At 52.1% G+C, this 69,661-nt stretch overlaps 2 protein-coding genes and 3 long non-coding RNA genes across 7 annotated transcripts; 1 reads left to right on the top strand and 4 right to left on the bottom strand.

Moving 5' to 3' along the window:
• Nucleotides 1-9,195: 9,195 nt before the first annotated feature.
• LOC137846113 (uncharacterized) lies at nt 9,196-35,082 on the bottom strand. 3 transcript variants are annotated; one of them, XM_068663803.1, is made up of 10 exons: nt 34,891-35,082; nt 34,364-34,402; nt 33,971-34,264; nt 33,464-33,508; nt 11,624-11,662; nt 11,329-11,436; nt 11,040-11,064; nt 10,722-10,777; nt 9,923-9,954; nt 9,196-9,804 (listed from the first exon to the last, which is right to left on the bottom strand). In XM_068663803.1, exons 1-10 carry the CDS (start codon nt 34,955-34,957, stop codon nt 9,739-9,741), a joined length of 771 nt encoding a protein of 256 aa, XP_068519904.1. In that variant the 5' UTR covers nt 34,958-35,082; the 3' UTR covers nt 9,196-9,738. The 3 variants fall into 3 exon arrangements, with proteins under 3 accessions (XP_068519904.1, XP_068519903.1, XP_068519902.1); XM_068663801.1 differs by lacking the exons at nt 9,196-9,804; nt 9,923-9,954 and having other exon boundaries at nt 9,987-10,777; XM_068663802.1 differs by lacking the exons at nt 9,196-9,804; nt 9,923-9,954; nt 33,464-33,508; ... (1 more) ...; nt 34,364-34,402; nt 34,891-35,082 and adding exons at nt 13,488-13,532; nt 13,990-14,421; nt 14,923-15,124 and having other exon boundaries at nt 9,970-10,777.
• LOC137846104 (uncharacterized) lies at nt 20,228-25,162 on the top strand. Its single transcript, XR_011090382.1, has 2 exons — nt 20,228-20,753; nt 21,262-25,162. It is a non-coding gene; the product is annotated as an uncharacterized lncRNA (long non-coding RNA).
• LOC137846146 (uncharacterized) lies at nt 28,970-32,264 on the bottom strand. Its single transcript, XR_011090412.1, has 3 exons — nt 31,648-32,264; nt 30,841-30,872; nt 28,970-30,723 (listed from the first exon to the last, which is right to left on the bottom strand). It is a non-coding gene; the product is annotated as an uncharacterized lncRNA (long non-coding RNA).
• Nucleotides 35,083-56,118: 21,036 nt separating the features above from the next.
• On the bottom strand, nt 56,119-56,882 carry LOC137846140 (uncharacterized). Its single transcript, XR_011090405.1, has 3 exons — nt 56,744-56,882; nt 56,411-56,466; nt 56,119-56,250 (listed from the first exon to the last, which is right to left on the bottom strand). It is a non-coding gene; the product is annotated as an uncharacterized lncRNA (long non-coding RNA).
• Nucleotides 56,883-56,939: 57 nt separating this feature from the next.
• On the bottom strand, nt 56,940-66,630 carry LOC137846080 (uncharacterized). Its single transcript, XM_068663700.1, has 7 exons — nt 66,359-66,630; nt 65,834-65,878; nt 65,358-65,651; nt 58,651-64,741; nt 58,150-58,194; nt 57,667-57,960; nt 56,940-57,142 (listed from the first exon to the last, which is right to left on the bottom strand). The coding sequence occupies exons 4-7, from the start codon at nt 58,715-58,717 to the stop codon at nt 56,940-56,942; spliced, it is 609 nt and encodes a 202-aa protein (XP_068519801.1). The 5' UTR covers nt 58,718-64,741; nt 65,358-65,651; nt 65,834-65,878; nt 66,359-66,630.
• Between the last annotated feature and the right edge of the window lie 3,031 nt (nt 66,631-69,661).

Here is a 69,661-nt window from a genome sequence, read left to right as displayed (position 1 = left end):
ACGGCTGACACGAGCAAGTCCAGGAGGTTCATGAAGCACCTAGATGATAACTTCTTGGTGCAGGTGCTAACGGAACCAACTAGGAAAGGTGCCCTCCTAGACCTGTTGCTAGAAAACAGAGAGGGTCTGGTGGGAGATGTGGTGATTGGTGGCCGCCTCGGTCATAGAGACCATGAAGTGGTTGAGTTCAAAATTTACGGTGACAGAAGGAAAAGTGCCACCAAAACCTCATCCCTAGATATGGGGAAAGCGGACTTCAGGCTGCTCAGGGAACTAGTCAGCAAGGTCCCCTGGGAAACTGCTCTTGAAGGCCTCGATGTTCACCAGTGCTGGTCATTCTTTAAGCGATGCCTCCTAGAAGCACAAGATCAGGCAATTCCTAAATATCGCAAGTCAGGCAGGCGGGGCAGGAGGCCGGCGTGGCTGACCAGGAACATTCTGATGGAGATAAGGCGGAAACAGAGAGTGTTTCGCTACTGGAAGGAGGGACAGGTGTCATGGAAAGAATACAGGGATGCTGTTCGTGTTTGTAGGGAGAAAATTCGTGTGGCCAAAGCACACCTAGAGTTGAAGCTGGCCGTGTCTGTGAGAGAAAATAAAAAGGGTTTTTTTAGATATGTGAATGGAAAAAGGAGAACTAAAGAATACATAAGGCCGCTCCTTGATAGGGAAGGTCTCCTCACAGACAATGACATAGGCAAAGCAGAGACGCTTAACGCCTTCTTTGCCTCTGTCTTCAATGCCGATGATGGGCTTCGGGACCCAGGGTGCCCTGAGCTGGAGGACCGGGACGGTGGGGATGACAAACTCCCAACCGACCCTGAACGTGTGCGGGATTTGCTACTCCACCTGGATCCCTACAAGTCCATGGGTCCGGATGGGATTCATCCCCGGGTGCTGAAAGAGCTGGCGGACGTCATCGCGGAACCTCTCTCAATTATTTTTCAACGATCCTGGGAATCTGGAGAGGTCCCGGTAGACTGGAAGCTGGCAAATGTTGTGCCGATTTTCAAGAAGGGTCAGAAAGAAGACCCTAGCAATTACAGGCCTGTCAGTCTCACGTCAGTGCCTGGTAAAATCATGGAGAAGATGGTTCTCGAACTTATTGAGGCACACCTGGGGGACAAAGCAGTCATTGGTCCCAGCCAGCATGGGTTTGTGAAGGGTAGGTCCTGCCTAACTAACCTGATTTCCTTTTATGATAAGATCACTTGTATGGTGGACCAAGGGAAACCAGCTGATGTGATTTTTTTGGACTTCAGCAAGGCTTTTGACACGGTTTCCCATAGGATCCTACTGGACAAAATGTCCACCATACAGCTAAATAAAAACATCATACGATGGGTGAGCAATTGGCTAATGGGCAGGGCCCAAAGGGTTATGGTGAATGGGGCTGCGTCAGGCTGGTGGGCGGTCACCAGTGGGGTCCCTCAAGGCTCCATTTTAGGGCCGCTACTTTTCAATATTTTTATAAACGATCTGGATGTAGGAATAGAAGGCATTTTGAGCAAGTTTGCTGATGACACCAAACTTGGAGGAGTTGTGGACTCTGTTGAGGGTGGAAAGGCCTTGCAGAGGGATCTGGATAGGTTGGAGAGCTGGGCTATCACCAACCGCATGAAGTTCAATGAGAACAAATGCCGGGTCCTGCACCTGGGACGGGGAAACCCTGGCTGCACGTACAGACTGGGCGATGAGAGCAGCCTAGAAGAGAGGGATCTGGGGGTCGTGGTAGACAGCAAGTTGAATATGAGCCGGCAGTGTGCCCTGGCAGCCAGGAGGGCCAACCGTGTCCTGGGGTGCATCAAGCACGGCATCGCTAGTAGGTCAAGGGAGGTGATTGTCCCGCTCTACTCTGTGCTGATGCGGCCTCACCTCGAGTACTGTGTGCAGTTCTGGGCACCACAGTATAAAAAGGACATGAAACTGTTGGAGAGTGTCCAGAGGAGGGCTACGAAGATGGTGAAAGGCCTGGAGGGGAAGACGTACGAGGAACGGCTGAGGGCACTGGGCCTGTTCAGCCTGGAGAAGAGGAGGCTGAGGGGAGACCTCATCGCAGTCTACAACTTCCTCGTAAGGGGGTGTCGAGAGGCAGGAGACCTTTTCTCCATTAACACCAGTGACAGGACCCACGGGAACGGGGTTAAGCTGAGGCAGGGGAAATTTAGGCTTGACATCAGGAGGGGGTTCTTCACAGAGAGAGTGGTTGCACACTGGAACAGGCTCCCCAGGGAAGTGGTCACTGCACCGAGCCTGTCTGAATTTAAGAAGAGATTGGACTGTACACTTAGTCACATGGTCTGAACTTTTGGGTAGACCTGTGCGGTGTCAAGAGTTGGACTTGATGATCCTTAAGGGTCCCTTCCAACTCAGGATATTCTATGATTCTATGATTCTATGATTCTATATCACTGCAGGGATGTCCTCGCATGTGTGTGTCAATAGTGTGTGCACTGCAGATGTGGTTTTGCTTTAATGACAAATACGCATCTCTGACTTTGTTTTTCTGATGGCATCTCCGTCTCATGCAGCCACACATGGAATGGGACAGAGCAGACAGGCAGACACCGATACACAAAGGGGTGGTGGTGTCAATCTGAAGGGATGCAAAGAGCCTTACAGACAGACATTGCAGAGAAGAACTACACCAGCTCCTTCCTGTTTGGGATGGCTTTATTCACAGCTCGCAGATCAGCACGGCTTTCCCCAGTGCTCTCTGTCTCTCTCAGAGAACCAGCTGCATCGCCTCTCCCTTGCTCAGCTTTTGACATCCAGTGGGTGTTGAGAGCAGTTGGATTGAGAGAGCTGCAAAACACAAGGGAGAACAAGGAGTGCCCTTGCTCTCATGGTGCCCACCATGGGGAAATGCTGGGAGCATGGAAGGAGGGGGATTCTGCCAGAGCACAGCCACGCAAAGCTTCCAGGCTCCTGCATTCGGATGCACTTTTGGCTTGCATTTGCTCTCCAACAGCCTGCTCTCTCGTAACCATCACGTGCATGCTCAGCCTGCAAGGCTGGGCTTGGGCTGAACTCACCTTCACTCTGCCCATCTCATCCATGTTGGCATCTGGAGGGAGAACCTGAATTAGTGTCCAGCCACACACAGCAGGTAGGGCTTTCCCACCCCTCACCACAGTAGCTCCCATGGACTGTGCTTGCCATGGCAAAGGCATCAGCACTTCACACAGTGCCTAGAGGAGAAGGGTGAAGAAGGGACTGGCACTTACAGAAATGGCTGGGGTCAGCAGAAGAGTCTTGAGCACTACCAGCACCACACAGAGGCATAGAGAGAGCAGAGAGAAAAGGTGCTAAACATCCTCAGCAACACTTCCACAAAACCCCTATTTCTACAATGTGTCTGTGCTGAGAAGAATGGGAGGGCCCCGCCATGCCCACAACTCCCTCAGCACTGAAGGAGGTTTCTGGAGGGTGTGGAAGATAGCTTCCTGACACAGCTGGTTAGTGAGCCTACCTGGGGAGGTGTCCTGCTGGACCTTCTGTTCTCAAACAGAGAAGGGCTGGTGGGAGTTGAGGTGATCGGGAGCTGTCTTGGGCAGAGTGACCACGAAATGGTAAAGTTCCCTGTTCTTGGCGAAGTCAGGAAGGGATCAGTAAAACTGCAGTCTTGGATTTCTGGAGGGCTGAGTTTGAGCTGCTCAGGACACTGGTTGGCAGAGTCCCTTGGGAAGTGGTTCTGAAAGGCAGAGGAGTCCAGGAAGGCTGGGCACTCTTCAAGAGGGAAATCTTACTGGCTCAGGAGTGGTCTGTCCCCACATGCCCAAAGACAAGGCGGTGCACAAGTAGCCCGGCCTGGCTGAACAGAGAGTTATGGCTTGAACTTAGGAGAAAAAAGAGGGTTTATAACCTGGGAATTATAATTTTTAATAATTATATTTATATATATATATATATATATATCCACGCAATGTATCATTATATTATATCATATTACATTATATTACATTACATTGCATTATATCATTATATTAACATATAATATATATTATAATTATATATCATAATAGTATATAATTAGTTAAATAATTAATCATATAATTATTTATAAATTATTACTTGTAAATTAGTCTTGGAAGGAAAAGAGCTCATGCCTCTCAGGAGGACTATAAGGATGTTGTGAGGCTGTGCATGGACAAAATTAGAAAGGCCAAAGCTCATCTGGAGCTCAATCTGGCTACTGCCATTAAAGATAACAAAATAAATCTTTTTATAAGTACATCAACACAAAAAGGAGGACTAAGGAGAATCTTCATCCTTTACTGGATGCAGGGGGAAACTTAGTTACAAGAGATGAGGAAAAGGAAGAGGTGCTTAATGCCTTCTTTACCTCAGTCTTTACTGGCAAGAGCAGGTGTTCTCTGGATACCCAGTACCCTGAGCTCGTGGAAGGGGATGGGGAGCACAATGTGGCCCTCATAATCCACGAGGAAATGGTTGGCGACCTGCTAAAGCCCTTGGATGTACGCAAGTCAATGAGGCCAGATGGGATCCACCCGAGGGTACTGAGAGAACCGGCGGAGGACCTGGCCAAGCCCCTATCCATCATTTATCAGCAGTCCTGGCTATCAGAGTAGCTCCCAGTCGACTGGCAGCTAGCAAACGTGACGCCCATCTACAAGAAAGGCTGGAGGGTAGGCCCAGGGAACTATAGGCCTGTCAGTTTGACCTCAGTGCCAGGGAAGCTCATGGAGCAGATTATCTTGAGTGCCATCACATGGCACTTACAGTGCAACCAGGTGATCGGGCCCAGTCAGCATTGGTTTATGAAAGGCAGGTCCTGCTTGACGAACCTGATCTCCTTCTATGACAAAGTGACGCGCTGGGTGGATGAGAGCAAGGCTGTGTATGTGGGCTACCTTGACTTCAGCAAGGCTTTTGACACCATTTCCCACAGCATTCTCCTCAAGAAACTGGCTGCTCATGGCATGGACTGGCATATGCTTTTGTTGGGTTAGCCGGTTAGTTGGGTTAGTTAGTTTGATAGCCGGGCCCAAAGAGTTGTGGTGGATGGAGTCAAATCCAGTTGGAGGCTGGTCACTAGCGGTGTCCCACAGGGCTCAGTACTGGGGCCAGTTCTCTTTAATATCTTTATCGATGATCTGGATGAGGGGATCGAGTGCACCCTCAGCAAGTTTGCAGATGACACCAAGTTATCTGCTTGAGTGTAGGAAGGCTCTGCAGGAGGATCTGGATAGGCTGCACCGATGGGCTGAGGCCAAGTGTATGAAATTCAACAAGGCCAAGTGCCGGGTCCTGCGCCTGGGGCGCAATAACCCCAAGCAGCACTACAGGCTGGGAGATGAGTGGTTGGAAAGCTGCCTGGCGGAGAAGGACCTGGGAGTATTGGTTGATAGTCGTCCGAATATGAGACAGCAGTGTGCTCAGGTGGCCAAGAAGGACAAAAGCATCCTGGCTTGCATAAGAAGCACTTTGGCCAGGAGGGTGTAGTGGGTTTACGTGGCAAGGTTTGGTAGCAGGGGGCCATAGGGGTGGTTTCTGTGAGAAAGATCTAGAAGCCGCCCCATGTTTGGGAAGGGCCCCGTTGTTTTCCAGATCTGAGCCAATAAGCGATGTTGTTTTGCGCCTCTGTGAGAGCATATTTAAGACAGGGAAAAAAACGCTGCGCCACACAGCAGCCGGGAGAGTCAAGGGAGCGAGAAACAGCCTTGCAGGTGCCAAGGTCAGTGTAGAAGGAGGGGGAGAGGTGCTCCAGGCGCCGGAGCAGAAGTCCCCTGCGGCCTGTGGTGAGGACCATGGTGAAGCAGGATGTCCCCCTGCAGCCCATGGAGTACCACGGTGGAGCAGGGTTCCACGCTGCAGCCCGTGGAGGAGACCACGGTGGAGCAGGTGGCCCTGCACCGACGGAGGCTGCCGCCTGTGGAAGACCCCTGCCGGAGCAGATTCCGGGCCGGACCTGTAGCCCGTGGAGAGGAGACCACGCAGGAGCAGGTGATCTGGCAGGAGCTGCTGCCCGTAGGGGAGCCAGGTTGGAGCAGTTTTCTCCTGAGGGATGGACCCCGTGGTACGGACCCATATCTGGAGCAGTTCTGGAAGAGCTGCTGCCTGTGGGAAGCCCACGCCGGATCAGTTCGTCAAGGACTGCATCCCGTGGGTGGGACCCCACAGCACAGGGGACGAGAGTGACCGAGAAGGAGCGGCAGAGAAGAAGTGCTGTAGACTGACCATAACCCCCATTCCCCCGTTCCCCTGCGCCGCTCGGGGGGAGGAGGTGGAAGAGGGTGGATGGGGGGGAAGGTGCTTTTGGTTTCTTTCCTTTGTTTCTCACTTCTCTAGCTTGTTAGTAATGAGCAATAAATCTTACTATCTGTCTTCTTATGCTGAGTCTGGTTTGCCCGTTACACTAATTATTGCATGATTTTCTCGTCCTTATCTCAATCCTTGAGCCCCTTTCACATATTTTCTCCCCATTCCTCTTTGAGGAGGGGGAGTGAGAGAGCGGCTGTGGTGGAGCTCGGCTGCCCACTCGAGCGGAACCACGACAGTCCTTTTTGGCGCCCAACGTGGGGCTCGAGGAATTTGAGATAAGGATGATAGTTGGTAGAAGTAACGGGCAAAATATGTGCAGGATGATTGTTAAGAATGTACAAGTTGTGAAGAATTTAAGAAAACAGTAACTGTGAGATGTTAGTGTGGTGAAGGGACGAGGGGTGGTGTGTGTGTAAAATGTCCACCTTGTCGGTGCTGTGATGATGTTATGTTTATTTTGGTGTGGTGAATTTTGTTTTCTTTTTGATTTAAGTGAAGTTTGTGAAGGTTGTCGTGATAATTGTAAAGTAAGAGTATATTGTGAGTAATCTTAAATATGCTTTTCACAGAGGCGAGGGGTGGAATGTAGTGGGTTTACGTGGCAAGGTTTGGTAGCAGGGGGCCATAGGGGTGGTTTCTGTGAGAAAGATCTAGAAGCCGCCCCATGTTTGGGAAGGGCCCCGTTGTTTTCCAGATCTGAGCCAATAAGCGATGTTGTTTTGCGCCTCTGTGAGAGCATATTTAAGACAGGGAAAAAAACGCTGCGCCACACAGCAGCCGGGAGAGTCAAGGGAGCGAGAAACAGCCTTGCAGGTGCCAAGGTCAGTGTAGAAGGAGGGGGAGAGGTGCTCCAGGCGCCGGAGCAGAAGTCCCCTGCGGCCTGTGGTGAGGACCATGGTGAAGCAGGATGTCCCCCTGCAGCCCATGGAGTACCACGGTGGAGCAGGGTTCCACGCTGCAGCCCGTGGAGGAGACCACGGTGGAGCAGGTGGCCCTGCACCGACGGAGGCTGCCGCCTGTGGAAGACCCCTGCCGGAGCAGATTCCGGGCCGGACCTGTAGCCCGTGGAGAGGAGACCACGCAGGAGCAGGTGATCTGGCAGGAGCTGCTGCCCGTAGGGGAGCCAGGTTGGAGCAGTTTTCTCCTGAGGGATGGACCCCGTGGTACGGACCCATATCTGGAGCAGTTCTGGAAGAGCTGCTGCCTGTGGGAAGCCCACGCCGGATCAGTTCGTCAAGGACTGCATCCCGTGGGTGGGACCCCACAGCACAGGGGACGAGAGTGACCGAGAAGGAGCGGCAGAGAAGAAGTGCTGTAGACTGACCATAACCCCCATTCCCCCGTTCCCCTGCGCCGCTCGGGGGGAGGAGGTGGAAGAGGGTGGATGGGGGGGAAGGTGCTTTTGGTTTCTTTCCTTTGTTTCTCACTTCTCTAGCTTGTTAGTAATGAGCAATAAATCTTACTATCTGTCTTCTTATGCTGAGTCTGGTTTGCCCGTTACACTAATTATTGCATGATTTTCTCGTCCTTATCTCAATCCTTGAGCCCCTTTCACATATTTTCTCCCCATTCCTCTTTGAGGAGGGGGAGTGAGAGAGCGGCTGTGGTGGAGCTCGGCTGCCCACTCGAGCGGAACCACGACAGAGGGCTAGGGAAGTGATTGTCCTCCTGAACTCGGCTCTGGTGAGGCTGCACCTCAAGTACTGTGTTCAGTTTTGGGCCCCTCACTACAAGAAGGAAATGGAGGTGCTCTTGCAAGTCCAGAGGAGGGCAATGAAGCTGTTGAGGGATCTGGAGAACAAGTCTTATGAGGAGTGGCTGAGGGAGTTGAGTTTGTTCAGCCTGGAGAAAAGGAGGCTCAGGGGCGACCTTATCACTCTCCCTAGATACCTTAAACGAGGCTGTAGCGGTGGGGATTGGTCTGTTCTCCCACGTGCCTGGGGACAGGATGAGGAGGAATGGGCTTAAGTTGTGCCAGGGGAGGTTTAGGTTGGATGTTAGGAAAAACTTCTTTACCAAAAGGGTTGTTAGGCATTGCAATGGGCTGCCCAGGAAACTGGATGAGTCCCCATCCCTGGAGATTTTTAAAAGATGTTTAGATGCTGAGCTTAGAAATATGGTTTAGTGGAAGACTTGTTAGTGTTAGGTCAGAGGTTGGACTAGGTGGTCTTGAAGATCTCTTCCAACCTAGACAATTCTGTGATTCTGTGATTTCATTACGTTTCTCCCCACCCAATTCTCCATCCTGTCTAGGTCTCGTGGGATGGCAGCACAGCCTTCTGGTGTGTCAGCCACTCCTCCCAGTTTAGTGTCATCAGCAAACTTGCTGACAGTGCACTCCATTCCCTCATCCAAGTCACCGATGAATATATTAACTAGTTGGCTGCTCCCAGTACTTGAGGGACTCCACTAGATACAGGCCTCCAACTCGCCTCCACCCCATTGACCACAACCCTCTGGCTTCTTCCCTTCAGACAGATCACAGTCCACCTCACTACCAGATCACCCTTCACACACTTCAGGTTAGCTGCGAGGATGCTGTGTACGGGAGATGGTGTCAAAGGCTTTACTGAAATCAAGATAGACCACATCCACTGCTTTAATATCATCTATCCTCCCACCTATATCCTCATAAAAGGCTCTCAGTTTGGTCAAGCATGACTTCCCCTTAGTGAAGTCATGTTGACTGCCCCTAATGACACTTTTATCCTTGATATACCTGGAGACAATGCCAAAGCTAAGTTTTTCCATCAGCGTTGCAGGGATGGAGGTGAGGCTGACTGGTCTATAGTTACCTGGGTCATCCTTCTTTCCCTTTCTGAAGACTGGAGTAAAATTTGCTTTCCTCCAGTCCTCAGGTAACATTCCTGATGCCCATTACTTTAAAAAGATAATGGATAATGGCCTAGCAATGACTTCCACCAACTCCCTCAGCTCCTGGCATGAGCATGTTGAGCATCCCATCATGATCAGTAGATTTATGGACATCCAGAGATGTTTATTTTTCTTCTAAACAAAACCATATCTGCAATGCACACACCAGTTGGCAGACACATGCAAGTACATCCCTGCAGTGATACCGGTCCCTATAGGTCCAAATGTCCATCTGTGTGGGTGCATGGAAGAGCAGCTCTGTGACTTTATCATGCAGTTTAGGTATACATAATTTCCAGTGAGCACAGGGAGATGGTTTCACATGAGGAAAAACCATTGATACACTCACAATATTACTTGGTACACCTGATATATTTTAGAGGTATTAATTTATTGCAAACAGAGATATGAGTCCTTCATCTTCTTGGCTAGATACACACAGCATTTCCTGTGACAGAAAACCCCAGAGAACCCCAAAGTGCACCCCCCATCCCCATGATATGGCTGCAAGTGCCCCCTGAAAAAGAATAAAAGCAGCCGTGTGCAAGGCTCCTGTGCCCTTGCCCCGTGGCAGCTCTATCAGGTCTGGGTGCAGATCACCGTGGCATACGTCGTGGTGTCGCTCATGTGCTGCACGGGAGGAGGCTTTAGGGAGAAATGAAACCCTGTTACTTCAGCTGCTGACTGTGAGCCCTGCACAATGAGCGGGCACCAGGCTGCAGGAGTGCAGAAAGGAGCTGTGCACAGCTGTGCCACGACTCACCCTGTCCCGTCGAACATGGGCGATCATGGAGTCTGTGGGGCAAAAAAATACACACCATGAGCCCTTGCTGATTGGAGGGGGGTGAACCCCCACGAGATTTGGGCATCAGCTGCCTGGGGTTAACACTCAATGCCTGACCCTCCCATCACCCTGATCTGGGATGTGCATTAAGCAGCAGTGGAGCACAGAAGCTGAAGTTTTGGTGTCTTTCCACTATTCAGTGGCATCTCCTCTCTGCACAGCCAGCACACCGTGCAAACTGCTCTGTGCAAGCGTGGGTAAACAAGGTCGTGCTGCAACTTGTGCTAAGTGCACATCAGGTGGGGATATATCTGTAGCCTGTCACACAACCACAACATCCTCCCTTGGCTGCTGCCTGTGGTTTCAGAATGAGCTATAAAATGTTTTCCCCAGCAGTGCAAGGAAACAGAGCAACAGCTTTCTTTGCTGTGACGTGCTTTGTGTAGTTCTTGAAGCAGAAATGACACTGAAGAGAAACTGAAGAAAGGACAAAAACAGAGGCTGAGGAAGGGGAAATGCAGCCTGAGGCTAGAGCCGGTGTGGAAGGACCCCCCAAGCAAATGGGCTTTGTCCCTGGGAGCACTGGAATGCTGCCATGTCCCTTGTGCAGCCAGCAGCCACGCTCTGCATGCAAGGAAGAAGTAGGACATGAAGTGCTGGAGAGAAATGTGCCCTTGATGAACAGGCAGGGAATTTGTATATCCCAGTGGGAAATGAAGTGGTAGGATTCCACCTGAGACGGGTGTAGGATTCCGCCAAGGGAGGAGGTAGTACTCACATGTGACTTCGCCATGGTCTGTGGTTTCCATCTGTGGGCTGTCAACGTGTTGCTGCCTGGAGAGGAATGGAATGGTTGTTGGGTGTGCGTTTATGGTGAGGTTGCCACATGAGAAACACACTCGCGTCGTGCTTTCCTACATCATGTGGTGAACTGGAGTGCAGCAAATAGCAAGCCCCATCCTCCCTGCCTCCAGCACAGGGAATGCAGCCACACACACACAGAGAACACTGCCCCTGGCCAAGGAACACTCCAGTGCCCCGCCATTCCCCCAACTCCTTCCTGCAAACCCCACAGCCAGCAGCCCTTGGTGCTCACCTTGGACATCTCCCTCTGCAGACACCTGCAAGAAGAACAGGGGCTGAGGTGCACAGGCCAAGGTGCTGACCAGCCCTGGCTCCCATCTCGGGGCTGGGGGACGAAGGCTGAAGCTCCCCAGCTCCCTCAGCAGCCTCCCCAGATGGGCTGCCCACAGCCATCACCTCCAGGCACCGTCTGCCCCAGCTGTGCACCCCCAGATTCCCCCCAACACCTTTCCCACTGCACCAGACCCGCAGCAGGACCCCCATGGCCTCAGCCTTTCCCCCGCCTTCCCCAACTCCCTCACCTTTCCTGATGGCAAACCAGCTGCCTGCAGCCAGGAGGACAAGGCCAATGGCCACCACTGCCAGCACCATGGTTTGGGGGAGGGCGTGTGGGATCAACGCATGTGGAGCTGGGAGAGAGAGGGTATGAGGGCAGCGGGGTGTGATGGGGAGAGGCAGGGAGCAGGACGTGCCCGTGCAGCTGGCACAGCTCCTGCCTGGTGAAGATCCTGCTTGTCCCCATGCCCTTCGGAAGGCAGCACAGCACGCCCACACCCCATGCTCGGGTTTCTGGGGCTGTAGGAGGGAATCACTCACCTGGGGGTGATGGACTTGCTGGGGAGCTCACCACATTGCCTGGCAGGACAAAAGGACAGGCTTAGTGTCTACAGTGCACCCAGATCCTTCCCAGAATAAGCCTCAGCCCCATGGCCACATCCCCCCACCGACAGGCAGCACCAACCCCAGGGGAGGCATAAAAGTGCCCGTGGCTCTTGTGCCAACATGGGCCCCCATGGATCTGCTGTCTAAATTCCCTTGTGAGTGGTTAAGTATAGCTTGGCCAAGGTGTGCCTGGCGATTAAATATGGCACCACCACTCTCATCTGTCTGTGATTGTGGGGGCTAGAGGATCACACAATCACAGAATGGCCAAGGTTGGAAGGGACCTCTGAAATTCATGGAGTCCAGCCTTCTGCTGAGCAGGATCAGCTGGGACAGACTGCACAGAGTGGCATCCAGGTGGATTTGGAATATCTCCAGAGGAGACTCCACAGTATCTCTGGGCAGCCTGTTCTAGTGCTCTGTCACCTTCCCAGTAAAGAAATGCCCCTCATATTCAGATGGAACATTCTGTGCTCCCATTTGGGCCTGTTGTCTCTCACCCCTTCCCTGGGCACAACTGAAAATACACACACAGATCACACAGAATCTCTAGGTTGGAAGAGACCTCAAGATCATCGAGTCCAACCTCTAACCTAACACTAACAGTACCCACTAAACCATATCCCTAAGTTCTACATCTAAACGTCTTTTGAAGACTTCCAGGGATGGTGACTCCACCACCTCCCTGGGCAGCCCGTTCCAGTGCCTAACAACCCTTTCAGTAAAGAAATTCTTCCTAACATCTAACCTAAAACTCCCCTGGCGTAACTTTAGCCCATTCCCCCTCGTCCTGTCCCCAGGCACATGGGAGAACAGGCCAACCCCCACCTCGCTACAGCCTCCTTTAATGTACTTATACAGAGCAATAAGGTCACCCCTGAGCCTCCTCTTCTCTAGGCTGAACAAGCCCAGCTCCCTCAGCCGCTCCTCATAGGACTTGTTCTCCAGGCCCCTCACCAGCTTCGTCGCCCTTCTTTGGACCCGCTCAAGCACCTCGATGTCCTTCTTGTAGCGAGGGGCCCAAAACTGAACACAGTACTCGAGGTGCGGCCTCACCAGAGCCGAGTACAGGGGGACAATCAGTTCCCTAGCCCTGCTGGTCACACTGTTTCTGATACAAGCCAGGATGCCGTTGGCCTTCTTGGCCACCTGAGCACACTGCTGGCTCATATTCAGCCGACTGTCCACCATCACTCCCAGGTCCTTCTCTGCCTGGCAGCTCTCCAACCATTCCTCTCCCAGCCTGTAGCTCTGCTTGGGGTTATTGCGCCCCAGGTGCAGGACCCGGCACTTGGCCTTGTTGAACTTCATACAGTTGACCTCAGCCCATCGGTGCAGCCTATCCAGATCCTCCTGCAGAGCCTTCCTACCCTCGAGCAGATCGACACATGCGCATAGCTTGGTGTCATCTGCAAACTCACTGAGGGTGCACTCAATGCCGTCATCCAGATCATTGATGAAAATGTTAAAAAGGACCGGCCCCAGCACCGAGCCCTGGGGGACGCCACTAGTGACTGGTCTAAACAGGCTGTTTAGCCTGGAAAACAGGCTAAACAGGCTCAGTTCTCTTGGCTCCGGACCTCTGATCATCTTTGCAGCCCTCCTCAGGGCTCTCTCCAGTAGTTCTATGCCCCTCTTATACTGGAGAACGCAGAATTGCACCAAAATGCTTCCTGTTACATCCAGAGAAATGATTTCTTCCCAGGAGCTCTCAACCAGAGAACAAATTCCCTCTCCCTTGCCATCACCACCCCACACACACCTCTCTTCAGTCACCCATCCCCACGCTCAACCTCACCTGGGGAGCTGTAGATGTCCTTGGTGGTCACGCCAGCACCTGCACCTTGGGGCACAGAGGGTTTTGTTTAGAGGGAGTGAGAGCTGGGGCACCCACACGCTTTTGCCCATGACCCTGCTGCTGGGTCCTTGCCATGTCCTCCCTGCTGTGTCCTTGCCCAGCTCATGACAGTCATCCCACTTGCCCTGCCATAGGCTCATCAATGCACAGGGCAGACCTTGGAGCATCCCTGGCTCATCCTGCATTCATCCACATCCCAAGCCCTTGCTCTCTGTTCATGAGCCCTGCACAGCCCCATGTCTGCAGTAGAGGTGGTGCTGCAGGGACAGGGGGACCCCTTGAGAGCAGTTTTCTCTCATGTCTGCCTCTGAGGAGAGGGAACACTCCCATGGGGGAAGAACCCCAGAGCCTGCTGCAGCACACAGCTCCAGCCTCTGCACAGCCATGGGGTAGCAAGTGCCTCCGTCCCTTCTCACCCCTCCAGCCCGGGAAAGTGTCTCACCAGGGACATTCAGGATGCGGCCAAAAATGAGGGCAGATCTCCTCCTTTGTTTCATCTCATTTCTCTTCTTGTAGCCGCATGTGTATCTTCCTGCGCTTCTTGACATGATGTTCAGGACCGCGAAGTAGAAAAGCTGCCTTTTCTGGGCTTTCTGGCTTTACAGCTCCTTCCCATCCTTGCAGAAGATGATTTGTCTTACAGGTGACACCACAGGGAGAATACACAGAAGCACAACTGTGGTACCTGGCTGAGCAGAAGTAGAGTTCATTTGGAGAGCAGGAGCCAGGAGATCCCCTGCAGGAGACACAGCAGTGAAGGGCTGCCATAGGGCAGAGCTCACAGTGGTTGGGCTTCCAAGTGCCCTTGGTCTGGGAGGGAAGGACTCACGAGTACCTGGGGAGCTGCAGATGTCCTGGGAGTTCATGCTGCCACCTGTACCAAGGGGCAGAGAGGGATTTTCTGAGAGGGGCAGTGTCCGGGCTCATCCTGATGCCCCTGCCCAAATCCTCACTGCTTATCAGGCATCATCACACTTGCATGTTCTCATACTGTACCTCACAGAATCACACAGAATCACAGAATCACAGAATTCCTCTTCAATATGCCCTCAAACAATGCCACTTCCAATCCCATTATGGATGGATTTCCTATTCCAGGTTAGGCCCATATCTCTGTAAAGACCTCAGCAGTCCTAGAGCAACACTCCAGACAATTTATGGTGCTGGAGAAGTGTGCCCCTTGCTCAGCTACGTATTATACTTGGAGGAAGCCATCCCCATCCTGCTTTCCCCAGAGAAACTCTGCCCCACATTGCTGCACACCTTCCCCGCGCATGTTGTCCCCATCCTCCCCTGTGCCTACCACGGGCTTGTCCTGCCCCCAGCAGCAGCCCTCCAGCCCTCAGCCCCCACACCCAGCAATATCCCAACTCACAGAGCACAAGCAGCAGGATGGCAGAGCCAGAAGGAGACAGCCTTGCCCATGGCGCCTGCCACAGCATCTTTTGGGGTGCTGTTTTTGGGGAGCAGCGTCTGCTTCGAGTTTCTGCTTTTCTCTGAGCTGGGGACGGTGGGGCAGAGGCTTGCGGTTCAGCTGGGAGCTGTGCTGTAGGCTTGCTGTCGCCACCTGAGCCTGGCCCACAGACAGAGGCTCTCATCAGTGGGGGCCTTGCCTAAGAACCTGCTACATCCGCTGCTTTTGTTGAGCCCACACACTTTTTTCTGTCCTCGCACACACTGCAGCACACGCTAGTTTTACTTGTATCTCAGCGGCAACATTGTCCCTGTAAAGAGCTCCTGCTCCTTGTTCCCACTAGGATTTGCCCTCGTCTGACCACATCACTCTGCTTCTCTTCAATATCTAGACAAATGATGGCATCAGGGGAATCCTGCACCAAGGCCAAAGTGACGCCAGAGCTCTGGCGCAGCTGCCAAGGCTGTGGGCAGATTTCTCCTTCATCCTGTTGGTGAATCAGCTGATGAAGAACTCTCAGGGAGTCTCAGCTTGGGCCATAGTGCTGCCAGCACAGCACTGTGGGAGCCATCTGCACCCACACTTTGACCCTCATGCGACCACACAACAACCAGGAAAGGCAGAGGCTTCGTCCTAAAGGCACCTGAGCTCCCCCATGCTGCTCTCTCAATTCCCTTCCTCAAAGGAAGGTGCTGAGCCAAGGGAAGCAGAGCAGTGGCAGCACATCCCTTGGGCATGCTGCCCCAGCTGCCTTGAACCCAACAGCAGCGGGAGTCTGACAAATGTGTGGGGGTCATGCTCTGAGCATGGGGGAGCGGGCTTGGGACAGCATAGAGCCCAGGGGGACATCAGAGCTCCATGGGGACAGGGACGTCTCCAGGCTGCCTGGCCTCACAAGCACTGTGGCTGCATCTCTCCAGGAGGACGGCGATGATGGGGGCAGACAGCAGCAGGAGCAGGCTGAGGGCAGAGCGCAGGATCCAGACCTCCAGGGGCATGGCTGACCCTGGGAGAGAGGAGGAACACAGTGTGGTCAAGGCAAGCTTTGGAGGACGGCTGTGCTGGGAAGGGCTGATGAGCAATGTCTCACCTCTGGAAGGGAGCTGGGCCTTGTGTGAGAGGCTGCTGCCTGTGGGAGACATGTACATGCTGTGAGTTTCTGGAGCTCTGTGCTGGGACAATCCCAGATGCTGAGCAGACCCTGAGCTCGTGTCTTGCTTTCTTGAGTACATGGTGAGCATTAACAACTGAGCTCATGTAAATTCCCAGACACAGGGTAGTAAAAGTGTGAGGGAGAGCTTGGAGCAGTAGTGGCACAGGCCAGGGCCTACTGATATCCCCAGCCCTTGATTTTGTTTACATGGGCACTGCAGAGCCCCATATCACAGCAGAGGTGCTACTGCAGGTACAGGGGAACTCTTGAGGCAGTTCTCTGTCCAGGGTCTGCTGTGGAGTAGGGGGAACACTCCTGAGGGGGAATCACACCTGAGCCATGCCCTGTATGATGAAGCACACAGCTCCAGCTTCTGCACTGTCCACATCCCACTGCCCCCACAGCCCTGATGAAGGGTGGTGTCTCACCTGGCACAGACAGGGTCCAAGGAGCACTGAAAGGAGAGCACCCAAACTGACTGAGGACTGGCCATGAGGACACGGAGCATTCCCTTCATTCCCAGGGAAGTCTGTGGTCTAACAGAGCCTGGAGGAGACATATCACCTCATCAGCTGACAATATTGCAGACAGCTGTGGAGGAAGCTGCGTCCTGTAGTCTGAGGGGAATGAAGAAAGTTTTTGAGGCCTTGGGACGGTTGGTGAAAGAGTCTGGAGCACAAGTCCCTTTCTCTTCCCTCCATCCCTTCTGGGGTGGTGACATTGTATGCAATAGAAGGATCTGGTCCATAAATGCTTGGCTCCGTGACTGGTGCTACAGGCCCAACTTTGGGTTATTTGGTAATGGCTGGTGTTATAAGACACCAGGCCTGAGAGGAATACTTGGGAAAGGTTTATCTCACAGGGTCCAGAGTGTTCTGGGACAGCAATTAGGAGGGCTCATTTGGAGAGCTTCAAGTTACATCCGCAGGTGGATGGGGTTGTAGCAGGGCTTGTAGCAGTGGGGCAGTGCCCCCGCAGACATGAAGACCAGGAGGCCTCCCACTCCTCATGGGGTGAAATCAGCGTGCTCAGCTCCTTCCCTGAAGTGCCTGGACACAAATGCATTCAGCATGTTGAATAAGGAGGAGAAGTTGGAAAACTCTGTTCGGTCAGAAGACTGAGATCTGGTGGCAGTTACAGAGACATGGTGGGACAGCTCACATGGCTGGAATGTGGTCATGGATGGCTATGTCCTGCTCAGGAAGACAGGCCAGCAAGGTGAGTTGGTGGAACTGCTCTTTTCATGAGAGAGCAACCCCATTGTATTGAGTACTGTCCAGGGGTAGATGAGGAGCGAGTTGAGAGTCTGTGGGTGAGAATTAAGGGGCAGGCTGGCATGGGGTTTGCTGTTGTGCGTGTCTGTTACAAGCCACTAGACCAGGATGAGGAAGCTGACGAGGCCTTCTACAGGCAGCTGAGAACAGCCTCTTGATCACAGGCCCTGGTTATCATGGAGGATTTCAACTACCCTGACATTTGCTGACAGGCCTACTCAGCCAGTCACCCACAGTCCAGGAAGTTCCTCCAGTACTGGTTCCTCCAGTGCATTGATGATAACTTCCTGATGGAAATGGTGAACGTGCCAACTGGGAGAGGAGTGCTGCTAGATCTTGTCGTCACCAACAACAGGGGTTGGTTGATTCTGAATCACAGAATCACAAATTTAAACACCAAGTTAAGTGCGTGTGTCGATCTGCTCAAGGGTAGGAAGGCTCTGCAGGAGGATCTGGATAGGCTGCACCGATGGGCTGAGGTCAACTGCATGAAATTCAATAAGGCCAAGTGATGGGTCCTGCACCTGGGGAGAAATAACCCCAAGCAGAGCTACAGGCTGGGAGATGAGTGGTTGGAGAGCTGCCTGGTAGAGAAGGACCTGGGAGTGATGGTGGACAGTCGGCTGAATATGAGCCAGCAGTGTGCTCAGGTGGCCAAGAAGGCCAACGGCATCCTGGCTTGTATAAGAAGCAGAGTGGCCAGCAGGGCTAGGGAGGTGATCGTCTCCCTGTACTCGGCTCTGGTGAGGCCGCACCTCGAGTACTGTGTTCAGTTTTGGGCCCCTCGCTACAAGAAGGACATGGAGGTGCTTGAGCGGGTCCAGAGAAGGGCGACGAAGCTGGTGAGGGGCCTGGAGAACAAGTCCTATGAGGAGCAGCTGAGGGAGCTGGGCTTGTTCAGCCTGGAGAAAAGGAGGCTCAGGGGCGACCTTATCACTCTCCCTAGATACCTTAAACGAGGCTGTAGCGGTGGGGATTGGTCTGTTCTCCCACGTGCCTGGGGACAGGACGAGGGGCAATGGGCTAAAGTTGTGCTAGGGGAGTTTTAGGTTAGATGTTAGGAAGAATCACAGAATCACAGAATCACAGAATCACAGAATTTTCTAGGTTGGAAGAGACCTCAAGATCATCGAGTCCAACCTCTGACCTAACACTAACAGTCCCCAGAACTTCTTTAAAGAACTTCTTTACTGAAAGGGTTGTTAGCACAGGCTGCCCAGGGAGGTGGTGGAGTCACCATCCCTGGAAGTCTTTAAAAGATGTTTAGATGTAGAGCTTAGGGATATGCTTTAGTGGGGACTCTTAGTGTTAGGTCAGAGGTTGGACTCGATGAACTTGAGGTCTCTTCCAACCTAGAAATTCTGTGATTCTGTGATTCTGTGAAGTGGGAGGAGATAAAGTGGACGTCCAAAAGGCTGTGGTGGGAGCCCTTGGGCCCATGCGTACAGGCCCAGCTGTGCCTCTGGTGCTTCACTGCAGGCGGGGAACAAGGCCTGGCTGGGAGCCTCTGGCAGGAAAGACCAGGAGAAAGTTAAGGTCATCCTCTTTACTTCTGGAGCGGGGCTGTTGAGGATTAGAAGCCCATGATCCTCCAAATGAAAACAGAAGAGTGATGGGCAGTCATGCCCAAGAGAGTTGAAGACCAGTGGGTGCAGATGGCTCCCACAGTGCTGTGCTGGCAGCACTATGGCCCCAGCTGAGACTCCCTGAGAGTTCTTCATAAGATGATTCACCAACATTCATCAATGGGATGAAGGAGAGATCTTCCCACACCCTTGGCAACTGCCCCAGAGCTCTCAAGTCACTTTGACCTTGGTGCAGGATGCCCCTGGCACAACTATTGGTATGGAGATTGAAGAAAAGCGGAGTGACCTGGTCAGAAGAAGGCAAAGAACATGGGGACAAAAGGCAGGAGGGCTTTGCAAGGAAGATGCTGCCCCTGAGACACAGGAAAAAATAGACAAACAGAGCATGCTGCTGTGTGCGAGAGGACAAAAATAACAGCGGGTCCTCAACAAAAGCAGCGGATGTAGCAGGGGCTGAGGCATGGCTGTCACTGATGAGAGACGCTCAGTGTGGGCCAGGCTCAGGCGGCCACAGCAAGCCCACAGCACAGGTCCCAGATGCACTGCAAGCCTCTGTCCCACCGTCCCCAGCTCACAGCAAAGCAGACACTTGAAGCAGACGCTGCTCCCCAAAAGCAGCACCCCAAAAGATGCTGGGGAAGGCGCCATGGGCAAGGCTGTCTCCTTCTGGCCCTGCCGTTCTGCTGCTGACGCTCTGTGAGTTGGGGCATTGCTGGGTGTGGGGGCTGAGGGCTGGAGGGCTGCTGCTGGGGGCAGGACAGGCCCGTGGTGGGCATGGGGGAGGATAGGGACAGTGTGCGAGATACAGTCGTGCTTAACTGCAGGGCAGAGTTGTTTTGGGGAAGGCAGGAGGTCACTGCCCCTCTGTGCAGGGCAGGCATGCAGAACTGCAGGACAAAGTTGCGTCTGGGGAAGGATGAGTTGGGATTGCTTCCTCCAGCTACGATGCAGATCTGAGAAAGGGGCACACTTCTCCAGTACTAAAAGTTTGTCTGGAGCTTTTGTGTGAGACTTTCAGGATGCTAGATTCCTTAGAGATCCTGGGCACTCATACGGGAATATAAAGCACATCCAGACCAGGCTTGGGATGGTGCCAAGTGTGCAGATGAAGCAAATCGCAATTGGAAATGTGCGGGTGGGAAGTCCCCTGTTCGGGCAGGACTGAGCAACTGGGATGTGAGCAGGGAGGTGGGGGTGAGCTGGGTCTCTGCCCCTCTAAGCAAAGCCCTCTCTGCCCCATGCTGCAGGTGCTGGCGTGACCACCCAGGACATCTGCAGCTCTCCAGGATTGCAGGAGCATGGAGGTGGGTCCCAAAAATGAACGTGTTGTGGGGAAGGAGATGGGAAGAGAGAAGGGGATTATTCCCTCACTATTCCCCCTGGAAACCCCAGGACAGCAGACACCTCCAGCCTTGGCATGCAGTTGGTTTTGCCACCTGGCAGTCACTAACGCTTGCCTGGGGAATCCCTCTGCCTTCTCTCCAGGTAACGACCAGACTCCAGTCCTGTACCTCAACTCTTCCAGTGCCAAGGAGGGGGAAATAATTTTCTTTCAGTGTGCCATTGATTGGCAGTTTCCTGCTACACGAGTTGTCTTCTGCAAGAATGGGCAGGAGGAGTTCAGCCTGAAAGCCCAGCAGGGCAAGGTCATCTATGCTCTGGTCCTGAACATCACCTCGAGAAGTGCTGGGACGTACAAGTGTGGGTACCAGCAGAGGAATGAGAGCAACTGGGTGAGGAACTCTGCTCTCAGTGCTCCCCAGACCTTGTCTGTGGCAGGTGAGACATGGCCCCAGGGTGTTGAGGGTAAAAGTTTTCGGAAAACTGCTGGGGCTGGAGCTGTGTGCTGCAGCAGGCAGGGCATGGCTCTGGGTTGGTTCCCCCTCGGGAGTGTTCCCTCTCCTCAGAGGCAGCCCCTACAGAGAGAAAGCTGCTCTCAAGGGCTGTCCCCATAACTGCAGCAGCAGCTCGGCTGAGGCATGGAGCTGTGCAGTGCCCATGCAGAGAGAGCAAGAGCTGGGGATGTTGATGGACCCTGGGATTTTCCAAGATCTGCCCTGTACATTGATGAGCCTATGGCAGGGGAAGTGCTGTGATTGTCATGAGACAGGCTATAGCCTGTACATCAGCAACAGTGTGGGATGGTTCCAGAAGGGAGACCACAGTGGTGCTGGTTTGAGACACAGAAAGGTGCCTGCTCAGCAAGAACAAACAGGAAGAAAAAGGACTCGGGTGTGGCGGTGTGCCAGGTCTTGGCCCCACTAAGAAAAACCCCTTTTGCCCCAAGGTGCAGGTGCTGGTGAGACCATCACTGATATCCAGAGCTCCCCAGGTGAGGACAAGCATGAGGGTGTGCCAGCTGCATGGGCACATCCTGCTCCCTGCCTCTCCCCATCACACCCCGCTGCCCTCACACCCTCTGTCCCCTGGCTCCCCATGCCCGGCTCCCGCACACCCTCCCCACAGCCATGGTGCTTGCAGTGGTGCCTCTCATCCTCATCCTCCTGTCTGCAGGCAGCTGGTTTGCCATCAGGAAAGCTGAGGGAGAGGGGGAAGGCGGGGGGAAGGCTGAGGACGTGGGTGTCCTGCTGCGGGCCTGGTGCAGTGGTAGAGGATTTTGGGGGAACCTGGGGGTGCGCAGCTGGGGCAGACGGTGCCTGGGGGTGACGGCTGTGGGCAGCCAAGCTGGGGAGGCTGCTGAGGGAGCTGGGGAGCTTCAGCCTTCATCCCCCAGCCCCGAGATGGGAGCCAGGACTGGGCAGCCTGTTTGTGCCAGGTGATATATGGCCCAAGGGTGGTTTGAACAGAAGGGATGGGGATACTGCAGAGGCTGGAGCTGTGTACTGCAGCAGGTAGGGCATGGCTGTCGTGTAGATCCACCATGGGAGTGTTCCCTGTCCTCTAAGGCAGCCGCTAGAGAAAGAGCTACTCCCAGACGTGCCCCTTTCCCTCCTGCAGCACCTCTGCAGCAGAGATAGGGCTGCATCGGGCACTGAAATTGAGAACAAGGGCTGGGGTTGTCTGTGGACCCTGGGGTGTTCCACTACCGCTCTAGGTTGTCCCTCTAACCTTTACAAATCTGTGTCTGGGAACATACATGGAAAGGCTTGCTCATGTTCCCTGTGTGCTCAAGGAAGCAAGACATGAGCTCAGCATCTCCTCAGCATCTGGGATTGTCCTAAAACGGACTTCAAGGGACTCACGGCATGTTCATGTCTCCCACAGGAAGCAGCCCCTCACACAAGGCCCAGCTCCCTTCCAGAGGTGAGACATCGCTCATCAGCCCTTCCCAGCACAGCCGTCCTCCAAGGCTTGCCTTGGCCACACTGTGTTCCTCCTCTCTCCCAGGGTCAGCCATGCCCCTGGAGGTCTGGATCCTGCGCTCTGCCCTCAGCCTGCTCCTGCTGCTGTCTGCCCCCATCATCACCCTCCTCCTGGAGAGATGCAGCCACGGTGCCAACGAGGCCAGGCAGCCTGGAGACGTCCCTGTCCCCATGGAGATCTGATGTCCCCCTGAGCTCCATGCTGTCCCCAGCCTGCTCCCCCATGTTCAGAGCACGACCCCCACCATGGCTAGGCTCCCGCTGCCATTGGGTTGAAGGCAGCTGTGGCAGCATGCCCAAGGGATGTGCTGCCACTGCTCTGCTTCCCTTGGCTCAGCGCCTGCTCTCTGCTCCCATCAAGGATTACCACTGGATCGCAGACCCTCCCAGCTGGGTTCAAACCCAGCACCCACATGGCTGCCCTGCCTGCTCTCAGAATCACATCTACATCACAGGATCCATCTCTGCATACCAGAAAAACACGAGGGGATGGAGTCACAGCTGCACCCCCAGGCAGCCATGCTCTGCAGCTCCTGCATCACTCCAGCACCTCCCTGTGCCCAAGGTGGTGCTGGCCGCAATGGGCACATCCCCAAGTGATTACAGTGCCCCCTCTCAAGGCACCTTGGTGGGTATTGGTCCTGTGGGAGGCAAGTTATAAAGGATTGGTTCAGAATGAACCAGCTGATGTTGCTGCTCTGTATTTCAGAGGGAATCGAGAGAGCAGAGCTGGGAGAGCTGCTCTATGACTGCCATATGGGGCCATGTGTCCTGCGAGGGAGCTGCTGTTCCCTTTGCCCTGCCACCCAAGAGTTCCCCTACCTACTGGCATTGCCCTGGCAGATGTGTCATGGAAAACTGCCTGAGATCCCAGGATGGCTGACGCCATGTAGAGGTCCAGGGGGTGGCCTTGCCTGGCACTCTGCACCCCATGCCCACCCATCCCTGTGCTGGATCTTCTGTCTCTCAATGCACCATCTCCAGGAGACAGCCCTGAGCAGGGACATTGTGCACGGGGGCATCCAGCTGTGGGCCAGGTGGGGACGGGGTCTCAGCATGGCTGGCCCCAACACCCACAGCCCATCCCCAGCCTTGCACTATGGGCTTTTAGCCATCCCACACCAATACCAAGAAGGAGCCAAGGTGTCCCTTCTCTGCAGCTCCCAGTGCTGACATCTGGGGCCTTGGTGTGCAGTGGGGGACTTTGGGATAAGATGGGTTCAGGCAGGAGAGGAGCTGCTCAGCTGGGAGGCACGAGGATGCAGGACTGCATGGATAGAATAGGGGATAGGAAAATGGGTTCAAAGCTCAGCAAGAGCTGCTTGGAGGCAGAGCAGGAGGGGACGTGGGTTTCAGACTCCTTCCTGCAACCACAGTCCCTCACCTCCCATGCCTTCATCAAAGCACTTGTCCCACAGCTTTCTTCAAGCCCATGCATGCATGTTTCACAGCACAAGCCTCCAGGATACTCTTCCTCAAAGGGAATATACAGAGTTAGGTGGACGGAGCTACTCCCTCATTCCCATACAGCCTCCAAACCTCCCTGGTGAGCGAATCGCACTGTGGTGCCAGCTGCGAAATTTCTGAGGGTAACCCCTGACCAGCATCCTGAGAGTAATGAAGATATTGAATGGAATTCGATGTAATTAGGAAGAATTTAGGAAGAACTTCTTTACGAAAAGTGTTGTTAAAAATTGGAATGGGCTGCCCATGGAGGTGGTGGAGTCACCATCCCTGGAGGCCTTTAAAAGACATTTGGATGTAGAGCTTAGTGATATGGTTCAGTGGAGGACTTGTTAGTGTTAGGTCAGAGGTTGGACTCAATGATTTTGAGGTCTCTTCAAACCTAGAAATTCTGTGATTCTGTGATTCTGTAATTTGGATCCCTGGAGTACACTACCAGTTAGCAGCCTTCAGCTAATGTGGTGCAATTGCCTAAAGTAACTAGGAAAATAAAACTAACATTCATGTTTTAAAGAAAATGTATAGCACTGAAGAGGCTTTCAGGGTTAGGCGTAGCTGCATTACCTAAGCGTTCCCTACGCTTCCAACCTTAGATGCTATCACACTGGGGGAACCTGGTGTGCTAGCTCTAAGGAACAGCACAGAGCATAGAGTGGAGTGGAGACACTGCAGCTAGGCTCTGTGCCAGGTGGAGACTCGATTGTTCTTGTGCACACTGAGAAAGACAAGCCACACTTTTTGCGACCCTCAGCCAAGGACCCGTCATGTTTTGACAAATGCTGTACCCTAGTGTACTTTTCCTCATTGTAATATCATTATAATACCAAAACACGCCTCCATCCCAAAAGCTACCTGCCTCCAATGTGCGACCACCCCTCACTGAGCATGCACTCTGAATTTCTCGGTGCCTTTTACTTTAACCGAAATGGGAGAACATTTCACCAATCATAACTAAGATATGCTTGACTAGAGTCACTCAAGCTCCACCTAAAAGATAGAAAATAATATAAATTGGCCTAAGAGAGAGGGGATGTTGGGGAAGATACCACTGTCAGGGGAGATACCACCCCAAGGGAATACACCATCCTGAGGACCTCCCGACTCCTGGGATCAGTTGTCGGTCTGAGCTTCTCTTCCACCCTTTGCCCCCATTGGGATGCCTTTGGGTGAGATTTGAACACTTGGTTATACTGTGTGTCTCTGCAGAAACTTTGAAATCTCTATAGAGTCTTTGTGCCTTTTAACACATTAATTTCCAGGCTGTGCGCCTGTTTCACCTATGTCACCTGTGTATTTCGTGCATGCTAGCTTGCTTTTGCAAACAGTAACTATGGCTGGCAATCCAAAGAACCTGCATACCTGTTGCTGTAATAAATCGCACTTGAATGCATTGTTCCTACCCATGATAGTGTGAAATGTGTTCATCTGATTCATGTCAATATGGAACAATCCTAGGGCCACATGATATGACGAAATGTGACCTTCTGTCTTTCATACCCTTGTATAACCACAAGTCTAAGAAAAACAGGGTGGTTAATGCTCTGGTTCTTGTATCTTACAAAGGAATGTTCCAGCAATTCGTGTCAATAGGTGATAAGAGAACAAAGGGGTTTCAGAATAACTGCTACCTATTACGACTATTGCATGGGACATTATGCAAGTCATGATATCTGGCCAGGAGATTAAGGAGAAGGGGAAAGCTGAAGGATGACTCAAAGACAAAGCTTGCAGGGGACGCTGCAAAAGTCTCTGACATCCGGCCAAGTCAGACAAAGGAGAAGGAGAAGAACAAAAGCCTGAGTGGAAGACTACAAGCCTTCAGCAAGCGAGACCCACAGAGGGAACACCAGAGACTGATATGCATGCGCCAGTAGGAGGGTTCGGATTCCGGGACCTAATTATAATAACCCTGACTTTTCTCGAAGTAATATTGAATATGTAGGAGTCTAGGAGCATAAAAAGTTACTATTACAATAGTGCTCATTAAACACAACTAGAGTAAGGGTGGTTATACGTTTTTGGTGAATTCCTGACCATGGTAGTTCAGTGCTCTGAATCCAACCAGGCGCCTAATGGTTAATGCGGTATTGGTGAATCTGTGATTGGGATAGTTCAGTACCATGAATCCGACCGGACCCATAACGGTTAATCGGCTACACCCCTTAACACGACACCAGACCACCTGGTTCTGTGTGGGCTCCTCTCCACGGGCTGCAGCTCCGGCCTGAGGCCTGCTCCTGTGGGGCCTCTACATGGGCCACAGCCACCTGCTCCACCAGGGGCTCCACCAGAGGCTGCAGAGTGGAGATCTGCTCCATGTGGGACCCATGGGTGCAGAGGGACAGCCTGCTCCACCAGGGGCCTCTCCACAGGCCACAGGGGAACTTGTGCTGCATGCCTGGAGCACCTCCTGCCCTCCTGCTGCACTGACCTTGGTGCCTGCAAGGCTGGTTCTCATTCTTCCCTCTGCCACCTGTTGATGTCCAGCAGGTTTTCTTCCCTCCTTAAATATGCTCTCACAGAGGTACAATCCACATCAATTTTTGGCTTGTCTTGGCCTGCAGCGGGTCCCTTTTGTGTCTGACACTGGCCCTTTTCAAATAGTGGGCAGCTTCTGGGCTTCTCAACAAGGCCACCACTGCAGACCCCAGCTACCAAACCCTTGCCATGTAAACCCAATACAGCTGTAGAGTGCAGGCCACGGATTGCTTTCCCTTGGAGGGACGTCCAGTACACCTGCAATGGATGGTGCCAGGGGTGCAAACACAGCCCTGCCATTTGCCATGGAGTAATGCAGATGTCTGTAGAACAAGGCGAAGCTCCTGAGCACCTGCAGTGCATTGATGGCAGCCTCACATGGGGCAGCAAAGCAGAGGAAGTCTTGAGAAAGGGACGTAAATCATCTAAATTCTCCTGAAGGCTTGTTGTGCCATTGGCCAAAGTAAGGTCAAGGGAACGGTCCAGGAAATGTGAAACTTGGGTGTAAAATGGCAAGGTGGATGTTGCTATATCTCAGTGGGTGAGGTCAGTGAGGTAACAACTGTGTGCCCACCAGCTAACAAGAAAGAACTACAAGTTATCCTACGCCTTGTGGGTTTCTGGAGAAGGTATAGTGCAGGTTGTAGTGAGCTTCTGAGCCCTCCCTATCGAGTACCGTGACAGAGCACTTTGAAGTCTCTTTGGGGTCTGTTATAGACCGCCGAACAAGGATGAAGAGACAGATGAGGAGTTCTACAGGCAGCTGACAGAAGTTGCGAAATCATTGCTGCTTGTTCTCGTGGGGGACTTCAGCTTCCCTGACATATCCTGGAAGCACAACACAGCCCAGAAAAAGCAGTCTAGGAGGTTTCTGGAGAGCGTGGAAGATAGCTTCCTGACGCAGCTGGTTAGTGAGCCTACCATGGATGGCGCCCCGCTAGACCTTCTCTTCACAAACAGAGAAGGACTGGTGGAGGATGTGATTGTCGGGAGCTGTCTTGGGCAGAGTGACCACGAAATGCTGGAGTTCACTATTCTTGGCGATGCCAGGAAGGGGACCAGTAAAATGGCTGTATTGGACTTCCAGAGGGCTGACTTTGTGCTGCTCAGGACACTGGTTGGTAGAGTCCCTTGGGAGGTGGTTCTGAAGGGCAGAAGAGTCCAGGAAGGCTGGGCACTCTTCAAGAGGGAAATCTTAATGGCGCAGGAACGGTCTGTCCCCACGTGCCCAAAGACGAGCCGGTGGGGAAGAAGACAAGCCTGGCTCACCAGAGAACTGTGGCTTGAGCTTAGGAGAAAAAAAGAGGGTTTATAATCTTTGGAAAAGAGGGCAGGCCACTAGGGAGGACTATAAGGATGTTGCAAGGCTGTGCAGGGACAAAATTAGAAAGGCCAAAGCTCATCTGGAGCTCAGTCTGGCTACTGACGTTAAAGATAACAAAAAATGTTTTTATAAATACATCAACACATAAAGGAGGGCTAAGGAGAATCTCCAGCCTTTACTGGATGTGGGGGGAAACTTAGTTACAAGAGATGAGGAAAAGGCGGAGGTGCTTAATGCCTTCTTCGCCTCAGTCTTTAGCGGCAATACCAGTTGTTCTCTGGATACCCAGTACCCTTAGCTGGTGGAAGGGGATGGGGAGCAGGATGTGGCCCTCTCTATCCACGAAGAAATGGTTTGTGACCCAGTACGGCACTTGGATGTGCACAAATCAATGGGGCCTGATGGGATCCACCCGAGGGTACTGAGAGAACTGGCGGAGGAGATGGCCAAGCCTCTTACCATCATTTATCAGCAGTCCTGGCTATCAGAGTAGGTCCCAGTCGACTGGCGGCTAGCAAACATGACACCCATCTACAAGAAGGGCTGGAGGGTAGGCCCAGGGAACTATAGGCCTGTTAGTTTGACCTCAGTGCCAGGGAAGTTTGTGGAGCAGATTATCTTGAGTGTCATCACACGGCACTTACAGTGCAACCAGGCGATCAGGCCCAGTCAGCATGGGTTTATGAAAGGCAGGTCCAGCTTGACGAACCTGATCTCTTTCTATGACAAAGTGACACGCTGGGTGGATGAGGGAAAGGCTGTGGATGTGGGCTACCTTGACTTCAGTAAGGCTTTTGACGCTGTTCCCCACAACATTCTCCTCAAGAAACTGGCTGCTCATGGCTTGGACTGGCGTACACTTCATTGGGTTAAAAACTGGCTGGATAGCCGGGCCCAAAGAGTTGTGGTGAATGGAGTCAAATCCAGTTGAAGGCAGGTCACTAGTGGAGTCCCCCAGGGCTCAGTACTGGGGCCAGTCCTCTTTAATATCTTTATCGATGATCTGGATGAGGGGATTGAGTGCACCCTCAGCAAGTTTGCAGATGACACAAAGTTCAGATGAAACATCTGCTCAAGGGTAGGAAGGCTCTGCAGGAGGATCTGGATAGGCTGGAGCACTGGGCTGAGGTCAACTGTATGAAGTTCAACAAGGTGAAGTGATGGGTCCTGCACTCGGCACACAACAACCCCAAGCAGAGCTACAGGCTGGGAGATGAGTGATTGGAAAGCTGCCTGGCAGAGAAGGACCTGGGAGGATAATCGTCCGAATATGAGCCAGCAGTGTGCTCAGGTGGCCAAGAAGGACAACAGCATCCTGGCTTGTCTAAGAAGCAAATGGGCCAGCAGGGCTAAGGAAGTGATTGTCCCCCTGGACTCGGCTCTGGTGAGGCCACACCTCGAGTACTCTATTCAGTTTTGGGCCCCTCTCTACAAGAAAGACATGGAGGTGCCCGAGAGAGTTCAGCCTGGAGAAAAGGAGGCTCAGGCATGACCTTATTGCTCTCTCTAGATACCTTAAAGGAGGCTGTAGCAGTGGGGATTGGTCTATTCTCCCACATGCCTGGTGACAAGACGAGGAGGAATGGGCTAAATTTGTGCCAAGGGAGGTTTAGGTTGGATGTTAGGAAAAACTTCTTTACCGAAAGGGTTGTTAGGCATTGCAAAGGGCTGCCCAGGGAAGTGGTTAAGTCCCTGTCCCTGGAGGTTTTTAAAAGATGTTTAGATGTTGAGCTTACAAATATGGTTTAGAGAAGGAGTTGTTAGTGGTAGGTCAGAGGTTGGACTAGGTGATCTTGAAGGTCTCTTCCAACCTAGACGATTCTGTGATTCTGTGATTTCATTACATTTCTCCCCACCCAATTCTCCATCCTGTCTAGGTCTCAATGGATGGAAGCACAGCCATGCACAGTGTACACAGCATGTCAGCCACTCCTCCCAGTTTAGTGTCATCAGCAAACTTGCTGACAGTGCACTCCACTCCCTCATCCAAGTCATTGAAGAATATATTGAATAATACTGGTTCCAGGACCGACCCTTGAGGGACTCCACCAGATACAGGTCTCCAACTCGCCTCCACCCCATTGACCACAACCCTCTGGCTTCTTCCCTTCAGACAAATCACAGTCCATCTCACTACCTGATCGTCCTGACCACACTTCTTCAGTTTAGCTGCAAGGATTCTGTGGGAGATGGTGTCAAAGGCTTTACTGAAATCAAGATAGACCACATCCACTGCTTTAATACCATCATCTATCGCCCTGGCCATTTCCTCGTAAAAGACTCTCAGTTCGGTCAAGCATGACTTCCCCTTGGTGAAGCCATGTTGACTGCCCCTAATGACACTTTTATCCTTGATATGCCTGGAGACAACGCCAAGGCTAAGTTGTTCCATCAGCTTTGCAGGGATGGAGGTGAGGCTGACTGGTCTATAGTTACCTGGGTCATCCTTCTTTCCCCTTTGGAAGACTGGACTAACATTTGCTTTCCTCCAGTCCTCAGGTAACATTCCTGATGCCCATTACTTTAAAAAGATAATGGATAATGGCCTAGCAATGACTTCCACTACCTCCCTCAGCTCCTGGCATGAACATCTTGAGCATCCCATCATGACCCGTGGATTTATGGACGTCCAGAGATGTTTATTTTTCTTCTAAACAAAACCACATCTGCAGCACACACACCACTTGGCAGACACATGCAAGCACATCCCTGCAGTGATACCGGTCCCTATAGGTCCAAATGTGCATCAGTGTGCGTGCATGGAAGAGCAGCCCTGTGACTTTATTACCCAGTTTAGGAATACATAATTTCCAGTGAGCACAGGGAGATGGTTTCACATGAGGAAAAACCATTGATGCACTCACAATATTACTTGGTACACCTGATATAGTTTAGAGGTATTAATATATTGCAAACAGAAATATGAGTCCTTCATCCTCTTGGCTAGATACACACAGAATTTCCTGTGACAGAAAACCCCAGAGAACCCCAAAGTGCACCCCCCAGCCCCATGATATGGCTGCAAGTACCCCCTACAAAAGAATAAAGGCAGCCGTGGGCAAGGCTCCTGTGCCCTTGCCCTGTGGCAGCGCTATCAGGTCTGAGTTTGGGTCACCGTGGCATACGTCGTGGTGTCGCTCATGTGCTGCATCGGACGAGGCTTTAGGGAGAAAAGAAACCCTGTTACTTCAGGTGTGACTGTGAGCCCTGCACAATGTGCGGGCACCAGGCTGCAGGAGTACAGAAAGGAGCTGTGCACAGCTGTGCCACGACTCACCCTGTCCCGTCGAACGTGGGCGATGGTGGAGTCTGTGGGGAAAAAACACACCATGAGCCCTTGCTGATTGGAGGCGGGTGAACCCCTACGACCTTTGGGCATCAGCTTCCTGGGGTTAACACTCAATTCTGGACCACATTTCCTCTCCCATCACCCTGATCTGGGACATGAATTAAGCAGCAGTGGAGCAAAGATGCTGAGGTTTTGGTGTCTTTCCACCATTCTGTGGCATCTCCTCTCTTTGCACAGACAGCACACCTTGCAAAATGCGCTGTGCAGGCGTGGGTAAACGAGGTCATGCTGCAACTTGTGCTAAGTGCACATCAGGTGGGGATATATCTATAGCCTGTCGCCCAACCACAACATCCTCCCTTGGCTACTGCCTGTGGTTTCAGAATGTGCTATAAAATGTTTTCCCCAGCAGTGCAAGGAAACAGAGCCACAGCTTTCGTTGCTGTGATGTGCTTTGTGTAGTTCTTGAAGCAGAAATGACACTGAAGAGAAACTGAAGAAAGGACAAAAGCAGAGGCTGAAGCAGGGGAAATGCTGCCTGAGGCCGGAGCTGGTGTGGAAGGACCCCCCAAGCAAATGGGCTTTGTCCCTGGGAGCACTGGGATGCTGCCATATCCCTTGTGCAGGCAGCAGCCACGCTCTGCATGCAAGGAAGAAGCAGGACATGAGGTGCTGGAGAGGAACCTGCCCTTGATGAACAGGCAGGGATTTTGTATGTCCCAGTGGGAAATAAAGTGGTAGGATTCCACCTGAGACGGGCGCATGGCTTCCGCCAAGGGAGGAGGTAGAACTCACATGTGACTTTGCCGTTGTCAGTGGTTTCCATCTGTGGGCTGTCAACGTGCTGCTGCCTGCAGAGGAATGGAATGGCTCTAGGGTGTGCGTTTGTGGTGAGGTTGCCACATGAGAAACGCACTTGTGTCGGGCTTTCCTACATCATGTGGTGAACTGGAGTGCAGCAAATAGCAAGCCCCATCCTCCCTGTTTCCAGCACAGGGAATGCAGCCACACACACACAGGGAACGCTGCCCCTGCCAAGGAGCACCCGAGAGCCCCGCCATGCACCCAACTCCCTCCCGCATACCCCACAGCCAGCAGCCCTTGGTGCTCACCTTGGGCATCTCCCTCTGCAGGCACCTGCAAGAAGAACAGGGGCTGAGGTGCGCAGGCCAAGGTGCTGCCCAGTCCTGGCTCCCATCTCAGGGCTGGGGGATGAAGGCTGAAGCTCCCCAGCTCCGTCAGCAGCCTCCCCAGCTGGGCTGCACACAGCCATCACCTCCAGGCACCGTCTGCCCCAGATGTGCACCCCCAGGTTCCCCCCACCACCTTTCCCACCGCACCACCCCCGCAGCAGGACCTCCACATCCTCAGCCTTCCCCTCGCCTTCCCCTACTCCCTCACCTTTCCTGATGGCAAACCAGCTGCCTGCAGACACGAGGACGAGGCCGACGGCCGCTACTGCCAGCGCCGTGCCTGTGGGGAGGGTGTGTGGGATCCGGGCATGTGGAGCTGGGGAAGAGAGGGTGTGAGGGCAGTGGGGTGTGATGGGGAGAGGCAGGGAGCAGGACGTGCCTGTGCAGCTGGCACAGCTCCTGCCTGGTAAAGCTCCTGCTTGTCCCCATGCCCTGGGGAAGGCAGCACAGCACACCCAATCCCCATGCTTGTGTTTCTGAGGGTGAAGGAGGGAATCACTCACCTGGGGGTGATGGACTTGCTAGGGAACTCACCACATTGCCTGGCAGGACAAAAGGACAGGCTTAGTGCCTACAGTGCACACAGATCCTTCCCAGAATGAGCCTCAGCCCCATGGCCACATCCCTCCACCGACAGCCAGCAACATCCCCAGGGAACGAATAAAAGTGCCTGTGGCTTCTGTGGCAACCTGGGCCCCCATGGATCTGCTGTCTAAATTCCCTCGTGAGTGGTTAAGTATAGCTTGGCCAAGGTGTGCCTGCCGATTAAATATGGCATCACCACTCTCATCTGTCTGTGATTCTGGAAACTAGAGGATCCCACAATCACAGAATGGCCAAGGTTGGAAGGGACCTCTGAAAGCCATGGAGTCCAGCCTTCTGCTGAGCAGGATCAGCTAGGGCAGACTTCACAGGTTGGCATCCAGGTGGATTTGGAATATCTGCAGAGGAGACTCCACAGCATCTCTGGGCAGCCTGTTCCAGTGCTCTGTCACCCTCCCAGTAAAGAAATGCCCCTCATATTCAGATGGAACTTTCTGTGCTTCAGTTTGAGACCATTGTCTCTCGCTCTTTTCCTGGACACAACTGAAAAGAGACCAACTCCATCCTTTAAACACCCTCCCCTCAGATATATGGATGAGGTCTCCCCTCAGTCTCCTCTTTTCCAGGCTACACAGGCTCTGTTCTCTTGGCTCCGGTCCTCTGATCATATCTTAAGCCCTCCTCTGGACTCTCTCCAGTAGTTCTATGCCCCTCTTGTACAGGGAATCCCAGAACTGGACACAAAATGCTTTGTGTTCCATGCAGGGAAGTGATTCCTTCCCAGGAGCTCACACACAGAGAACAAATTCCCTCTCCCTTGCCATCACCACCCCACACACCTCTCTTCAGTCACCCATCCCCACGCTCAACCTCACCTGGGGAGCTGCCGATGTCCTGGGTGGTCACGCCAGCACCTGCACCTTGGGGCACAGAGGGTTTTGTTTAGAGGGAGTGAGAGCTGGGGCACCCACACGCTTGTGCCCATGTCCCTGCTGCTGGGTCCTTGCCATGTCCTCACTGCTGTGTCCTTGCCCAGCTAATGACAGTCATCCCACTTGCCCTGCCATAGGCTCATCAATGCACAGGGCAGACCTTGGAGCATCCCTGGCTCAAACCAGCCTTCATCTACATCCCCAGCCCTTGCTCTCTCTGAATGGGCTCTGCAGAGCCCCATCTCTGCATCAGAGGTGGTTCTGCACGAACACGGGTATCCCCTGAGAACAACTCTCTCTCTCTAGGGGCTTGCTTGGAGGACAGGGAACACTCTCGTGAGGGAACCACCCCAGAGCCTGCTGCAGCACACAGCTCCAGCCTCAGCACAGCCATGTGGTGGCAAGTGCCTCCGTCCCTTCTCACCCCTCCAGCCCGGGGACGTGTCTCACCAGGGACATTCAGGATGCGGCCAGCACTGAGGGCAGAGCTCCTCCTCTGTTTCATCTCATTCCACTCCTGGTACCCACAGGTATATCTTCCTGCACTTCCTGATGTGATGTTCAGGACCACGGAGTAGCTCAGCTGCCCTTGATGGGCTTTCTCGCTGTACAGCTGCTTGCCATCCTTGCAGATGATGATTCGTATTACGGGTGACACCACAGGGAGAATACACTGGAGCACAACTGTGGTACCTGGCTGAGCAGAAGTTGAGTTCATTTGGAGAGCAGGAGCTCGGAGATCCCCTGGAGGAGACACAGCAGTGAAGGGCTGCCATAGGGCACAGCTCACAGTGGGTGGGCTTCCAAGTGCCCTGGCTCTGGGAGGGAAGGACTCACGAGTACCTGGGGAGCTGCACATGTCCTGGGAGGTCATGCTGCCACCTGTACCAAGGGGCAGAGAGGGATTTGCTGAGAGGAGCAGTGACCACGCTCATCCTGATTTCCCTGCTCCCATATACTCCCTGACCAAACCCTCACTGCTAAGCAGGCATCATTACATCTGTGTGTTCTCATGCTGTATCTCTTCAATATGCCCTCAAAAAATGTGAATTCCAATCCCATTTTGGGTGGATGTCTTGTTCCAGGTAAATCCCATATCTCCTTAAAAAATTCAGCAGTCCTAGAGTCTCAGAACAACACGCCAGAAAATTTATAGTGCTGGGGAAGCGTGCCCCTTGCTCAAATGTGTATTATACTTAGAGGAAGCCATCCCCATCCTGCTTTCCCCAGAGCAACGATGCCCCACACTGCTGCACCACAGCCACACATACGCTGTCCCCAGCCTCCCCTCTGCCCACCACGGGCCTGTCCTGCCCCCAGAAGCAGCCCTTCAGCCCTCAGCCCCCACACCCAGCAATGCCCCAACTCACAGAGCACCAGCAGCAGGATTGCAGAGCCAGAAGGAGACAGCCTTGCCCATGGCGCCTGCCCCAGCATCTTTTGGGGTGCTGCTTTTGGGGAGCAGCGTCTGCTTCGAGTTTCTGCTTTGCTCTGAGCTGGGGACAGTGGGGCAGAGGCTTGCGGTTCAGCTGGGGTCTGTGCTGTTAGCTTTATGTGGCCACCTGAGCCCAGCCCACAGCCAGAGGCTCTCATCAGTGGGGGCCTTGCCTAAGAACCTGCTACATCCGCTGCTTTTGTTGAACCCCCACTGTTTTTTATGTCCTCTCACACACTGCAGCACACACTAGTTTTACTTGTATCTCAGCGGCAACATTGTCCCTGTAAAGAGCTCCTGATCCTTGTCCCCACTAGGATTTGCCCTCGTCTGACCACATCACTCTGCTTCTCTTCAATGTCTAGACAAATGATGGCATCAGGGGAATCCTGCACCAAGGCCAAAGCGACGCCAGAGCTCTGGCGCAGCTGCCAAGGCTGTGGGCAGATTTCTCCTTCATCCTGTTGGTGAATCAGCTTATGAAGAACTCTCAGGGAGTCTCAGCTGGGGCCATAGTGCTGCCAGCACAGCACTGTGGGAGCCATCTGCACCCACACTTTGACCCTCATGCAACCACACAACAACCAGGAAAGGCAGAGGCTTCGTCCTGAAGGCACCTGAGCTCCCCCACGCTGCTCTCTCAATTCCCTTCCTCGAAGGAAGGCGCTGAGCCAAGGGAAGCAGAGCAGTGGCAGCACATCCCTTGGGCATGCTGCCCCAGCTGCCTTGAGACCAACGGCAGCGGGAGTCTGACAAATGTGTGGGGGTCATGCTCTGAGCATGGGGGAGCAGGCTGGGGACAGCATGGAGCCCAGGAGGACATCAGAGAACCATGGGGACAGGGGCGTATCCAGGCTGTTTATGGAGCTTTTTGTTGGGACAATCCCAGATGCTGAGCAGACCCTGAGCTCGTGTCTTGCTTCCTTGTGTACATGGTGAGCATTAACGACTGAGCTCATGTAGATTCCCAGACAGAGGCTAGTAAAAGTGTGAGGGAGAGCTTGGAGCAGTAGTGACACAGGCCAGGGCCTACTGATATCCCCAGCCATTGTTTTTTAAATGGGCACTGCAGAGTCCCATGTCTCAGCAGAGGTGCTACTGCAGCTACAGGGGAACCCTTGAGGCAGTTCTCTGTCCAGGGTCTGCTGTGGACATAGGGTAAACTCTCCTGAGGGGTAATCACTCCTGAGCCATGCCCTGTATGATGAAGCACACAGCTCCAGCTTCTGCAGTGTCCACATCCCACTGACCCCACAGCCCTGATGAAGGGTCGTGTCTCACCTGGCACAGACAGGGTCCAAGGAGCACTGAAAGGAAAGCACCCAAACTGACTGGGGACTGGCCATGAGGACACGGAGCATTCCCTTCATTCCCAGGGAAGTCTGTGGTCTATCAGAGCCTGGATCAAAGATATCACCAGGACACTCATCAGCCTGCTATGCTTCACATACTACTATCTACTGACAATATTGCAGACAGCTGTAGAGGAAGCTGCATCCTGTAGTCTGAGGGAATGGATAAAGCTTTCAAGGCCTTGGGACGGTTGATGAAAGAGTCTGTAGTACAAGTCCCTTTCTCTTCCCTCCATCCATTCTGGGGTGGTGACATTGTATAGAATAGAAGGATCTGGTCCATAAATGCTTGGCTCCGTGACTGGTGCTACAGGCCCAGCTTTGGGTTATTTGGTAATGGCTGGTGTTATAAGACACCAGGCCTGAGAGGAATACTTGGGAAAGGTTTATCTCACAGGGTCCAGAGTGTTCTGGGACAGCAATTAGCAGGGCTCTTTTCAAGAGCTTCAAGCTATATCCGCAGGATAATGGGGTTGTAGCAGGGCTTGTACTGGTGGGACAGTGCCCCCGCAGACATGAAGACCAGGAGGCCTCCCACCCCTCATGAGGTGAAATCAGCATGCTCAGCTCCTTCCCTGAAGTGCCTGGACACAAACGCATTCAGCATGTTGATTAAGGAGGAGAAGTTGGAAAACTCTGTTTGGTCAGAAGACTGAGATCTGGTGGCAGTTACAGAGACATGGTGGGACAGCTCACATGGCTGGAATGTGGTCATGGATGGCTATGTCCTGCTCAGGAAGACAGGCCAGCAAGGTGAGGTGGTGGAACTGCTCTTCAAGTCAGAGAGCAACTCCATTGTATTGAGTACTGTCCAGGGGTAGATGAGGAGCGAGTTGAGAGTCTGTGGGTGAGAATTAAGGGGCAGGCTGGCATGGGGGATGCAGTTGTGCGTGTCTGTTACAGACCACTAGACCAGGATGAGGAAGCTGACGAGGCCTTCTACAGGCAGCTGAGAACAGCCTCTTGATCACAGGCCCTGGTTATCATGGAGGATTTCAACTACCCTGACATTTGCTGGTAGGCCTACTCAGCCAGTCACCCACATTCCAGGAAGTTCCTTCAGTACTGTTTCCTCCAGTGCATTGATGATAACTTCCTGATGGAAATGGTGAACGTGCCAACTGGGAGAGGAGTGCTGCTAGATCTTGTCGTCACCAACAACAGGGGTTGGTTGATTCTGAATCACAGAATCACAAATTTAAACACCAAGTTAAGTGCGTGTGTCGATCTGCGCAAGGGTAGGAAGGCTCTGCAGGAGGATCTGGATAGGCTGGAGGGCTGGGCTGAGGTCAACTGTCTGAAGTTCAATAAGGCCAAGTGCCGGGTCCTGCACCTGGGGAGAAATAACCCCAAGCAGAGACACAGGCTGGGAGATGAGTGGTTGGAGAGCTGCCTGGCAGAGAAGGACCTGGGAGTGATGGTGGATAGTCGGCTGAATATGAGCCACCAGTGTGCTCAGGTGGCCAAGAAGGCCAACGGCATCCTGACTTGCATAAGAAGCAGTGTGACCAACAGGGCTAGGGAGGTGATTGTCCCCCTGTACTCGGCTCTGGTGAGGCTGCACCTCGAGTACTGTGTTCAGTTTTTAGCCCCTCGCTACAAGAAGGACATGGAGGTGCTTGAGATAGTCCAGAGAAGGGCAACGAAGCTGGTGAGGGGCCTGGAGAACAAGTCCTACGAGGAGTGGCTGAGGGAGCTGGGCTTGTTCAGCCTGGAGAAAAGGAGGCTCGGGGGCGACCTTATCACTCTCCCTAGATACCTTAAACGAGGCTATAGCGGTGGGGATTGGCCTGTTCTCCCACGTGCCTGGTGACAGGGCGAGGGCGAATGGGCTTAAGTTGTGCCACGGGAGTTTTAGGTTAGATGTTAGGAAGAACTTCTTTACTGAAAGGGTTGTTAGCACAGGCTGCCCAGGGAAGTGGTGGAGTCACCATCCCTGGAAGTCTTTAAAAGACGTTTAGATGTAGAGCTTAGGGATATGGTTTAGTGGGGACTGTTAGTGTTAGGTCAGAGGTTGGACTCGATGATCTTGAGGTCTCTTCCAACCTAGAAATTCTGTGATTCTGTGAAGTGGGAAGAGATGAAGTAGACGTCCAAAAGGCTGTGGTGGTAGCCCTTGGGCCCATGCATACAGGCCCAGCTCTGCCTCTGGTGCTGCACTGCAGGCGGGGAACAAGGCCTGGCCGGGAGCCTCTGGCAGGAAAGACCAGGAGAAAGTTAAGGTCATCCTCTTTACTTCTGGAGCGGGGCTGTTGAGGATTAGAAGCCCATGATCCTCCAAATGAAAACAGAAGCGTGATGGGCAGTCATGCCCAAGAGAGTTGAAGACCAGTGGGTGCAGATGGCTCCCACAGTGCTGTGCTGGCAGCACTATGGCCCCAGCTGAGACTCCCTGAGAGTTCTTCATAAGATGATTCACCAACATTCATCAATGGGATGAAGGAGAGATCTTCCCACAGCCTTGGCAACTGCCCCAGAGCTCTCAAGTCACTTTGACCTTGGTGCAGGATGCCCCTGGCACAACTATTGGTATGGAGATTGAAGAAAAGCGGAGTGACCTGGTCAGAAGAAGGCAAAGAACATGGGGACAAAAGGCAGGAGGGCTTTGCAAGGAAGATGCTGCCCCTGAGACACAGGAAAATACAGAAAAAGAGAGTGTGCTGCGGTGTGCGAGAGGACAAAAATAACAGCGGGTCCTCAACAAAAGCAGCAGATGTAGCAGGGGCTGAGGCATGGCCGTCACTGATGAGAGACGCTCAGTGTGGGCCAGGCTCAGGTGGCCACAGCAAGCCCACAGCACAGGTCCCAGATGCACTGCAAGCCTCTGTCCCACCATCCCCAGCTCACAGCAAAGCAGACACCTGAAGTAGACACTGCTCCCCAAAAGCAGTGCCCCAAAAGATGCTGGGGCAGGTGCCATGGGCAAGACTGTCTCCTTCTGGCCCTGCCGTCCTGCTGCTTGTTATAAGTTGCCCCCTTAATTAATTTTCAGAGAGCATTGCATTAATAATAGAAAGGAATTTATTGAGTAAGCAACAGCAAGCAAAACAGCGCTGGGCGGCCGGGGAGTCTCGGCTCCACCAACGGCGCGCGCCTCACCCCCCCCCCAGGGTCCCTTTTTATATCTTGGTGATTTCAGGATTACGCAGCACATCTTGGTGTACTCTGCGACTGCGCGCACTGTTGCTAGGGGGTCGTCTCTGTCCCTCTGGTGGTCGTGAAGATGAAGGCCGTAGTCTTCCTCGGCGTTGTGGTTCAACTTCTTTCTTTATTTGGTCATGTTGGCCCAGCGTGAGACAGGGAGGCAGGGTGTTGATACACTAGTTTAACAACTTATCAGGAGATGGTTACATGAACTTTGCAGCTGTGTTTTTTGAACAAAAGAGGCTACTGAGATGCAGAAGGAGAGAAGGGGAGAGGGTTCTCTTTTTTGTTACATTAAGCAAAAGAATTTTCATAGTGTCTAGCCAAGTATTATACAGCTCCTTACTTCAGCAGGGAGTTTTCACAACTCCCGTTCCTCAAACAGAACTTTCTCTTTTTTATAATACAAAAGACAATGAACAAACATTTATTGTGTATTACAATCCCTCCTTTTTCTTTTAGTTACTCATTTTGTTCATTGAATCTCGGCAATGCCTGGCTACTAAGAACTAATATTTCCTCAATTCCTTCTTTGGTACTTATTGGCTCGTATCTGGCATGTATGAGCATTAAATGTGCCACTTCTAAATGTCCCTTTACAATCGCAATCAATTTATTAAAAATACTTGGTCCAAAAGTTAGTGCTATTATTAAGAACAACAAAGGTCCTGTTATTGTTGATAATAAAGTAGTAGGCCAAGGTGAATAATTAAACCAAGATTCGTACCAGCTCTGTCGGGCTTCATTCTCCCGTTTCCTTTTTATTTTTTTATTTTTTTATTTTTTTTTCAGCCCTTCCCTGGTACTTGCCATTGTATCTCTTACCTTTCCAGTGTGATCAGCATACACACAGCATTCCTCTTTCAGGGCTGCACACAGCCCGCCCTGTTGTAAAAAATACCAAATTTAATCCCCTACGATTTTGTAACACTACCTCTGAAAGCGACCTGATAGATTTTCCAGGGCCGAGATGGATTGTTCAATTTGGGTCAGGTCCTCGTCCTCAGCAATGTGTAAGAAGCAAATTCTTGATTTTGTTTAACCAATGAGGCTACCCTGGTCCCCACTCCAGCTCCTCCCAGGATTATTAGGGTGGCCAAAGTCAGAGCCGTGAATGGTTCCCGTCTTTCCAGATGATGCCTTGCCACTGTGTGCTGGGTATACATATAATCCTCAGGGTGTGTCGTGGTTTAACCCGGCCGGCAGCTAAACACCACGCAGCCGTTCGCTCACCCTCCCCCCTCCCTCTCTGGGACGGGGGAGAGAAATGGAAAGTGAAGCCCGTGAGTTGAGATAAAGACAGTTTAATAAGACAGGAAAATAATAATAACAAAATAATAATAACAATAATAACAATAATAATAATAATATGGTGATAATAGGGAAATAATAATAATATGTACAAACAAGTGATGCACAATGCAATTGCTCACCACTCGCTGACCGATGCCCAGCCTAACCCCGAGCAGTCCGGCCCCCTCCCCCCGGCTAGCCACCCCTATATATTGTTTAGCATGACGTCAGATGGTATGGAATACCCCTTTGGCTAGTTTGGGTCACCTGTCCTGGGTCTGTCCCCTCCCAGCTCTTACTGCACCCCCAGCCTGCCCGTTGGCAGGACAGAGCAAAAGGCTGAGATGTCCTTGGCTTAGTATAAGCACTGCTCTGCAACAATTAAAGCATCGGGGTGTTATCAGCACTCTTCTCATCCTAAGCCAAAACACAGCATTCCACCAGCTACTAGGAAGAAAATTAATTCTGTGCTAACTGAAACCAGGACATCTATCCACCCCTTATTCCATACCATTTATGTCATGCTCAGATTACACTCTTTTCCATACATTCTAATTAGTCACCTATAGTAATCATGGTAGTGATAACATACAGTGTAATATAGTAATTAACATGGTACAATTCAGTTCATGGGCTATTCTCACCCAGTATTAAATCTCCTTGAGGTACACACCGCACCTCTCCGTTCTTTTGCATCACCCACCAAGTGTATCCAGGTCCCTGAGCGAAAACAATTCCACGAATAGGTTTGCCTTTTCCTGAGGCAGGAGTAGCCCAGACTGTTTTACCCAGCATATTTTTTACATGCACTACAGGAACTTTATCCCCATCTACAGTACGTAATAGGTTTGATTGGGCAGGCCCAGCTCGGTTGGTAGATCCCCTAGTATTGACTAACCAAGTGGCCTTTGCCAAATGCGTATCCCAGTTTTTGAACGTCCCAGCGCCCATTGCTTTCAAGGTAGTCTTTAACAGGCCATTGTATCGTTCAACTTTCCCGGAGGCTGGTGCATGATAGGGGATGTGATACACCCATTCAATACCATGTTCTTTGGCCCAAGTGTCTATAAGGTTGTTTCGGAAGTGAGTCCCATTGTCTGATTCTATTCTTTCTGGGGTGCAATGTCGCCATAGGACTTGCTTTTCAAGGCCCAGGATGGTGTTCCGGGCGGTGGCATGAGGCACAGGATATGTTTCCAGCCATCCGGTGGTTGCTTCCACCATTGTAAGTACGTGGCGCTTGCCATTGCGAGTTTGAGGGAGTGTGATGTAATCAATCTGCCAGGCCTCTCCATATTTATATTTCAGCCATCGTCCTCCATACCAAAGAGGCTTTGACCGTTTGGCTTGCTTGATTGCAGCACATGTTTCACAGTCATGAATAACCTGTGCTATAGCGTCCATGGTCAAGTCCATCCCTCGATCACGAGCCCATCTGTATGTTGCGTCTCTACCTTGATGGCCTGAGGTGTCATGGGCCCATCGGGCTACAAATAATTCACCTTTATGCTGCCAATCCAGGTCCACCTGAGCTACTTCAATCTTAGCAGCCTGATCCACCTGCTGGTTGTTTTGATGTTCTTCAGTAGCCCGATTCTTGGGCACATGAGCATCTACGTGGCGTACTTTCACAGCCAGGTTCTCTACCCGAGCAGCAATATCTTGCCACAATGCAGCAGCCCAGATGGGTTTGCCCCTGCGCTGCCAGTTGTTTTGCTTCCATTGCTGTAACCATCCCCACAGGGCATTTGCTACCATCCATGAATCGGTGTAGAGATAGAGAACTGGCCATTTTTCTCGTTCAGCAATGTCTAAAGCCAGCTGAATGGCTTTCACTTCTGCAAACTGACTCGATTCACCTTCTCCCTCAGCAGCTTCTGCAACTCGTCGCGTAGGACTCCATACAGCAGCCTTCCATCTCCGATGCTTCCCCACAATACGACAGGACCCATCAGTGAACAGGGCATATTTCTTTTCATTCTCTGGCAACTGGTTGTACAGTGGGGCTTCTTCAGCACGACCCACCTCCTCCTCTGATGATATCCCAAAGTATTTGCCTTCTGGCCAGTCCATGATCACTTCCAATATTCCTGGGCGACTGGGGTTTCCTATTCGAGCCCGCTGAGTAGTCAGTGCAACCCACTTGCTCCATGTAGCATCAGTTGCATGATGCGTAGAGGGGACCCTTCCCTTGAACATCCAGCCTAGTACCGGTAATCGGGGTGCTAGGAGGAGCTGCGCTTCAGTACCGACCACCTCCGAAGCAGATCAAACTCCTTCATATGCTGCCAATATCTCCTTTTCAGTTGGAGTATAGCGGGCCTCAGATCCTCTGTATCCCCGACTCCAAAACCCCAGGGGCCGACCTCAAGTTTCCCCAGGTTCTTTCTGCCAGAGGCTCCAGGTGGGGCCGTTCTCCCTGGCTGCAGTGTAGAGCACATTCTTTACATCTGGTCCTGTTCGAACTGGCCCAAGGGCTACTGCATGGACTATTTCCTGCTTGATTTGTTCAAAGGCTTGTCGTTGTTCAGGGCCCCATTCAAACTCATTCTTCTTACGGGTTACTTGGTAGAGTGGGTTTACAATCAGACTGTAATTTGGGATGTGCATTCTCCAAAACCCCACAACACCTAGGAAAGTCTGTGTTTCTTTTTTGTTAGTTGGTGGAGACATAGCTGTTATTTTGTTGATCACATCCATTGGGATTTGACGACGTCCATCTTGCCATTTTATTCCTAAAAACTGGATCTCTCGTGCAGGTCCTTTGACTTTATTTTGTTTTATGGCAAAACCGGCTTTCAGAAGGATTTGGACTATTTTCTTCCCTTTCTCGAAAACTTCCTCTGCTGTGTCACCCCACACAATAATGTCATCGATGTACTGCAGGTGTTCAGGAGCTTCCCCCTGCTCTAGCGCAGACTGGATCAGCCCATGGCAAATGGTAGGGCTGTGTTTCCACCCCTGGGGCAGCCGATTCCAAGTATATTGGACTCCCCTCCAAGTGAAGGCAAATTGTGGCCTGCACTCTGCTGCTAGAGGGATGGAGAAAAATGCATTAGCGATATCAATTGTGGCATACCACTTGGCTGCCTTCGATTCAAGTTCATACTGAAGTTCCAGCATGTCCGGCACTGCAGCACTCAGTGGTGGCGTGACTTCGTTCAGGCCGCGATAGTCCACTGTTAGTCTCCACTCGCCATTAGACTTTCGCACTGGCCATATGGGACTATTGAAAGGTGAATGGGTCTTGCTGATCACTCCTTGGCTCTCCAATTGACGAATTAGCTTATGGATGGGGATCAGGGAGTCTTGGTTAGTGCGATATTGCCGCCGGTGCACAGTTGTGGTAGCGATTGGCACTTGCTGTTCTTCGACCCTCAGCAACCCCACAACAGAGGGGTCCTCTGAGAGACCAGGCAAGGTAGATAATTGTTTAATGCCCTCTGTCTCTAAGGCAGCTATACCAAAAGCCCACCGGAACCCTTTTGGGTCCTTGCAATATCCTCTTCTAAGATAGTCTATGCCAAGGATACATGGAGCATCCGGGCCAGTCACAATGCGGTGCTTTTCCCACTCATTCCCAGTCAGACTCACTTCAGCCTCCAATACAGTCAACTGCTGAGATCCTCCTGTCACTCCACAAATATAGATGGGCTCTGGTCCTTTATAGCTCGATGGCATTATAGTACATTGTGCACCGGTGTCTACTAAAGCCTTATACTTCTGTGCGCGTGATGTGCCAGGCCATCGAATCCACACAGTCCAATAAACTCGATTGTCCCTTTCCTCCCCCTGGCTGGAGGCAGGGCCCCCCTAATCCTGGTCAGAATCTTCTTCGTTTCTGTGTTTGAAGGACTGTCTGCTGGAAGTTGGAGCAGCAAACTTTTCGGAGAATCCCTTTTTCCTGATTGTTTTCTTTTGCAACTCACGTACCCGTGCCTCTAGGGTCGCGGTAGATTTTCCATCCCATTTTCTCATGTCCTCTCCATGGTCTCGTAAGTAAAACCACAGGGTGGCACGGGGTGAGTACCCACCATATCGTCTTCCTTGTGTGGGTGAACGCCTACCCCTGACAGCTGAGACACTGCTTTGTACAGGTGCGGAGGAGAATAATCTCTCTTCAAGTTGGTGAACCTTTTCAGAAAGTTTCTCCCAGGTGTTCTCTTTTGGTCGGTGGACACTGGTTGGTTCAGGTGGGGAGGACAATAGATTCTCTTCAAGTTGGTGAACCTTTTCAGAAAGTTTCTCCACAGCTGAGACGCAGGCCTGTAAGGAAGAGGAGAGACTTTCTTCGTACTGCCGGAGTTGTTTAGCCGCTTCATCCACTGTGGGTTCCTCATCCTCTTTCCAGGCCATTATTGCCAATGAGCTGGCATATGATGATGGTGCACTCCGTACAAACTTCCGCCACATGGGTCGTGTACACTTGACTTCATCTGGGTCTTTGGATGTTTGTCTGAGGTCTGGATCCTCATAAATAACTTCCTGTACGGCTAATTCCCTCAGGTACTGGATTCCCTTCTCCATAGTGGTCCACTTGCCTGGTAGACATAAAAGTTCTTCCTTGAAGGGATACCTTTCCCTCACAGCTGAGAGGAGACGCCTCCAGAGGCTGGTGGATTGTGCTCCATCTGCAATTGCTTTGTCAATGCCGGCGTCTCGAGCAAGGGATCCCAGCCGCTTGGCTTCCCTGCCGTCTAATTCCACACAATTGGCTCCAGAGTCCCAGCACCGGAGCAGCCAGGTGACAAGCTGCTCACCTATACAGCGACCAAAATCTTTTCGCACATCTCGTAGCTCGCGCTCGTTTAGGCTTCGGGTAGTTACTGTTGATTTTTCGACATCCTCATCTTCCTCCTCCTGAATTCTTGATGGCCCAGCGTCGTCGTCATCTTCGTCATCTCTATACCTAGTTTTGGCAGAAGCCTTACCTGGATTGGCAGAAGACTCTCTGCGTTCTAAATGACCTGAATCTCTATACCATTTTTTCACCTTCTCTACAGGGGCAGCTTGCACTGCTACTGCTCGTTTCTCTGACTTTGTTACAGGGTCTGCTACAGGGATTGGAATACCCTCTGCAGGGTCAACTTGCACTGCTACAGCTCGTTTCTCTGACATGGCCACAGGAGCTGGAGTGGCTGCAGGAGCTGGAGCAGTTGCAGGAACTGGAGCTGTAGCGGCTACAGGAGCTGGAGCTGGAGCTGGAGCAGTTGCAGGAGCTGGGACTGGAGCAGCAGTAGGAGCTGGAGCTAGAGCGGCTTCAGGAGCTGGAGCTGGAGCGGCTTCAGGAGCTGGGACTGGAGCGACTGCAGGAACTGGGACTGGAGTAGCGGCAGGAGCTGGAACTGGAGTGACTGCAGGAGCTGGAACTGGAGCGGCTGCAGGAACTGGGACTGGAGCGGCTGCAGGAGCTGGAACTGGAGCGGCTGCAGGAGCTGGAACTGGAGCGGCTGCAGGAACTGGGACTGGAGCGGCTGCAGGAGCTGGGACTGGAGGGACTGCAGGAGCTGGGACTGGAGCGGCTGCAGGAACTGGGACTGGAGCGGCTGCAGGAGCTGGGACTGGAGGGACTGCAGGAGCTGGGACTGGAGCGGCTGCAGGAGCTGGAGCTGGAGTGGCTGCAGGAGCTGGAGCTGGAGTGGCTGCAGGAGCTGGAGCTGGGGCGGCTGCAGGAACCGGAGCTGGAGCGGCTGCAGAGTCCACCGTAGGGGTCACAGTGGCCGTTGGATCTGTCACAGGGCTTGGAGTGGCCGCAGGGTCTGTCACTAAGTTGATAGCAGTATCAATGGCAGCTCGATAGGCATGAGCCAGGCCCCAGCACGTTACAATGATTTGTGTTACTTTGGAACTGCCAGAATCATGACACCTTTTTTTCAAGCATTCTGCCAGTTTTTGAGGATTTTGCCATTGTTCAGGGGTGAATTTCCAAAACACTGGGGGTGCCAACTGCTCTAGATGCCTGCCCATATCCACCCATACTCCCTGCCACCCACAACTATACTGCCTCCGGGCAGATCTCCGGATGAGCTTCCCAAGTAGTTGTTTAACTTTAAGCAGAACCTGAAGTGCATTCAGGAGGCAGAACAACAAGACTATGGTATTCTGAGTATCCCAGAAATATTCAATATCTTGGAGAGCTATTGTGACAAGCTCAGGGGATAAGAGGGTGGTGAAGGAGGAAGGCAGAGTGATCCAGGAGGATACAGGGGTGGTGAAGGAGAAAGGGAGAGTAAGCAAGTAAGGAAAAATATCCTCCCCTTTCCCCTCCACAGATTGACTCCCTAATGAAAAAAAACAATAGGTATAATTGCTAATAGTTTCCAAGATACAGTTTCCAAAGTACAGAGTCGACGATGTTACTGAATACAAATAACAAGTTAGAGTCATGACCACATATTTCATCGTCTCATAAGCCATTGCTACAACACACAGTACCATAATGATCTGAAACCAGGGCCCGGAGAGGATAAACAACACGACAGAGAGCAAATACGGAAAATAATGTACTATAATACTCAATTTGGAAAACAGGCGCAGCAGAGTTGAGATTAAAGCAATCAGCATTATGACAAGTGACTATTAAGCAGGTCTAATCCTTACACCAATTTTAGTTTAACACACTCTGGTCCGATCTGCCGTTATCTCAACCTTTCGGGCCCCACGTTGGGCGCCAAAAAGACTGTCGTGGTTTAACCCGGCCGGCAGCTAAACACCACGCAGCCGTTCGCTCACCCTCCACTCTCCCTCTCTGGGACAGGGGAGAGAAATGGAAAGTGAAGCCCGTGAGTTGAGATAAAGACAGTTTAATAAGACAGGAAAATAATAATAACAAAATAATAATAACAATAATAACAATAATAATAATAATATGGTGATAATAGGGAAATAATAATAATATGTACAAACAAGTGATGCACAATGCAATTGCTCACCACTCGCTGACCGATGCCCAGCCTAACCCCGAGCAGTCCGGCCCCCCTTCCCCCGGCTAGCCACCCCTATATATTGTTTAGCATGACGTCAGATGGTATGGAATACCCCTTTGGCTAGTTTGGGTCACCTGTCCTGGATCTGTCCCCTCCCAGCTCTTACTGCACCCCCAGCCTGTCCGTTGGCAGGACAGAGCAAAAGGCTGAGATGTCCTTGGCTTAGTATAAGCACTGCTCTGCAACAATTAAAGCATCGGGGTGTTATCAGCACTCTTCTCATCCTAAGCCAAAACACAGCATTCCACCAGCTACTAGGAAGAAAATTAATTCTGTGCTAACTGAAACCAGGACAGGGTGGTATAGAATCCTTGGTATAATTATCACCTGCTGTCGTTGTTTGCTGGATGACGAATTGATCCTTCCATCTGATCAAGCTCAATTTAAAAGGCTGATGGGGATGCGCAGACCCATAGCTGACCAAAACGATGATACTGACTCCCATGTATCGTAGGAGGTGGTTGGAGCCCATCTAAATTGTCGGCCCATCAGTCCCCCACCGTTTTCACTTCTCTGCCTCGCTTGTCAGTTCGGTTGCAGCGAACTACAAGGTATCGGTTCTTCTTGGCAGCAGCAGTGTTCTTCAGGGGAACCTACTAGGGAACCTTTGAAACAGGGCCTCCTCCCCTTCCCACGATACACAGGTAATATAAAATACTTATCGAGTCTGTCTTAGTGTCAGCTTCAAGTCGTCAGGGCCTGGAGCTGCCTCCCATTTACCTTCCTGGACTGGTCCTTTCACACAGCTGGCATGCGTCCATCCTTTCTGCGCAGTTCGAATAGCCGTTTCTGTGGTAAGCAAAACAACATAGGGGCCTTCCCCATCGTGGTGTTAAAGCAGTCTCTTTCCAAGTCTTAATTAGAATTGAGGGTGATCAAGTGGCAATTCCAAGTCATAGGGTATACCATATAGCATTTCAAAAGGAGAAATTCCTACATCAGTTCTGGGCTGTGTCCATATGTTTAACAGTGCAAGGGGTAAGCATTTTACCCAAGAAGCCTTAGTTTCCAGCACAAGTTTTGTTAGTTGTTTCTTAATTTCACCATTCATTCACTCTTCCTTTCCAGAAGAGGAGGGGTGCCAGGGGCTGTGAAAATCCCACTCAATCTCTAAGGCCTGCTTTGATCCTTACAGTAAAGCTTTACACCCATTCAGTCACGTGGTCAATTAGGACAAACAAGTAACTCAGTAAAGTCTACCTGTATACTTTGGAAAGGTCAAAGCCCTGGCTCCCGTCCCCCTCTAGATAGGTTACAGAAGGCCTTTTTCTTTACCTTTTGACATATAGTACATCCTCTGCATGTGTGCTTCTCTAAAGTATATATTCCTACACAGACATGCTTTCTTAGAACAACATCACACATTGCTTGCACCTCCCAATGACTCTTCTGATGTAAAACAGTTAATATTTGCCTCATTATCACTTTATTCAGCATTTCTCTCCCATCAGGGAGTATCAATTTTCCTTAAAATAATCCACATATTTGTAACATTAATACCTCCTTGGGAGGTTGTAATTGTTCCAAAATCTTTTTTAGAATTTACCCAAATAGATAGGTGGCCCTGTAAACCCCTGAGGTAAAACTGTCCACCTATATTGTTGCTTCCGCCCCCATTTCAGGGTCTTTCCAGTCAGAGGTGAATATACATGTATGTTTGCTCTCAGGGCCAGAGAGCACTCCATTAATAACACTGTTACTCCAGTCTAACAATTTACTAGTTGAATGCCCAATTTAATCATCAAATCCCTTCCCAACAAGTTAGTCCCTGCCTTGGATACATACAGTAATTGCCCAATGATCATTTTATCCCCTAGTCTCAGCTTGGTATCCCCCAAAAGTGGCACTGTTATCCCAGTCCCTTCTACCCCCATCACATTTAGGGTTTCATTAGTTAATTTAATCCCTGATACTTTACAAATAACAGCAGTTGGGAGAGCGAGAAACCCCCCCGCAGACACCAAAGTCAGTGCAGAAGGAGGGGGAGGAGGCGCTTCAGGCGCTGGAGCTGAAGCCCCCCTGCGGCCACTGGAGAGGCCCCTGGTGGAGCAGGCTGTTCCCCCTTCCCCGATGCTTGGGAAACTGAACAAACACCACAGCAAATATGCAAATATACTAAAACTTCTAGACTGTTACTTAGATAATGCCTACATCACCTTTCCCTGCTCATTCAACTTAGAATACCTTTAACACTTTCAACAAACCTTTTAACACTTCCTTTATCTTTCTCTAGCCTTTACTTTTCTAATGCCAACATCAAAGGCTCAGTCAGGGGCCAACTTAATTCCGTACCTTTTCCCTCCAAGATGCTGAAACAACATCAATATACAACATTTCATCCTGTTTTCCTTCTTTCCACAAAAACAACATTGACTGTAATATGGTGTTATAATTAGTAGTTCCATTTAGGAGCCACTCCGCTCCATCCTCTAGTTTATAAAGTGGCCACCACTGATTACAATATTTAATAAGGGTTCTTTTACTGTCTGTACCCTCTTACCCCACTATATCCCTTCAATGTGTTAGTATACATCCTAGGAGGCTTTTCCTCGGAATTTCTTTGCTTTGAACTTTTCTTATTGTAATCTACAGTGGTTAATATTCCACCGTTTTCCTAGAATCTCTTTACTAGTCAATCCCAATCCCTCCAAAATCCACAATATATAGATACACAAGTAAAATCAGACCACTGTAAATTAATTGCCTGTAGACAATTACACTGGGAACATTTAAACCTGATGAGCCGATAATATGCCTGGGCAAATTTTGTTCCCTTAGACATACACCTCAATGGCAGTTCTTATATTTACATATTTACATATTAACATAGGTATAAAATAACACTTTAACAAAAATGCCCGGGCTTTTATATATACAATATACAATGTACAGTTATTATTCCTCTTTTTTGTTACATTAAGCAAAGGAATTTTCATAGTGTCTAGCCAAGTATTATACAGCTCCTTACTTCAGCAGGGAGTTTTCACAACTCCCGTTCCTCAAACAGAACTCCTTGTTTTTACAAAAGACAATGAACAAACATTTATTGTGTATTACAGTGCTGATGCTCTGTGAGTTGGGGCATTGCTGGGTGTGGGGGCTGAGGGCTGGAGGGCTGCTGCTGGGAGCAGGACAGGCCCGTGGTGGGCACAGGGGAGGATGGGGACCGTGTCTGCGGTACAGTCGTGCTTAACTGCAGGGCAGAGTTGTTTTGGGGAAGGCAGGAGGTCACTGCCCCTCTGTGCGGGGCAGGCACGCAGAACTGCAGGACACAGTTGCGTCTGGGGAAGGATGGGTTGGGATTGCTTCCTCCAGCTATGATGCAGATCTGAGAAAGGGGCACACTTCTCCAGTACTAAAAGTTTGTCTGGAGCTTTTGTGTGAGACTTTCAGGATGCTGGATTCCTTAGAGATCCTGGGCACTCATACTGGAATATAAAACACATCCAGACCAGGCTTGGGATAGTGCCAAGTGTGCAGATGAAGCAAATCGCAATTGGAAATGTGCGGGTGGGAAGTCCCCTGTTCAGGCAGGACTCAGAAACTGGGATGTGAGCAGGGAGGTGGGGGTGAGCTGGGTCTCTGCCCCTCTAAGCAAAGCCCTCTCTGCCCCATGCTGCAGGTGCATGAGTGACCACCCAGGACATCTGCAGCTCTCCAGGACTGCAGGAACATGGAGGTGGGTCCCGAAAATGAACGTGTCCTGGGGAAGGAGGTGGGAAGAGAGAAGGGGATTATTCCCTCACAATTCCCCCTGGAAACCCCAGGACAGCAGACTCCTCCAGCCTTGGCATGCAGTTGGTTTTGCCACCTGGCAGTCACTAACGCTTGCCTGGGGAATCCCTCTGCCTTCCCTCCAGGTAACGACCAGACTCCAGTCCTGTACCTCAATGCTTCCAGTGCCAAGGAGGGGGAAATAATTCTCTTTCAGTGTGCCATTGATTGGCAGTTTCCTGCTACACGAGTTGTCTTCTGCAAGAATGGGCTGGAGGAGTTCAGCCTGAAAGCCGAGCAGGGCAAGGTCATCTATGCTCTGGTCCTCAACATCACCTCGAGAAGTGCTGGGACGTACAAGTGTGGGTACCAGCAGAGGAACGAGAGCAACTGGGTGAGGAACTCTGCTCTCAGTGCTCCCCAGACCTTGTCTGTACCAGGTGAGACACGGCCCCAGTGTGGTGGTGGCAGAAGGGACACGGGCACTTGCCACCACATGGCTGTGCTGAGGCTCGAGCTGTGTGCTGCAGCAGGCAGGGCATGGCTCTGAGGTGGTTCCCCCTTGGGAGAGCTGCTCTCAAGGGCTGCCCCTGTCCCTGCATCAGCACCTACACGATAGATCGACTTTGTGAAGCAGACGAGGGCATGTTCCCTGAAATGTTTAGGATACTCAGCAAGCGTGTTTTCGGTACTTTCACACCTCCCCTGGGGTTGGTGCTGGCTGTTGGTGGGGGGATGTGCCCTTGGTACTGTGTGTCCCCCGTCGCACACAGATGTGATCAGGGCTGTTGCAGGACATGAGACCAATATGTGCCTAGTCTGGGCAGTACTGGGCATGCTGCAGACTCTCATCCTGTCCCTTACTTCTTCTAGGCAGTGAGTCCAGCTATCCAGCAAGGCCGTTGCCCCCAGGTGAGTAATTCCCTCCTGTACCCCCATGACCACCAGCATGGGTCTCAGTCACTCCAGGGTGCTGTCCCCAGGGCACAGGGCCCATACAGGAGCTTCACCAGGCAGGAGGTGTGCTGCTGCATGGGCACGTCCTGCTCCTTGCCTCTCCCCATCACACCCCGCGATGCCCTCACACCCTCTGTCCCCCAGCTTCCCATGCCAGGATCCCGCACACCCTCCCCACAGGCACGGCGCTGGCAGTGGCGGCCGTCAGCCTCGTCCTCTTGGCTGCAGGCAGCTGGTTTGCCATCAGGAAAGGTGAGGGAGTGGGGGAAGGCGGGGGAAAGGCTGAGGCCATGGGGGTCCTGTTGGGGGCTGGTGCAGTGGGAAAGGTGGTGGGGGGAACCTGGGGGTGCACTGCTGGGGGAGACGGTGCCTGGATGTGATGGCTGTGGGCAGCCCAGCTGGGGAGGCTGCTGAGGGAGCTGGGGAGCTTCAGCCTTCATCTCCCAGCCCCGAGATGGGAGCCAGGGCTGGGCAGCACCTTGGCCTGTGCACCTCAGCCCCTGTTCTTCTTGCAGGTGCCTGCAGAGGGAGATGCCCAAGGTGAGCACCAAGGGCTGCTGGCTGTGGGGTATGGGGGAGGGAGTTGGGGGCATGGTGGGGAACTGGGGTGCTCCTTGTTCAGGGGAATTCCCTGTGCAGAAGGCAGGAAGGACGGGGCTTACTGTGGGTTGCACTCCAGTTCAATGCCAGATGTGGAAAGCAACACCAAAGGGCATAAGCCTCCAGACCCCTCTTCAGCACATGCACACTCCAGATCCATTCCATTCCTCTCCAGGCAGCAGCACGTTGACAGACCACAAGCAGAAGACACCAACAATGACAATATTCAGTATGAGTACTACCTCCTCCCTTGGGGGAAGCCACATGCTCCTCTCCCCATGAAAATCCTGTGCGAGCCCCCATGCAATCCCACCCCTTCATTTCCCACTGGGACATACAAAATCCCTGCTCGTTCATCAAGGCCAGGTTTCTCTCCAGCACCTCACGTCCTGCTTCTTCCTTGCATGCAGAGCACGGCTGCTGGCTGCACAAGGGACATGGCAGCATCCCAGTGCTCATAGGGACAAAGCCCATTTGCTTGGGGGGCTCCTTCCACACCTGCTCCAGCCTCACGCTGCAATTCCCCTCCTCCCGCCAACACTTTTCCCTCTTCTTATATTTTCCATCACAAGGATTTCTTTTTTACAAGAGCAGCCCAAAGCACAGCGCAGCAATGAAGGATGTGCACCTGGAATGAAGGATTCCTGCACCTGGGACGGGGAAACCCTGGCTGCACATACAGACTGGGCGATGAGACGCTGGAGAGCAGCCTAGAAGAGAGGGATCTGGGGGTCGTGGTAGACAGCAAGTTGAATATGAGCCAGCAGTGTGCCCTGGCAGCCAGGAGGGCCAACCGTGTCCTGGGGTGCATCAAGCACGGCATCGCTAGTAGGTCAAGGGAGGTGATTGTCCCGCTCTACTCTGTGCTGATGCGGCCTCACCTCGAGTACTGTGTGCAGTTCTGGGCACCACAGTATAAAAAGGACATGAAACTGTTGGAGAGTGTCCAGAGGAGGGCTACGAAGATGGTGAAAGGCCTGGAGGGGAAGACGTACGAGGAACGGCTGAGGGCACTGGGCCTGTTCAGCCTGGAGAAGAGGAGGCTGAGGGGAGACCTCATCGCAGTCTACAACTTCCTCGTAAGGGGGTGTCGAGAGGCAGGAGACCTTTTCTCCATTAACACCAGCGACAGGACCCGCGGGAACGGGGTTAAGCTGAGGCAGGGGAAGTTTAGGCTTGACATCAGGAGGGGGTTCTTCACAGAGAGAGTGGTTGCACACTGGAACAGGCTCCCCAGGGAAGTGGTCACTGCACCAAGCCTGACTGAATTTAAGAAGAGATTGGACTGTGCACTTAGTCACATGGTCTGAACTTGGGTAGACCTGTGCAGTGTCAAGAGTTGGACTTGATGATCATTAAGGGTCCCTTCCAACTCAGGATATTCTATGATTCTATGATTCTATGTGGCTCTGTTTCCTTGCACTGCTGGGGAAAATATCTTTTAGCTTGCTCTGAAACCACAGACAGCAGCCAAGGGAGGATGTTGTGGTTGGGCGACAGGCTATAGATATATCTTCACCCTACATGTACTGTGCTTGAGTTGCAGCACCACCTTGTTTACCCACGCCTGCACAGAGCAGCTCGTAAGGTGTGCTGGCTGTGCAGAGAGAGGAGATGCCACAGAACGCTGGAAACACACCAAAGCCTCAACATCTCTGCTCCATCACTGCTTAATGGATGTCCCAGATCAGGATGATGGGAGGGGAAATGTGGCTGGGCATTGAGTGCTGACTACAAGCAGCTGATGACCAAGGTCAGTGTGAGTTGTTTTGCACCTCTGTGAGGGCATGTTTAAGACAGGGAAAAAAAAAACACTGCGCCACACAGCAGCTGGAAGAGTGAAAGAAGTGAGGAACAGCCTTGCAGGCACCAACGTCAGTGAGGAGGGACGGGGAGAGGTGCCCCAGGCGCTGGAGCAGAAGTCCCCTGAGGCCTGTGGTGAGGACCATGGTGAAGCAGGATGTCCCCCTGCAGCCCATGGAATACCATGGTGGAGCAGGGTTTCACACTGCAGCCGGTGGAGGAGACCACGGTGGAGCAGGTGGCCCTGCACCAACAGAGGCTGCCGCCTGTGGAAGACACCTGCCGGAGCAGATTCCGGGCCGTACCTGTAGCCCGTGGAGAGGAGCCCACGCAGGAGCAGGTGACCTGGCAGGAGCTGCTTCCCCTAGGGGAGCCAGGTTGGAGCAGTTTGCTCCTGAGGGATGGACCCCATGATATGGATCCATATCTTGAGCAGTTCTTGAAGAGCTGCTGCCTGTGGGCAGCCCATGCCGGATCAGTTCACCAAGGACTGCATCCCGTGGGAGGGACCCCACAGCACAGGGGACAAGAATGACAGAGGAGTGGCAGAGAAGAAGCGCTGTAGACTGACCATAACCCCCATTCCCACATCCCCCTGCACCACACGGGGGGGAGGAAGTGGAAGAGGGTGGAGGGGGGGAAGGTTCTTTTAGTTTCTTTCCTTTGTTTCTCACTTCTCTAGCTTGCTAATAATAGGTAATAAATTGTACTATCTCCCTATGCTGAGCTTGTTCTGCCCTCCACGATAATTACTGTGCCATATCCTCAAACTAATCTCAACCCTTGAGCCCTTTTCATCGTTTTGTCTCCCCATTCCTCTTCAGAAGGAGTAGGGAGAGAGCAGTTGTGGTGGAGCTCAGCTGCCCACCCAAGTAAAACCACCACAGATGTGCTCACATGTGTGCCAATTGGTGTGTGCACTGCAGATGTGGTTTTCCTGAAATGACAAATAAACCTCTCTGACTTTGTGTCAATCTGAAGGGATGTAAAGAGCCTTGCAGACAGACCTTGCCGAGAAGAACTACACCAGCACCTTCCTGTTTGGGATGGCTTTATTCACAGCTCGCAGATCAGCAAGGCTTTCCCCAGTGTTCTCTGCCTCTCTCAGAGAACCAGCAGCATTGCCTCTCCCTTGCTCAGCTTTTGGCATGCGGTGGGTGTTGAGAGCAGTTGGATTGAGAGAGCTGCAAAACACAAGGGAGAACAAGATGTGGCCTTGCTCTCATGGTGCCCACCATGGGGAAATGCTGGGAGCATGGAAGGAGGGGGATTCAGACAGAGCACAGCCACGCAAAGCTCCCAGGTTCCTGCCATCAGATGCACTTTTGGCTTGCATTTGCTCTCCAACAGCCTGCCCTCTCGCAACCATCACGTGCATGCTCAGCCTGCAAGGATGGGCTTGGGCTGAACTCACCTTCACTCTGCCCATCTCATCCACGTTGGCATCTGGAGGGAGAACCTGAGTTAGTGTCCAGCCACACACAGCAGGCAGGGCTTTCCCACCCCTCACCACAGTTGCCCCCATGGTTACAGCTTGCCATGGCAAAGGCATCAGCACTTCACACAGTGCCTAGAGGAGAAGGGTGAAGAAGGGACTGGCACTTACAGAAATGGCTGGGGTCAGCAGAAGAGTCTTGAGCACTGCCAGCACCATGGAGAGGCCTAGAGAGCAGAGAGAAAAAATGTCCTGAAGGTCTGCAGCACCACTGCCACAAAGAAGCACAGGGCCATTTGGGCCATTCCCATGGATGATGCTATAATCCTTCCAGGTTTCAGCTGAAGTCCACCCCACAGCAAGACACTTCTCCCATACCTGCAGCACAGGGAACGCAGTCACAAAAAAGGACAAATCTGGCCCTAGCCATGCAGCACCCCAGGGCCCTGCCATGCCCCCAATTCCCTCCTGCAAACCCCACAGCCAGAAGCCCTTGGTGCTCACCTTGGGCATCTTCCTCTGCAGGCACCTGCAAGAAGAACAGGGGCTGAGGTGCACAGGCCAAGGTGCTGCCCAGCCCTGGCTCCCATCTTGGGGCTGGGGGATGAAGGCTGAAGCTCCCCAGCTCCCTCAGCAGCCTCCCCAGCTGGGCTGCCCACAGCCATCACCCCCAGGCACTGTTTATCCCAGCTGTGCACCCCTAAGTTCCCCCCACCACCTTTCCCACTGCACCAGCCCCGCAGCAGGACCTCCACAGCCTCAGACTTTCCCCCCTGCCTTCCCCCACTCCCTCACCTTTCCTGATGGCAAACCAGCTGCCTGCAGCCAGGAGGACAAGGCCGATGGCCGCCACTGCCAGTACCATGCCTGTGGCGAGGGTGTGCGGGATCCGGGCATGTGGAGCTGGGGGACAGAGGGTGTGAGGGCATCGCGGGGTGTGATGGGGAGAGGCAGGGAGCAGCACGTGCCCGTGCCGCTGGCAAACCTCTGCCTGATGAAGTTCCTGCATGGCCCCGTGCCCTGGGGACTACAGCCTGGCAGACCTGAGCCCTATGTTATTGTCTTTGGGGATGCAGGAGGGATTCATTCCCTTGGGGCTATGAGCATCTGCATCACTGCCAGCTCCTTCCCAGACTAGGCACATAATCATCTTGTGTCCTGCAACAGCCCTGAGCACGTCTGTGTGGGGCAGGGGACACACAGCCCCATGGGCACATCCACCCACCAACAGCCAGCACCATCCCCAGGGGAAGAGTGAAAGTGCCTGTGTCTGCTCTGCCAGCATGGACCCCCATGGATCCAGTGTCTAAGCGCTTTTGTGAGGGATTAAAAATAGGATGGCTGAGGTGGACCTGTGGATTATATACAGCAACCATCACTCTTATGTTTCATGGAGCACATTCCCCTGCTCTGGTTTCACATCTTACCTGTGATTTCCAAGTCCTGGGGGTCACTGAGGGCAGAGTTCTTCACTTGGTTGCTCTGATCCTTGAGCTGGTACCCACACGTGTACTTGCCTGCACTTCCCAGTGAGACATTCATGATCATGTTGTAGGTCAGCTGCCCCCGAATGGCCTTCAGGCTGGCTGTTTCCACCCCATCCTTGCAGAAGACAATTCTTGTAACGGGAGAATGCCCATCAATGGCACACTGAACCAAAACCATTTGTCCCTCCTGGGCACTGAAGGTGTTCAACAAGAGGGCAGGAGCTGGGAGGTCACCTGGAGAGAAAGGGCAGAGATTCCCCTCTTTTAATTGGTAATGGCAGTAGGACAACAAAAAGCTTTGTGTTGTCCACAGGGAAGAGATTCCTTCCCAGGAGTTCACACCCAGAGAGGAAACCCCCTCTCTCTTCCTATGCCCAACCCCACACAGCTCCCTTTGTAATGCATCCCCACATTCATCCTTACCTGGGGATCTGCAGAGGTCCTGAGTCATGACACCAGCACCTGCAACTTGGGGCACAGAGGGTTTTGCTCAGAGGGGGCGAGACCTGACACAACCATTTATCCCCTCCCCAAACCCCACAGTTTGGACTTTCCAATACGAATACATTGTTTAATCAATTGGTCCCCCATCCTTTGATCCCATTCCAAAATCATTTAAGCTAGCTGCTTTTTGTGTTCAAGATCTCTTTGTAATGTTCACCAGGAGGCAATATTAGCAAACCCCAGTAAAGAACATAAATAAACAGACTCCTTTCTCAGATCTTTATCATAGCTGGAGGAAGCAATCACCATCCTGCCTTCCCCAAAGCCTGCCTTCAACCCTGCCTTCAACAAAGCAACAGGCTGCATGTCTGCCCCGCACACACTGTCCCCATCCTCCCCTGTGCCCACCAAATCCCTGTCCTGGCCCCAGCAGCAGCCTTCCAGCCCTCAGCCCCCACACCCAGCAATGCCCCAACTCACAGAGTGCCAGCAGCAGGACGGCAGGGCCAGAAGGAGAAAGCCTTGCCCATGGTGCCTGCCCCAGCATCTTTTGGAGCACTGCTTTAGGGGAGCAGCGTCTGCTTCAGGTGTCTGCTTTGCTGTGAGCTGGGGATGGTGGGACAGAGGCTTGCAGTGCAGCTGGGAGCTGCCCTGTGGACTTTCTGTGGCTGCCTGAGCCTGGCCCACAGACAGAGGCTCTCATCAACGGGGCTCTGCCTCAGCCCCTGCTACATCCGCTGCTTTTGTTGAGCCCCCGCTGTTATTTCTGTCCTGTGAGACATTGCAGCATGTATGGTTTTTACCTGTATCTCAGGGTCAGTGTTGTCCCTGCAAAGTCCTCCTGCTCTTTGCCCCAACACTGCTCACCGCTTTTTCTTCTTCTGAAAATGTCACTGTACTTTTCTTCAATGTCCACACAAATGGCTGTGCCAGGAAAATCCTGCACCAAGGCCAAAGTGATGCCAGAGCTCTGGATCAGCCCTCGAAGGTGCTCACAGTGTTCTCCTTCATCCTGTAGGTGGATCAGCTTCTAAAGAACACTCATGGAGTCCCAAATTGGGCAATATTTCTGCCAGCACAGCACTGTGGGAGCCATCTGCACCCACACTTTGACCCTTATGTGACCACACAACAACCAGGAAAGGCAGAGGCTTCGTCCTGAAGGCACCTGAGCTCCCCCATGCTGCTCTCTCTGTCCCTCACTCACCAGTGACCAGCACAGGCAAAAGAGACTCCGCATAAGGGAGATTAATGCAGTTCATTGCCTACTATTAATGTGCACTGCAGGCACTTGCATCCCACAGGAGATACGACCTTTCTTTGGGTAGCACCACGCCACTTGCAAGATACTCTGCTGTTAATCAGGAAAGTGCCTACTGAAAAATGTCCAGACCGGTGCTCCTGTAGCTCTGTTACCAATGGTCTCAAAATAAGCTATAACAGTCCACGGTATGATACGGCTCAATATTTTCAGAAGATGACCAGTGACGGAGGATGCACTACACCCAAGGAATGATGAATGTCTTAGCCCTACACCCCATGATTTTGCTTTGGGAATGATTCCCCTTCACTCTTGTTTTCCACTTGGAGCATTGTGGACTTCTGATCCTCGTAAGCCCAGCTCCACAAATCCAGAGGATGACCTCAGCTTTCTCCTGGTCTTTCCTGCCAGAGGCTCCTGGCCAGGCCTTGTTCTCTGCCTGCAGTGTGAAGCACCAGAGGCACAGTAAGGCCTGTACGGCCTAAGGGTTTCCACCGCAGCCTTTTGTACACCTATTTGATCTCTTCCAAGGGGGTTTTGTTGTTCACAACCCCACTTGAAAGTGCTCTTCTTTCAGGTTACTTGATAGGGAGGGCTCGGAAGCTCACTACAAGCTGCAATATGCCTTCTCCAGATTCCCACAAGGCCTAGGAGACCTTGTGTTTCTTTCTAGACAGCAGGTGGGGATGCACTTGTTACCTCATTGATCTTTCTCATTGGGACGTGCCATCCTGCCATTTTACCCCCATGTTCAACATTTCCTGGGCAGGTCCTTACTCTGGACAATGGCAAAACCAGCCTTCAGGAGAATTTGGGTGAATTTCTTCCCTTTCTCAAAGACTTCCTCTGCTTTTCTGCCCCTTGTGAGGCTGCCATCAATGCACTGCAGGTGCTCAGGAGCTTCGCCTTGTTCCACAGCCACAGTAATCTGCATTACTCCATGGCAAATGGCAGGACTGTGTTTGCACCCCCAGCACTGTCCATTGCAGGTGTACTGGACGCCCCTCCAAGGGGAAGCAAACTGTGTCCTGCACTCTGCAGCTGAATTGAATTTACATGGCAAGGGTTTGGTAACAGGGGTCCACACAGGTGGCCTTGGTGAGAAGTCCAGAAGCTGCACCCTATTTGAAAAGGTCCAGTTTCAGACTGTTCCAAAGGCACCTGCTACAGGCCGAAGCTGAGCCAAAAAGCAATGCTGATTGTACATCTGTGAGAGCATATTTTAGAAGGGAAGGAAACCTGGTGGACATCAACAGGTGGCAAAGGGAGGAGTGAGAACCAGCCGTGCAGGCACCAAGGTCGGTGCAGCAGGAGGGCAGGAGATGCTCCAGGCATGCAGCACAAGTTCCCCTGCAGCCTGTGGAGAGGCCCCTGGTGGAGCAGGCTGTCCCCCTGCACCCATGGGTCCTACATGGAGCAGATCTCCACTCTGCAGCCCGTGGAGGAGCCCCCTGTGCTGCAGGTGACTGTGTCCTGGAAGAGGCTGCAGCCCATGGAGAGGCCCCACAGGAGCTGGACCCAGACTTGAGCTGCAGCCCGTAGAGAGGAGCCCACGCAGAACCAGGTGATCTGGTGTCAGGTTAAGGAGTGTAGCCGATTAACCGTTATGTGTCCATTCGGATTCATGGTACTGAACTATCACAATCACAGATTCACCAATACCGCATTAACCATTAGGCGCCTGGTTGGATTTAGAGCACTGAACTACCATGGTCACGGATTCACCAAAAACATATAACCACCCTTACTCTAGTTGTGTTTAATGAGAATTATTGTAATAAATGACTAAGTCCCAAATAGGATTACAAAATTTACAACTTATTAAACGGATAGAGGTAAGTAAACAGCACTGGGTGCACCGGGAGACTCTGCTCCACCAAGACACACACAAGTTATATCAGGTGGCTAGTTTTTATGCTCCTAGGTTCCTACATATTCATTATTACTTCTAGAAAAGGCAGGGCTATTATAATTATGTCCCGGAATCTGAACCCTCATACTGGCGCATGTGTATCAGTCTCTGGTGGTTCCTCTTGGGGCATCTCATGCTGAAGGCTCATAATCTTCCTCAAAGCCTTTTTTTCTTGTCCTTCTCCTTTGTCCATCTTGGCCGGATGTCAGAGACTTGTGCAGCATCCCCTGCAAGATTTGTCTTTTAGTCATCCTTCAGCTTTCCCCTTCTCCTTAATCTCTTAGCCAGATAGCAGAGACTTGCATAGTGTCCCATGCAATAGTCATATTACGTAGCAGTTATTCTGAAATCCCGTTCTTGTCTTATCCCCTATTGACACGAATTGCAGAAACATTCCTTTGCAAGATACAAGAACTATATGCATTAACCACCCTGCTTTTCTTAGACTTGTGGTTATACAAGGGTATGAAAGACAGAAGGTCACATTTCATCATGTCATGTGGCCCTAGGATTGTTCCATATTGACACGAATCAGATGAACACATTTCACACTATCATGGGTAGGAACAATGCATTCAAGTGCGATTTATTACAGCAACAGGTACACAGGTTCTTTGGATTGCCTGCCATAGTTACTGTCTGCAAAAGCAAGCTAGCATGCATGAAATACACAGGTGACATACATGTAGGTGACACAGTCTAGAAATTATTGTGTTAAAAAACACAAAGACTCCATAGAGATTTCAAAGTTTCTGTGGAGACACACATTATAGCCAAGTGTTCAAATCTCACCCAAAGGTCTCCCAATGGGGGCAGAGGGTGGAAGAGAAGCTCAGCCCGACAACTGATCCCAGGAGTCAGGAGGTCCTCAGGATGGTGTATTCCCTTGGGGTGGTATCTCCCCTGGCAGTGGTATCTTCCCCAACATCCCCCCTCTCTTAGGCCAATTTATATTATTTTCTATCTTGTAGGTGGAGCTTGAGTGACTCTAGTCAAGCATATCTTAGTTATGATTGGTGAAAAGTTCTCCCTTTTCTATTAAAGTAAAAGGCGCCGAGAAATTCAGAAATCATGCTCAGTGAGTGGTGGTTCCACATTGGAGGCAGGTAGCTTATGGGATGGAGGTGTGTTTTGGTATTATAATGATATTACAATGAGGAAAAGTACACTAGGGTACAGCATTTGTCAAAACATGACATGTCCTTGGCTGAGGGTAGCAAAAAGTGCGGCTGAGAGACAGAAGACACAGCACAGGGATGAGTGGGTGTGGGGTGCAGAGTGCCAGGCATGGCCACCCCCTGGACCTTTGCATGGCCTCAGCCATCCTCACAGCAGCACTTTTCCATGCCAATCTACCAGGGCAATGCCAGCAGGTAGGGGAACTCTTGGGTGGCAGGGCAAAGGGAACAGCAGCTCCCTCGCAGGACACATGGCCCCATATGGCAGTCATAAAGCAGCTCTGCTCTCTGGCTTCCCTCTCAAATACAGAGCAGTAACATCAGCTGGTGCATTAGAAACCAATCCTTTATAACTCGCCTCCCACAGGACCAATACCCACCAAGTGCCTCCACACAGGGCACCATAACCACCTGGGGATGTGCCTGTTGCGGTCAGCACCTTGGGCACAGGGAGATGCTGGAGTGATGCAGGAGCTGCAGAGCATGGCTGCCTGGGGGTGCAGACGTGACTCCATCCCCTCATGTTCTCCCAGTATGCAGAGGAGGATCCCGCGTTGGAGATGTGATTCTAACTGCAGGAGGGGAAGCCATGTGGGTGCTGGGGTTGAACGCAGCCAGGAGGGCACACAATGCAGTGGCAATCCTTGATGTAAGCAAAGAGCAGTGTCTGAGCCAAGGCAAGCAGAGCAGTGGAAGCACATCCCTTGGGCATGCTGCCCCAGCTGCCTTCAACCCAACGTCAGTGGGAGCCTGGCCACATTGGGGTTCATTCTCTGAGCATGGGGGAGCAGGCTGGGGACAGCATGGAGCCCAGGGGGACATCAGAGCACCATGGGGACAGGGATGTCTCCAGGCTGCCTGGCCACACTGGCACTGTGGCTGCATCTCTCCAGGAGGAGGGTGATGATGGGGGCAGACAGCAGCAGGAGCAGGCTGAGGGCAGAGCGCAGGATCCAGACCTCCAGGGGCATGGCTGACCCTGGGAGAGAGAAGGAACACAGTGTGGCCAAGGCAAGCCTTGGAGGACGGCTGTGCTGGGAAAGGCTGATGAGCAATGTCTCACCTCTGGAAGGGAGCTGGGCCTTGTGTGAGGGGCTGCTGCCTGTGGGAGACATGAACACTCTGTGAGTCCCTCGATCTCTGAGTTGGGGCAATCCCAGACACTGAGCAGACCCTGATCTCTTGTATTGCTTCCTGGAGCAAATGGCCAAAATGAACAACCAAGTTTTTGTAAATTGTTTTCATAGGTTCATAAAGTTTACAGGGAAAGCTTGGAGCAGTAGTGGCACAGCCCGGGGTCCATCGACATCCCAAGCCCATGTTTTTTATGCATGGGCCCTGCAAAGTCTCAAGTCTGCAACAGAGGTGTTCTGCCCTGTGTCCATCGCTAGCCATTTTTTGGTAGGTTTGTTTTCCAGGGAAAGGTCCCTGGATCCCTGAGCACTCCAATATCACTCCTTTCACAATAAGGCTCCATCCACAGTTTTAGTGCCAGAAATATTGTTATTACATTATGGCTCAGCTCATGAAAATTACTCCACTTGCCCTGCCATAGGCTCATCAATGTACAGGGCAGACCTTGGAGCATCCCTGGCTAAACTCAGCATCCATCCACATCCCGAGCCCTTCTCTGTGCCTGGGCCCTGCACAGCCCCATGTCTGCAGCATCCAGGTGGATTTGGAATACCTCCAGAGGAATATCTCCACAGCATCTCTGGGCAGTCTGTTCCAGTGCTCTGTCACCCTCCCAGTAAAGAAATGACCTTCATATTCAAATGGAACTTTCTGTGCCCCAATTTGAGCCCGTTGCCTCTCACCCTTTCCTTGAGCACAACCGAAAAGAGACCAGATCCATCCTCTCTACACCCTCCCCTCAGATATTTATAGACATGGATGAGGTCTCCCCTCAGTCTCCTCTTTTCAAGGCTAAACAGGCTCAGTTCTCTTGTCTCCAGACCTCTGATCATCCTTGCAGCCCTCCTCTGGACTCTCTCCAGTAGTTCTATGCCCCTCTTTTACTGGGGACCCCAAAATTGCACCAAAATGCTTTGTATTCCATGCAGGGAAACGATTCCTTCCCAGGAGCTCTTGCCCAGAGAACAAATTCCCTCTCCCTTGCCATCACCACCCCACACACTCCTCTCTTCAGTCACCCATCCCCACGCTCAACCTCACCTGGGGAGCTGCAGATGTCCTGGGTGGTCACGCCAGCACCTGCACCTTGGGGCACAGAGGGTTTTGTTTAGAGGGAGTGAGAGCTGGGGCACCCACACGCTTGTGCCCATGTCCCTGCTGCTGGGTCCTTGCCATGTCCTCACTACTGTGTCCTTGCCAGGCAGGCACCTTGTCACCCCTACGTCTCAGTCCAGCACCCCTGTGGTCTTCTCCCTTGGTTCAATACCATGTCCCTTTCAGCTGGTTTAATGTTCCACAGAGAGGTCTCCAAATACCTAAGAACTCCAGTATCTCCCTGTTCTCACCCTAGAGCTCCAGACCCATTTTCAGAGCCATAAATATAGACTTCTTCTTCACACATAGGTAACTTCTCAGCTTATGACAATCTCCACATTTCTCCTGCCATAGGCTCATCAGTGCACAGGGCCGATGTTGAAGCATGCCCCATGCTCCATATTAAGCAGAGGTGGTGCTGCAAGGTCATGGGGACCCATTGGGAGCTGCTCCTTCTCTCTAGGGGCTGCCTTGGAGGAGAGAGAACACTCCTGTGAGGGAACCACCCCAGAGCCTGCTGCAGCACACAGCTCCAGCCTCAGCACAGCCATGTGGTGGCAAGTGCCTCCGTCCCTTCTCACCCCACCAGCCTGGGGAAGTGTCTCACCAGGGACATTCAGGATGCGGCCAGCACTGAGGGCAGAGCTCCTTACTCGGTTGTTGGCATCTTTGAGCTGGTATCCACACATGTATGTCCCCTCACTCCCCTGGGTGACCTTCAGAGTGATGGTGTAGATCAGATTTCCTAGTTGCCCTTTCAGGCTGTGTGCCTCCATCCTGTCCTTGCAGAATACAATTAGGGTAGGGGCTGAATGACCATCAATGGTACAGCGAAGTGAAAACGATTCCCCTTCCTGAGCACTGGAGGTGTTCAGGAAGAGGGCCGGAGCTGTGAGGTAACCTGGAGAGACAGTGCAGGGATTCCCTATGCAGCTTTACTGACAGCAAAGATGCAAAGTGACCTGGATCCCAAAAGTTGAAAAGTCTCTTGTCCAGGGCTTCAGACATGGAGAACAAATCCCCTCTCCCTTCCCATCTCCACCCCCGACTCATCTCCCCTCTGCCACCCATCCCCACTCTCACCATCACGTGTGGAGTTGCAAATGTCCTGGGTGGTCAAGACAACACCTGCAGCATGGGGCAGAGACAGCTTTGCTTAGGAGGGCAGTGACCTAGCTCACCCCCACCTCGCTGCCCACATTTCCCCTGCTAGATCCTGGCTGAGAAGTCTCCTTCCCACCAGCATGTCTCCATCCAGAAACTACTGCATCTCCACCCTTGGCAACCATTCCAATTTGCTCTGGATGTGTTTCCTGTTCCACATTAAGTCCCATAGCTCCCCAAAGCATCCAGAATTCTGAAAGTCTCGCTCTAAGACTCCAGACAACTTTTTAGCGCCAGAGAAAAGGGCCCCTTGCAAGATCTGTGTCGTAGCTGGAGGAAGCCATCCCCATCCTGCTTTTCCCCATATAACTCTGTCCCACAGTGCTGCACGCCTGCCCCACACACACTGTCCCCATCCTCCCCTGTGCCCACCACTGGCCTGTCCTACCCACAGCAGCAGACCTCCAGCCCTCAGCCCCTACACCCAGCAATGCCCCAACTCACAGAGGACCAGCAGCAGGATGGCAGGGCCAGAAGGAGACAGCTTTACCCATGGCGCCTGCCCCAGCATCTTTTGGGGTGATGCTTTTGGGGAGCAGCGTCTGCTTCAGGTGTCTGCTTTGCTCTGAGCTGGGGACAGTGGGACAGAGGCTTGCAGTGCAGCTGGGAGCTGTCCTGTGGGCTTTCTGTGGCCGCATGAGCTTGGCCCACACTGAGCATCTCTGTCATCAGCAGGGCCATGCCTCAGCCGCTTTTACATCCGCTGTTTTTGTTGAGCCCCCACTGTTATTTCTGTCCTCTCACACACCGCAACTCTTGCTGTTTTTACATGTATCTCAAGGGCAGTATTCTCCCTACAAAGGCCTCCTTCCTCTTTTCCTATTGACAGATTTGGGTCATAGATTTGCAGCTCTCCATCAGTCTAGCAAACATCTGCAGCCTGTCCAAAATCCATTTCTATCCTTTCCACACCCGTGTGGGCACAGCACTGCTGCATCCCCTGCCAATGCTCAGCCCCTGTACTCTTGTTGGTTGTGCCAGATTGTGCAGCCTGAGCCCCTCTGCCTGCCAGCGGCTCCATGGGGAGACCTGGTGCTGCAGCCTGTGTCCCATGTAAGAAGGAAAGTCACTTCAACACCATGTCTTGGGGGTGTCTGGCAAGAAGGCACTGTCTCCTTTCCACAAATCTCTGCCTTTGCTGCCCTTTCTGAATGTACCTGGAAGCACTCTTTATGCTGTTGAAAAAAGAGCACTTTGTGCTGTACAGCTATAACAGGGAGCCATTCTGTAGGGGATACCATTGCTGTGCCACTGGATGGTCATGAACCAGGTAGTGGTGAGTAATAACATTTTGCCTCTCTCTTTTTTGGCCTATTGTTGTTGGTTTTGTTTCCCTCTTTTCCTTCCCTGATGGTTTTATTTTGCTGGGCAGCTGAACTCCACCACAACCACTCTCTCACTTCCTCCATTGGAAGAGGAAGATAAGGAACTGTGTGTTGGAAAGAACAAAACAGGCTCACAGGTCAAGACAAGGATAATTAAATTAAAGGAAACATTGACAGGAGAAAAACAAGCAAAGTCCATGCAGAAGAATATATATAGAGAAAAAAAAATCATCCTCTACTTCCCATCAACGAGCAATGTTGGACCATGTGTGGGGAAGCAAGGCATTGAAATGTGTATTAGTGGTTTGGGTGGACAGACATATTTATAATGAGAGACTACCCTCTCCTTCCCCTTTCCCAGCTATTATTGCTGAGTGTAACATTCTGCAGTTTGGAAAAACCCTTTGGTTGGTTTAGGGCAGCTGCCCTGGTGATGTTCTTCCCCATCTCTTGCCCACCCCCAGACGTACTGGGCCACTACAGTGATAGTTATCTCCATCCCAGCCAGACCCAGCACCCCTTAATATACTCTAGTTATATCAACCCATCAATTTCCTAACTTTTGTCCTCTTCATTTTCTACCCTGATCCCATTGGGGTTTGACTGGGCAAGCAGCTTCGTTCTGCTTGCCTGACTACTGGATGTAAACCTCAATTGGACTTCTTGGCACACTACTTGGGGATGCAAGGGTTGAGATAACCACAGATTTGGCCAGTAACTTTATGGAAGACTCATATTTGTTCAATTCCATCCATGTTTTCTTCCTGCAAGGAAATTCCCTCACCTCTCCAACTCCCATCAAAACACTTGTCTCACAGCTTCCTTCAGGCCCATACATGTATGTTTCACAGCACAAGCCTCTAGGAGACTTTTCCTCAAAGGGAAGAAATGGAGTTAGATGCAAGGAGCTACTCCCTCATTCCCATACAGCCTCCAACCCTCCCTGGTGAATGAATGCCCATTGTGGTGTCAGCTGCAGACTTGCTGAGGGTAACCTCTACACCAGCATCCTCCAAGTAATGCCGATGTTGAATGCAATTGGGCCTCGTTTGGGCCCCTGGGGTACACCACTAATTAGTGTCTTTCAACTAGACTTTGCACCCTCCTTGGGTGCATCCCAATGTTCGCTCACTCAGCCCAGATATCAGCAGTTTCCCTGTGACGTTCTCTATGATGATCTTAGGGGAGATGAAGGTGAGTTCAGCCCAAGCCCAGCCCTGAAGGCTGAGCGTGCACGTGATGGCTGCAAGAGCGCAGGCTGTTGGAGAGCAAATGGAAGCCAGAAGTGCATCTGATGGCAGGAACCTGGGAGCTTCGCGTGGCCGTGCTCTGGCTGAATCCCCCTCCTTCCATGCTCCCAGCATTTCCCCATGTTGGGCACTGTGAGAGCTAGGCCACTCCTTGTTCTCCCTTGTGTTTTGCAGCTCTCTCAATCCAACTGCTCTCAACACCCATTGCATGCCAAAAGCTGAGCAAGGGAGAGGTGATGCAGCTGGTTCTCTGAGAGAGGCAGAGAGCACTGGGGAAAGCCCGGCCAACCTGCCAGCTCTCAATAAAGCCACCCCAAACAGGAAGGAGCTGGTGTAGTACTTCTTGGCAAGGTCTGTCTGCAAGGCTCTTCATATCGCTTCAGGTCGACACTGCCACCGCTTTGTGCCTCGGTGTCTGTCTGTCTGCTCCATCAAATTCCACGTGTCGCTGCATGAGACGGAGGTGCCATCAGGAACACAAAGTCAGAGATGTGTATTTGTTGTTGCCTTCAGGGGGCAGTGACGACCTGGTTCAGGAACAGCACAGCGACCAACCCCAGGCCGCTCAGTCCATCGGCTCACAGACACCAATGTGGTGGATGGCAAATGGCGTTTATTGTCGAGTCACATGGGGTTATATACCCGAGGCCCATAGCGTCACTTCCGCTTGCATACATCAAAGACCACACGCTACTGTCCATCAAGGGAGGGGCTCCACCTTTCCGTACAGTGCGACATCTTCCGGCCGCCAGACCCTAACTACCCACAAGAATAGCAAGCAGAATCACAACCCTGATCTTCAGTAGGGAAAAATTTGCCCTTTTCACGCAATTGCTAGGGGAAATCCCATGGGGCAAGGTACTTAAATGTGTGGGGGCCAAGACAGTTGGTTAGTATTCAAGGACTAACCAGTTGGTTAGTGTTCAAGGACTGCTTCTTCCCAGCTCAAGATCCGAGCATCCCAACAGGTTGGAAGTCAGGAAAGAGAGCCCGGAGACTTGTTAAAGAGGGGATTGCTAGGCAAACTCAAGTGGAAGAGGACAGTCTACAGATCATGGAAGGAGGGTGCGGCCACTTGGGAGGAATATAAGACTGTTGTCTTATAAGGAAGGGAACTAGAAAGGTAAGGCCTCCCTAGAATTAAACCTTGCAAGAGACAGAAAGGGCTTCTA

Source organism: Anas acuta, chromosome 30 (genome assembly GCF_963932015.1).
Source record: "Anas acuta chromosome 30, bAnaAcu1.1, whole genome shotgun sequence".
NCBI lineage: Eukaryota > Metazoa > Chordata > Aves > Anseriformes > Anatidae > Anas > Anas acuta.
Note: the sequence above shows the minus strand (reverse complement) of the source record. Positions and strands in the feature narration are given on the sequence as shown.

Coding starts and splice junctions, on each gene's coding strand:
- LOC137846113 (XM_068663801.1), bottom strand. CDS start 34,957: ATGCTGGGGCAGGCGCCATGGGCAAGGCTGTCTCCTTCTGGCTCTGCA. Junction 34,403..34,890: donor AATCCTGCTGCTGGTGCTCT/GTGAGTTGGGGC, acceptor CCCTTGGTACAG/GTGGCAGCATGACCTCCCAG. Junction 11,437..11,623: donor AGCAAGTCCATCACCCCCAG/GTGAGTGATTCC, acceptor TCTCTCTCCCAG/CTCCACATGCGTTGATCCCA.
- LOC137846080 (XM_068663700.1), bottom strand. CDS start 58,717: ATGCTGGGGCAGGCACCATGGGCAAGGCTTTCTCCTTCTGGCCCTGCC. Junction 58,195..58,650: donor CGTCCTGCTGCTGGCACTCT/GTGAGTTGGGGC, acceptor CTGTGCCCCAAG/TTGCAGGTGCTGGTGTCATG. Junction 57,961..58,149: donor GGACCTCTGCAGATCCCCAG/GTAAGGATGAAT, acceptor CTTTCTCTCCAG/GTGACCTCCCAGCTCCTGCC.